Source organism: Chaetodon auriga, chromosome 16, assembly GCF_051107435.1.
Source record: "Chaetodon auriga isolate fChaAug3 chromosome 16, fChaAug3.hap1, whole genome shotgun sequence".
In the NCBI taxonomy this organism is placed as follows: Eukaryota; Metazoa; Chordata; class Actinopteri; order Chaetodontiformes; family Chaetodontidae; genus Chaetodon; species Chaetodon auriga.
In genome coordinates this window covers 11748701-11817875 of record NC_135089.1, presented here as the reverse complement: position 1 = coordinate 11817875, position 69175 = coordinate 11748701, and the positions used below count along the sequence as shown (strand labels likewise).

At 43.5% G+C, this 69175-nt stretch overlaps 6 protein-coding genes across 13 annotated transcripts in view; 3 read left to right on the top strand and 3 right to left on the bottom strand.

Annotated features, from left to right (window-relative positions):
* Positions 1-20869, top strand: part of grid2ipa (glutamate receptor, ionotropic, delta 2 (Grid2) interacting protein, a) — a 27382-nt gene extending 6513 nt beyond the window's left edge. For 2 of the 3 annotated variants that reach the window (XM_076752448.1, XM_076752450.1), the window contains 19 exons: positions 5477-5752; positions 6767-6852; positions 7060-7129; positions 7678-7974; positions 9147-9298; positions 9488-9649; positions 10165-10271; positions 10381-10528; positions 11550-11881; positions 13125-15572; positions 15714-15801; positions 16045-16134; positions 16302-16498; positions 16581-16736; positions 17507-17593; positions 17718-17847; positions 18018-18136; positions 18238-18402; positions 19272-20869. In XM_076752448.1, coding sequence (XP_076608563.1) covers positions 5477-5752; positions 6767-6852; positions 7060-7129; positions 7678-7974; positions 9147-9298; positions 9488-9649; positions 10165-10271; positions 10381-10528; positions 11550-11881; positions 13125-15572; positions 15714-15801; positions 16045-16134; positions 16302-16498; positions 16581-16736; positions 17507-17593; positions 17718-17847; positions 18018-18136; positions 18238-18402; positions 19272-19352 — 5191 coding nt within the window. In that variant the 3' untranslated portion in view covers positions 19353-20869. Of the gene's footprint in view, positions 1-540; positions 999-5476; positions 5753-6766; positions 6853-7059; positions 7130-7677; positions 7975-9146; positions 9299-9487; positions 9650-10164; positions 10272-10380; positions 10529-11549; positions 11882-13124; positions 15573-15713; positions 15802-16044; positions 16135-16301; positions 16499-16580; positions 16737-17506; positions 17594-17717; positions 17848-18017; positions 18137-18237; positions 18403-19271 lie in introns of those variants that run through there. The other variant, XM_076752449.1, reaches the window with a different exon arrangement.
* Positions 20870-23045: 2176 nt separating this feature from the next.
* Positions 23046-30944, top strand: slc5a11 (solute carrier family 5 member 11). Of its 2 annotated transcripts, none has more exons than XM_076752452.1 (15): positions 23046-23186; positions 24258-24329; positions 24486-24590; positions 24700-24759; positions 24845-24949; positions 25054-25159; positions 25273-25353; positions 25441-25646; positions 26359-26494; positions 26683-26790; positions 26876-27026; positions 27535-27703; positions 27872-28087; positions 30316-30415; positions 30539-30944. In XM_076752452.1, the coding sequence occupies exons 1-15, from the start codon at positions 23046-23048 to the stop codon at positions 30796-30798; spliced, it is 2016 nt and encodes a 671-aa protein (XP_076608567.1). In that variant the 3' UTR covers positions 30799-30944. The 2 variants fall into 2 exon arrangements, with proteins under 2 accessions (XP_076608567.1, XP_076608566.1); XM_076752451.1 differs by having other exon boundaries at positions 30316-30490; positions 30566-30944.
* Positions 30945-31200: 256 nt separating this feature from the next.
* arhgap17b (Rho GTPase activating protein 17b) lies at positions 31201-52473 on the bottom strand. 5 transcript variants are annotated; one of them, XM_076752837.1, is made up of 21 exons: positions 52105-52281; positions 48571-48610; positions 43033-43137; positions 42462-42538; positions 42086-42197; positions 41677-41753; positions 41477-41579; positions 41171-41239; positions 40921-41002; positions 40050-40177; positions 39378-39489; positions 39214-39295; positions 38983-39063; positions 38401-38514; positions 38207-38301; positions 36990-37128; positions 35895-36173; positions 35145-35266; positions 34650-35060; positions 33238-33289; positions 32533-32665 (listed from the first exon to the last, which is right to left on the bottom strand). In XM_076752837.1, exons 1-20 carry the CDS (start codon positions 52155-52157, stop codon positions 33282-33284), a joined length of 2289 nt encoding a protein of 762 aa, XP_076608952.1. In that variant the 5' UTR covers positions 52158-52281; the 3' UTR covers positions 32533-32665; positions 33238-33281. The 5 variants fall into 5 exon arrangements, with proteins under 5 accessions (XP_076608957.1, XP_076608951.1, XP_076608954.1 ...); XM_076752838.1 differs by having other exon boundaries at positions 32557-32665; positions 33244-33289; XM_076752842.1 differs by lacking the exon at positions 35895-36173 and having other exon boundaries at positions 31201-32665; positions 52105-52473.
* A 1964-nt stretch (positions 52474-54437) lies between these two features.
* aqp8b (aquaporin 8b) lies at positions 54438-55956 on the top strand. Its single transcript, XM_076753029.1, has 5 exons — positions 54438-54691; positions 55062-55188; positions 55271-55485; positions 55654-55788; positions 55914-55956. Exons 1-5 carry the CDS (start codon positions 54438-54440, stop codon positions 55954-55956), a joined length of 774 nt encoding a protein of 257 aa, XP_076609144.1.
* Positions 55957-57210: 1254 nt separating this feature from the next.
* LOC143333918 (meteorin-like protein) lies at positions 57211-62331 on the bottom strand. Its single transcript, XM_076752296.1, has 4 exons — positions 62188-62331; positions 61238-61644; positions 59428-59487; positions 57211-59134 (listed from the first exon to the last, which is right to left on the bottom strand). Exons 1-4 carry the CDS (start codon positions 62271-62273, stop codon positions 58797-58799), a joined length of 891 nt encoding a protein of 296 aa, XP_076608411.1. The 5' UTR covers positions 62274-62331; the 3' UTR covers positions 57211-58796.
* Positions 62332-64967: 2636 nt separating this feature from the next.
* On the bottom strand, positions 64968-67808 carry cbx8a (chromobox homolog 8a (Pc class homolog, Drosophila)). The gene is made up of 5 exons (XM_076752295.1): positions 67527-67808; positions 67361-67404; positions 66886-66951; positions 66362-66428; positions 64968-65929 (listed from the first exon to the last, which is right to left on the bottom strand). The coding sequence occupies exons 1-5, from the start codon at positions 67593-67595 to the stop codon at positions 65144-65146; spliced, it is 1032 nt and encodes a 343-aa protein (XP_076608410.1). The 5' UTR covers positions 67596-67808; the 3' UTR covers positions 64968-65143.
* Positions 67809-69175: the final 1367 nt, after the last annotated feature.

Below are 69175 nucleotides of genomic sequence, written 5' to 3'. Positions count from 1 at the left end.
TTCTGCAGTGTTATGGTAATTGAATGGAATTATCGTGAAAAGTAGGCCTTTGGCAGTGTATCTGTATATAGACTTAAAAGGTTTTTAATTAATTACACTGATGCATTCTCAACCCAGGATTAAGGACGCAGTGCAGTTATTTTCTTTTCTTTTTCCTTATTTTCTGAATACCAGAGTGTTTTTGTTTCTTATAGATGTTTTGTGAATCAGTCAAGTTGTTTTGGGCTGGAAATGCTTGCATGCATTTGGATAGTTGTCGCCATGCTTGTAGAAATAAGTGTTATGGATGCTGCAAGTGAGCATGTGTCGCTCAGACTTGACTGTCAAGGCTTCTGTTCGTTCACTTGTGCACATTGTTGGTTCTTGCACACTCACACAGTCATTGTGCTGACCTGCCTATGAAATTCCACAGGGGCTCTCCTCACTTCTCTCCTCTCTCCCTCCTCACTTACTCCTCTGTTCAACTCATTCTTTCCTTCCTCCTCCACTGAGGGAAGAGAAGATTTGTCACTCTCTTACCTCTTACTGCCGTGTGATGGATGACTCGGTGATGAGGATTATCCTTTGACTGTGACCGAGAAGACTCCCCTGTGGTGACCTTGACCCTGGCGTCTTTGGGACAAAAGATGGGGACAAAGGAAGAGTGCTGCCCCAAACATGAAGTTGGAGAACAGCTGATGATGCTGCCTGAGGATGTTTTGGAGGTGTGGAGGGATGTGGACCACAGCCACTCTACCAGTTTACTCCCTCCCTCTCTCTCATTCTCTCTCTTTCTTCACCTGGCTGCTTTCCGAGCCTACAGCAAGCGCTCTTGAGATCCAGGACACCTTCCCTTTTCACATCTTCTTCCCGCTTTGTCCGGGAGTTTGTTTGTGCAAACTAGATGGGGACTCATCGAGATACAGGAGAGGCATTTGCATTGCTTAACTGAGCTCAGGCACTTCCTCAAAGCCCCAAAGAGCCATGGGAAGGGATAGGAGCCTTTCCAGACACTTTCGGTATGGCACTTTTCCTTTGATCTCAGCAGTGTTTGCTGTGCTTTGTCGTTTGTGCTGACTTGTGTCTGAAGTTGCTGAAGTATTGTTGTGCAACTGCTCTCTGTGTATTTGTTATCAGGGTTTGTATTGATGATTTTTTTTTACACTTTTTGTCAGCATGTGAAAATCTGAAAGTCTGTGGTGTCCCTAAATTTGACTCCGGCATGGGAAACTTGACGAGCCAACTACTCGATTTCAGCAAAAGTACTGCTGATAGTTCTTTCTTGTTATATTCTCGTTTCTGAGACTTTTTCCATTTGAACCAGCGCCTCAAGCCAGGCTTTGTGTTTGCAAATTCATAACTGGCCCAGCTGTCAAACTGGCTGATCAGAAGTGGGTCTGATAATAATGGTTCTTGCGATGAGTTTCCCAGCTGATTGCAATTGTCATTCATCCCTCTGTGAGCTGTGTCCTTGATCCACCCCTCCTTCAAACCTAATTATAGACTCCTCTCGCCCTCCTTATAATTGAGGGCATCCCAAAGCCTACATCCAACTTCAATGGAGGAAAGCTGTGAAGTTTCTGCTCACATGTTTTGGCCGTGTTACAAGATTTGACAAGGGAAATATTCTTTGACTGAGGTTGTGACATGACAGAGAGCTGTTTGTAACGATAGAGTTATTAGAAATCAATAGCTGATAGAAGGAAATAGAGCCAGGCCCTGAGACTGTCATAAATACTCAATAAATGGCCCTATTCTGTTTAGCTTTCCCTTTCCGCCGTTTGTCTAAGCAACCATGGTGATGTATGAGTGTTGTTTGGGAAAGTTCTGTGGCCTACATAGCCTGCTTCATTCCCAATAGTTACATGACCCTGGCCTAGAAAGAGCTCTACTTCTCCACTTACTCTCTTTTCTTGTCTCTCGCTATGTGGTATTTTACTGCGTGAGTCTTGTATCTATCTCTGGAAGTGTTTCTGCCAGTCTTCATATCAATCCATGGCGTCTGACAGCTTGCCTGCTTGTCAGTCTTTCACCATCATCTGACGCTTTCTTTCTCTGTCATTCACTTTGCCTTTCTATGGATGAAGCTTACCGAATGTGGATTTTTTACTATTTAATGCTGTCATGCTATGTCTCTCAATAGAATCCTCGTAGTTCTCCTTTGCTATACAAACCCGATCCTCAGTTCAAAGCAGGCTGGTGTAGCAGACGAGCATATAGCAGCCTTTGGGGAAGCTTTGACTTTTTGTTGCATTAATAAAACTCAGCACTTAATCACTGTCACCTACTTAGACTGCTCCCTTGGCTTTTATTTAAATGGATGTATCCATAGAAAGCAAATGAAGTAGTATCTATGGAAGAGATGATCCTTAACCAGTTTTGTGCTGATACAGTTTCTACACACAGATACACATTTGCCTTTTCTGACCAAACTCACACCAAAACCTTAACTAATTGAACCAAACTGACACGTTTTCTAACCATATCTGTACATTAAGCAAAGCCAGGACTCCTAACTTCATCTATAGTTTGAAGAGACAATGAATCAAGATAAGCCTTCGTTTTTTTCACCCTGCCATCAACCGATTGCGTTGTTTCACAGAACAACATTGTAAAATCAATGGCACGTCCACTTCCAGAAGATTGAGATCATCAAAGCCACAGAGATATATGATTGTATATCATGATCATAGCTATGGTTTGTAATGAAGTCAGAGTTTAACATAAAAGTGAAATAAAAGGGGGCCCAGGATTGATCCCTGTGGAACACCACATAATGAATTCATTGTTTTTGACACATGTAGATAGTTGATGAAACTATCACTTTTCCAGTCTTTCTAAGAGAATAGTGTGATTGACAGCTTTGAATGCAGTGATGAGATCAGGAAACACGAGGATAAACATATCTTTTCCAAGTCTAATCAGGGCTGTTCTTCCTGTCACAAGTGGGTTTCAAGTTAGGGCTGCAGTCACTGGATCAGAAGCATCCAGACTGTGCCTCTTTAAACGTGGCCAAATTACAACATTTTTAGTGCTTTAATTAATTGCATTGTTTGACTTTTTTGTGACATATCCGTTGTCGCTGTTGTAAGGTCATTTACAAAGTAGTTGCTTATGACACAAGCCGTGTTTCCACAGATGACTAAACTCAGAAGAAATGTTATATGCCAATCGGGTGGCACACACACACAAACCCAAACACACAATGAATCAGCAGTTAACTCCTATTGTATGACTGTAATGTGTGTGTGTGTGTGTGTGTGTGTGTGTGTGTGTGTGTGTGTGTGTGACTCCACAGGGTGGCAAATCAGGAGAAATGTTGTGGAAGGGACAAACTGTACTGTTGCTGCAGTGCTATGGACTTAATGCTATTTAGGGACAATTGCACTTGCAATATACTGCCATCAATGAGATGCAAGTGTGTCTATAATTGGAGACAAGGATTGCAAAGCAGAAAATCTGGCTTGTGATATTTATAATCTTTGTTTGATCAAATGCAGCCCATAACTAGATTTAGAAATCCATGCAAATTAGTCCAATAACCAAAACATGTTCCATAAGAGTCCCATTTGTCTAAAATGGTAACTAACATCACTTAAATGTGTGTTTATATTACACCTACACACAGACTGGCTTTGGATGTGGTCTCAGGTTTTATTGGATGCGAGGGTGTCCAGAACAGCTATAAAGGTGTGTTTGTGTGCACATGCCTGCAAAAACCTGTGAAGTTTAGTGAGTCAGAATTATGTCTAGGTAAGAAATTCGCAGGACCGAAAGATCTGTTAATTTTGGATTGTAACATATTAGTATGGGGGCAGCTCAGCTTAAGCGTCACTCTTATTTCAAAGCCAATACTTTCAGTGCGTTTTTGTGAAACTACTGAATAGAAAAATCATCTAATCTTTGCTTCCTAACAATGTTCCCAAATGTACCTGCAACACTGTGATGACTTTGAAAACCAAACCGCACCGCTGAGCTTTATTCTCAACAGTAGCGCGTGAGTAAGGAGATGTGCAGTGTATCTGGATGCACATTGGAACCGGTGCACTCTGAAAAAGCAAAGCGCTCTTTTCTCCTCTGCACAGTGGAAGTACTCAGGAGATTCATGTTGAAGACGTAGAGATACAGAGAGGCTTGCGTTGAGGATGGTGGCAGCATCGTTTTGTAGGCGGGATGGGGAAGAATATGCAAAAGAGAAAAGGAACAAATGAGGTGCGTGTACATGGCTGTGAGATGGAGGGTTGCCTGTGTGTGTGCACAGATAAACCACAAGATAAAAGAGAAAGAAAAATGGGAGAAGGTGCCCTATATTTAAAGGAAAAACACACCCTAAAACAGTTTTCAAATAGAGTTATTGGCAATGATTCTTCCATTTCTGGGTCATTTTTGTTGTTTTGTTATATAATTTCTTCTTCTTCTTGCAGATAATTGGCCAGATACAAAACACATGCAGCAGACAGCACAGTCACAAGAGAGCTTATTGGTAGAAGACATTTCAAGCAGTGTAGAACATCAGTGGTAAATGTCAGGTTCGTTAGTCCCCAGGAAACAGACAGGGAAGGCTGCTTTCTGTACAGTTTAGAACAATGTGCTGATGTTGGATAATCTCACAGGGAGAAATATGTCATAGAGGGGCAGCAGTATCAGTTTGTTTCATCTGAAATACAAGCCGTCTTTGAAGAGTATGATGCAGCCAACACTACTTGTTCTCTCTCCAGCCTTGTTTTATTGACTGGACAGCTTCTTTTCATCTACATGCATGCAGCACACAAAACAGACTGGAGGGAAGTGGGTGCACCACACCCACAAAACCGCCACTGGAACACCCTAAATATCATAAACCAATATCAAAGAGTATCTGAGAGTGGGTTTTTTCCTTTAAGAAGAAAGGAAGTCATTGGGAGTTGATTATGGGAGGGGAAAATAACATTATAGCAGGAGGAGTGGAGCGCTTCCTCCCAGAGGTGGCTCTGAGCCTCCTCCTGTTCGCGTGTATGCTGTGAGCTGTCACTATGCTGAACACTCTTACCTGCAGCTGCTAATGTGACAGGACCACACAAACAAAGCTCGTCTCTCGTCTCTTTCATTCTCTCGCACCCACACACACATGCATACACACAAACTAATGTTGGACCAATCCCTTCTACCTGCCTCAGCCCTCCCATGAGATGATATGGACTGAACTATTTTTGAACCAATTAAGTGCATCCTGCAGCTGGAACAACACGTAATCAGAGCAAGAATCCCTCTGTTGTTTTGGACGATGGATCAGCATAAAGACTTATGGATTTTGTGGGGATTTTTGCTGAATAACTACTTTGGTGCAATTTTCTTGTTTCTTTTTCTGTAAACCCTTTCAGTGTGTGTGATACTGATCTTATGTAGAAATGGTCTTTCCAGCCGCAGCACACAGGAGAAGCTGAACTGGACGCCTCTGCTTTCCTTGAGTTTTTCCTTGTCAATCTGAGGTTGTGTCTGATCCCACAATGTTTGCCAGGATCTTCATTCCCAAGAAGCACCGGGAACGCTTTGACGAGGTGGTCTCCCAGAGCCTGATGAGCCGGCTCAAAGGGCGAAGCTTCAGCGACCCCAGTCGTAACCACCTACGCCGCAGCCGGAGCGAGGATCACCCTGAACGCCTCCTGGTCTCCACCCGTGCCAGTTCAGTGCCACGCACCCACGCAGAGGAAGGCGTGGTCCCCCCAGCCCGCGGCATGCGCAAGACCACCTCACTTATAGCTGGGCACTCCAGCAGCACCACCACCAACTGCAGGTCTGTATTAAGTGTCATGTGCTCATCCTGCCTTTTTACATCCTGAGTGTTTTGGCCTCAGCAGCAGTCGCAGCGTTTATTTCCCATTAGCTGCACTGTGCACGTCATTTTTAGCTTTCAAAGAAAAACCCTTTTCCTAAAATAACACCCTCTCTCTTCTTACGTCGGATCAGATTTATAACCCCTCCGCATGAGAGCTGCTTTGACAGGTCTTCTTGTGGAAGCATGGAATTGATGTGAATTAAGATGAGTAGGAGTTAAGTGAAAAATAGACCCTTCAGTGGGAAAGCCAATGGGAAGATAAACCCGTTTACACAGTCATGCCTGTTCATGTGCTATGACGTTGTTTCCTGTCGTCTTTTTATGAATTGATGACAGTTTATTCTGTGCTCGGATAACAAAATCCAAATGGATTAAAAGATATTTAAAAAACAAACATGTGAACAACATGACAGCAAACACCCCGTCACTATCTCTTGAAACTGTGCCCCCAAGAAACAGCTTATCTCTTATTCGGCTCCGGTTTCTGAGGATGTGATACAGCTCCCTTGGGATGTACTGTCCATATGTAAGTAGGGTTGTTAATGCAGGATGTGAATATGAAATAGTCTGCTGAATATGGAAATCTGCAGGAGGTCACAGATGGCCTCAATTTCTTTCGAGTTGAACAGAGGAACTTAAGTTACTTAACTTTAAGAATTAAACTGGATTATTTGCCTCATTATAAAGTTTTGAACGCTGCGAGCAATTAGCTATGTATATATAATGGATTCTACCACCCTTAATCAAGTCTCCAGTGTGTCATATTTACTAAGTTTAACAGAGTTTTTATGGCAACCCATACATTTTTATATTGTAGAAAATTCTAAGCGATATCAAAATCATGTTTTAACCACACAAATTCAGCAGTTACTTTAGAGACAGCTGTGTATTTTACCAGCTTCTCTTTTACTTCATAGGGTCTGGTTATTCCTCTGTCCTATCATTAATCAAAGCTCAAATTTGTCTCTTCAGGACAGTCAGAGTGTGTAAGGGCAACATGAGTTTTGGCTTCACTCTGAGAGGACATGCTCCAGTGTGGATTGACTCTGTCATCCCCGGTAAGTGAAAGTCTGTGTGCGCTTGTGCTGCTTTGTGTGTGTTTGAGTGTAAAGGATCAAACATTTTGTCATATTAGTTAGTTATTACGTTGTATTAGCACTGTTATTACATTTAACAGTGCAATAATTCTTTATAACGTCTCTACCGATGTGCCATTCTTTTAATGAGGAAATGATCAAATCAGACTTCTCTTTCTCCTTCTGCAGGAAGCCCAGCAGACAAGGCAGGCCTAAAGCCAGGAGACCGCATCCTGTTTCTCAATGGACTGGACATGAGGTCGAGCTCTCACCTGTGTTAACATCACAACCTTGTTGCTAATTTGTGTCCAAACTGCATAAAATTGTGATTTTTTTTCTAAATCTGACTGAATAGAAAAGGACTCAGTTGATAAGTAAACATAAATAGAGTCGTTCAGTTCCCCTGCTGAAGATGTTTTGTAGTTTGTGGAGCTGACACAGTTGTTGAAGGGAGTGGGGATCTCGTTTGAGATGGAACTGATAGAAAAACAACAGTTAAAAGACAAATAATAATGAAGGAGCTCCCCAGAGAATGTAAAAATGTGTTTATGCTCCAGTATATGTAATGTCCTCTGCGGAAGTTGTTTATTGACACATCAGTAACGTGGAATGACTAATTACTACACTGTAGGAATTGAAACTGTGGCATTGAGCTTCTTTCTAAAACATAATTAGAGCATGCAGTTAAAAGTTTATCACTCTGTGTGTGTGTGTGTGTGTGTGTGTGTGTGTGTGTGTGTGTGTGTGTGTGTGTGTGTGTGTGTGTGCATGCATTCGTCTCCATGTGTACCATGTGTCTGCCTGTAGGACCTCCTCCCATGAGAAGGTGGTGTCCATGCTCCAGGGCAGTGGTGCCATGCCCACTCTAGTAGTGGAGGATGGTCCGCCTACTTTCACCCTGGCAGAGCAGGACCTTGTGGGTGGCGGCGTTCCCACAGAACGCGCCCGCTCCCCTGTGCTCAGCTCCCTGCAGTGGGTGGCAGAGATTCTGCCCCCGAGCATCCGGGTTCATGGCCGCACCTTCGGACAGCAGCTGGAGCACCTGCTGACCATCCAGGAGAGGTACACCATCTGCAAAGCTCTGGAGAACTTCTTCCAGCACAGGTGAGCACAGGGCTGGAGGTCAGGTCAGGAGAGGAGTCAGAGGGTGGATGTGAAGTGATGCAAATAAGACAAGACAACACTGAGAGGGACAGCTGAGCATGTTTCTATTCTGTACTGCTGGGGCCGTTACGGCAAGACACTACAGGTGAGGTGAAACTTCCCAAGTTGATTAGTTACATTAAGACAATAATTTTTTATATTATGCGTTTTCTGACGTTTGAAGTTTGAATATGCAAATGAACCATTATTATATATGCACAAATTTGCATACATTTCCAGAGCAGAAATCTGAATGCTGGATAAAGTCAGGTTCATTTCACTTTGCTAACATATGTGAATCAAAGGTTTTTCCAAAGGGAAATTTGGATATCTCTTTTTATCACTCCATACATCAGAAAATTCTGTCAAAAGACATTAAAAAAATAAATTTTGCCATGTTTTTCGGAATAAAATGTTATATAAATCAGGCTATGAATTATATATGAACAGGGCCTTCTGTAAAAGCCTTCAGAATATGCTGTAGATGAATAAAACTGGGACGTTTGGTGTGTGTAAGTGCTACTGAAGTGGAGGTTTCTGGCTCAGAGTATGAGAAAAAAATTCATTTTGAGAAAACAGCCTTCCAGTATATGTGTTGTAAAATTCCATACATTGTGACAACAATGAGACACAGCAGGTGAATAGAGTAAAGATAGATATCGCCATGAAACATCCCCAGGTGATGACTTACATTAAGACAATTCTTTTAATTTTATGTCTATATATGGAAACAAGGCAATAATTAATTAAACGTGTGCTCATTTTCATGCATTTCCACCACATAAATCTTTTTGAATGTTTTCTTTCTTCTAATCTGAAAGAAGACATGTTATGTATGTGAAACAGCCCAAAATCTCAAAATTCACCAATGCTTGAAAAAGTTTTTTGTCTGCTGTGTCTTGCTTTTTGAGCATTTACACTAAACCACTGACTCACATGTAAAGTTACCATGAAAATTTACATTTTACCCTCCTCATCACAAGTAAACTTGCCCTTGTGTGTAAAATCGGAGGAGTGCCCTGTTATCCTGTGTCCAGTTTCCTGCATTACATGGGTGACCGCACCCGTGTGCTGTGATTGGACAGCCAGGTGATCTCTGTCGCCTTGCCTGGCCTGTGTTTCCATGGCAACAGGAACGTTGACACTCTGATCGTGGATGTGTTCCCGGTGCTGGATACGCCGGCCAAACAGGTGATCTGGCAGTTTGTTTACCAGCTGTTGACGTATGAGGAGCAGGAACACTGCCAGAGCAAGATCTCGCGCTTTCTTGGATACAAAGCGCCAGGTGTGTGCACGCATTTGTCCTTTTTGATTCTTTTGAGATGTGTGTGAGTATGAATGAGAAGGGGTTTGTGTGTGAGATGGACGCTGTCATAGGGGAATAAATTCACTGGTTCAGATCAACCCAGGTGCTGCAGCCCTTCATACACCTTTGCCTCTTCCTCTGCATTGCCAATATGTGTGTGTGTTCCAGTTCCACCACCACCACCACCTCCTCCCCCTCCTCCGGAGCCCGAGGTTGCCCCCGAGCCCCATCGACGTAGCAGCTCCATGAGGGTGACAGGGACCACGTACAGGAGCAGTGTGAGGGGACGTAGCTCTGATGACCTGGTCATTGGCACACACTTGGGCATGGGTACAGAACTTCATTATCTTCATCATCGTCCGTAGCAGCAGTAACACTATGACCACCATGATTCTTATTGCCATCATCACTTTTGTTACTTTCAGCGTTCTCATTATCCTCATTGTCATTATAAACACAGACCTTCCATTTTTTTTGTATCACTGTTTGCTTTTGTTTGCGACTGACAGCTTCTTTTACACGACCAGTGTGGTTCATACTAGTGCAGTTCAAACTGTACATTTTCTACAAGCTTTCATATACTGAAAAATAGTGTAACAAATTCCCACGTACCCAAAATCGTTTGGTTGGCTCCTCCATTACTGGCCCAAAGACAATCTGATCACTGCTAACTGGAGCTGATTGTCGGCCCAAATCAGCACAAGCCCACATTCTAAAAAGTAGGCCAGAGCTGGCTCTTTGTTAGTCCTCTGGTGTGAGAACACAGTCAGATGTGCTCAGCTACAGTCTGCTAACTAGGCTACCTGGGTTGTATTTCAGTCATGCTAACAGGTGTATTGTCATAGGGCTCCGTGCAGAGCCAATGCTGGAGACGGGGATGAGGTTGGCTCCGGGAGAGAGACAGTCAGGAGACGGTACTTCCCTTCCCGAGACTCCCAACAACCTCACCAATGTACGTACCAAGGCCCGTCCTCACGGGAAAAGATGTATCAGCGTAGGAGTCATCCTCATTAGGGCAAGAGGTCTTACTCTGGTTTCTTTGTACATTTCCACAATACAAGCTGTCGGCAGTGTATGCTGAACTGGAGAACATGTATTCAGCCAAGAGGTCCAAGTCTCTGAAGAGTCGTCCTCCTCCTGCCCCTGAGAGTTTGTTGGATCTGGAGCCTCCCTCGCGCACGGCCTCCCCGACAATGCATGCTAACACAGGTAGCTGAAAGTAGAAATGTTACACTAAGCTTATAGCAGCTGGAATTCCATTCAACTGATATACCGTATAAAATGACGACCTGACTGATCTACTGTGTGTATGTGTGTGTGTGTGAGTGAGTGTGTGTATGTGTGTGTATAAGAGATTGTGGATAACAAAGTGTTTAAAAAGTACTGCAGTGCAACAGTGATAAATCCCAAGGTAGCCAACCCATTTCTGACTCAAGTGAATATCCTTGAATTTTACACTGACACAGTTTTTCTGATTTCATGCTGTAATAAATACACAGCATAGCAGAGTCTCAAAGCAACCTACTGCTCTCGATCTGTTGCAATGTGGCTGCTATGATTAGTTTCGTTAGATTAGGGCCTGAGGAGGAAGGGTCAGAGCTTGTCTCCCTACAAAACCTGCAGATAGGGATGCAGAGCGTACTCGTGAGAGTAAGGCAGGGACGTGCTCACGTTCAGTCTACATCAGGCAGGGCCAGGTTGCGGTGAAATAGGTAGTCAAATATAGTCTAGAAATACCGAACCTCATAAGGGGGACATGGTGATGGTGGAAGTGGAACTAGAAAACACACAATTAAAGACCCCCAACAATCAAAAATGTGTTTTCTGCAAGGGTTCCTCTGGGAGACATGTTCAGAGCCAAATTTTCCGAATGCAGAACTTTTTACATTTTTCCATCGTAGAGGGAAAGACTCTTATTACTACGATTTTGTTACATGTATGTGTACTTTGTGAACTCTTCAGAGTTTCTAAAGGCAAAGTGTGTAGATATGTTTGATTTGAGAAAAAAAAAAACAATATTGACTAGTTCATTAAAGGCAAAGTATTTCTGTGCTTCTTTCTAAGACCTGATGACACTTTACTGAATTTATTAACTTGTCAGAGAGTGCCATTGATCGCCTTTTATGATCTATTTAAAAAAGAGACGTTTTTGTCAGGCATTGCACCTAAATGATGCTCCAGAAATGTAGCCATCATTATGTAACTGTACGTCTGTACGTCCTTTTCTCAGGCAGCCGTAAAGGCCCCCCACCCCCTACATCCTGGCCGGAGCCTCTCCCCAGCCCCCCTGCAGCCCAGTTCTATCCATCAGGGCTGACAAGCCAGACCAGTGGGGAGTCTAACCCCTACATCAGCCTGGACAGCCCCCCTCCATCACCTCCAGAGCCCCCCGACTACCCATCCAGTCCCCCCACCCACCGCAGCGCCAAGCGGCGTTACACCTTCTCCAAACCGCCGCGCTCAGAAGACACAGATCGCTTTCTGGATGCACTGAGTGAGCAGCTGGGACAGCGGGTGGCCATCGTTGATGACTTCCTGACCCCTGAGAATGACTATGAGGAGGTAGAGTCACAGGACTGCATGTCTTATGTGAAATAATAATGCATAAGAGCTGATGATTTGACTACTACTGATATGTATCCAGTTATCATGTGCAGATGTTATCAGCTCTCACATGTTTTGAGTGTAACAACCTGAATCATTAACTTCGTGCTGCACCCTCCAGATTGTTTTACTGTTACTCAGCACAAAGGAACATAAGACATCAGAGGAATGATCTGCTCTGTTAGGTGTAGAAAGAAAAAAACAAATGTGTATCAGCTGCATTTAGAAACATTTCTCTCTATCAGGGTTTATGTGGTAGCTGAACTAACACTGAAAATGAAAAAACATTCATTACCCAGAAAGTTATATCTACACACAAAGTTGTTTGTTTTCCACATACAGCCAATTCTCACTTACACAGCAAATCCACAAGCCAATACTCATAGTGTTTCTTGTTTAAATACCCATGAATCCATAGTTTCTGGTGCTTGCTGGTTAATTCCCCATGGTACAGCACACTGATTCCCTGTGATACTCAAATGTAAGACCTGCAGCCAAATGTAAAATAGGACAGATCCTTGAACGCACATACACATACTCTCCTGTCTAAAAAAGAAATCAAGATTCAGAATGAAGCTGTTAAGAAAAGAATATTTTGTGTAACATTGCAATACAAACAGCCTCACCTAAGAAATACCAATAGATTTCTTTCCCTCTCTGTTGTCAACCCGTTTGACCTCAAATGTAAATAAAAGAGTGTTTAAAACATGGCATTAAAGCCTGCAGTCAGTCCTGAATTTATTTACAGGTCGAACACACCGACTGACACAAAAACTGAATGAGAGTTTTATACATGATTTGCCACAAAACACCTTGTTCACTGCTTGTGATTGGAGGAATCTTAGAATCTCATAGAATAAACCATTTTGTGGACAGAAGTACACAAGCTGCCATCAAAGCTCTCATCAAACCTCCACCATAAGTGTTTGTAAGGATTTCATGTTGTAACCACGTTTGTACTGGCTTTTGCAAAGAGATACGTTCAGGAGATCCTGTGCACTCGGTCCAGTTTTTATAAACATCTGTGTGTATTTTAAGGTTTAGCATTTGGGATAGAATAAACTCCCTTCTGTTTAAACCATTAAAAAGAATCAACACATTTTTCATCAACTCATCTAGATTGACAAGCATAACAAAAGATTTTTAGAAGTTATCTTTTGACATTGAAGGCCTAATGAGGTGTAATTGGTGTTAATGCCAGGATATTGTGCAGATGGGCTTCCCAGATGAGGAGGATGAGGATAATGAAGAGGAGCTGGGTGTGGACGAAGATGAAAATGGAGGATTTGTGGCCCCAGAGCTCAGCAGCCCGAGTGATATTCAAAGTAGTAGTGGAGAAGAGAATGCTTCCTCCCTCACCTACTCTTCCTCCTCTGACCATATCCCTCCGCCCCCAATGACTCCTCCGCCACCCCCACCGGTTCAGTTCAATGACCCGCCTCCTCCTCCTCCAGCACCTGCACAGACTCAGTCTCAGCACCAACAACAGCAACAGCAGCAACCGATCAGTTACACCCCTGAACACTCCCCAAGAGCGTATGTGCCCATCCGCCGGAAATCTGGCCCCCCTCCTCCACCTCCACCCCGTAGTAATCCACCACCAAAACGCCACTCCTTACACAAAGTCCTGCCCACAAGAGAGGAAATACAGGTCCATGCTACCATACAAGAGCTAAAAGCCTATCAAGAACAGCAAGTCTACCAAGAACAACAAGCCTACCAGGAAAGACAAGCCTATGAGGAGCAACAAGCATATAAGGAGAGGCAGGCCTTTGAGGAGCAAAAAGCCTACGAAGAACAGCAACTGTTCCAAGAGCAGCAACTGTTCCAGGAACAACAGGCCTATCAGGAGAAACTTTTCAAAGAGAGACAGGCTTATGAAGAGCAAAAGGCGTATGAGGAGCAAAAAGCTTTTGAGGAGCAACAACTGTACCAGGAGCAACAAGCCTACCAAGAAAGACAAGCATATGAACAGCGGCAAGCCTACCAAGAACAAAAAGCGTATGAACAGCGTCAAGCGTATAAGGAGCAGAAAGCATTTGAGGAGCTTCAAGCCTACCAGGAGCAAAAAGCTTATGAGGAGCGTAAAGCTTATGAGGAGCAAAAAGCTTATGAGGAGCGTCAAGCCTACGAGGAGCAACAAGCATATCAAGAGCAACAGATGCAACAGATCTACCAGAGCCACCACTCGATGCCTAACCAGCCAACGCAGCCGAAAGCCCACTCACCACTGCCTCTCCAACAACTCCACCAGTCCTTACCCCCCCTCCCCTCTCCAGACTCCACCCATCACCACTCTAACCATCCTCTGTACATGATGCGCCAAGCACAGCAGCAGCCGGCACACCAGAGTCATCACCACAGACGTCAGTCCCGTTCAGCCCCATCTCCACACCAGCCGGCACCCCAACCAACAGCCCACCACAGCCAACAAGGTCAGTACTCTGAGGGCATCTACCAAAGCCACCAGGGCATGAGACACCAGCCTCACCATTCCTCTGCGGAGATGCTCCACCAGATACACCCAGCCCCAGCCCACCACTCCTCTGCAGAGATGCTCCATCAGTTGCAACAATCCCAGGCCCACCACTCATCTGCAGAAGTGCTCCAACAGATACAACAAGCCCATGCCCACTACTCATCATCAGAAATGCTCCACCAAGTGCACAAAACCAAGGCCCATCATTCTTCAACTGAGGTTCTGCAACAAGCTCACCAGATGCAACAAATTCAGCCCCACCACTCCTCAACTGAACTTCTCCATCAAGCTCACCAAATGCATCGGGGACAAGCGCACCATTCATCTACTGAGCTCCTCCATCAAATGCACAAACCCCAGGCCCACCACTCCTCCACGGAGCTGCTCCATCAAGCCCATCAAATGCACCAAACTAAGCCACATCATTCATCCACAGAGCTTCTGCATCAAGCCCAGCAAGAGCCTGCCTCACTCCCAGTTCAGCTAAATAGGGACAGCCACTCCCACCAGAGCCGGAGAAGTCTTAAAAGTCATCATCAGACCCAAGTGTCACCGCAAGGCAGACACCAAGAGCAGCAGACTCACCAAACCCATCATCCCCAGCCCACTAAACCCTCTCCCCAAAGACCTCACTCTATCCAGCAGACCCACCACCACTCCAGCACGCCTCAAATCCACCACATCCACCATATGACCCCACAGCCACCTCCGCAGGACTATCAACATCAGATTCATGTCATCCACCCTCCCCAGCAGCCCCACAGGCCTCAGCCCCTTCTCTCCACCTTTCAGCCCCTCCAGCCACACCAGCCCACCCTCTCCACTTTCCAGCCTCTGCCCCAGCACCACCAATCCCAGCACCAAGTGCAGGCTTCCACCCAAGCCACCCGTCCGCAGTCCCAGCCCTCACATCACTTGCTTCAGTCTCCACACCAGCCCCAAACTCAGGCCCACCATAAGCAATCCCATGGCCAGCCCCAGTCCCTCCCCCACTCTCTATCTGACCCCTCAGAGCACCTGGAGCCCCCACCGCCTCCACCCCTACCCCCACCCTGTTCCCCTCCACCCTTGCCCAGGCCTTCACTCACCAGGATGGACTCCAACCACATGAGTGTGAAGAGGTTACGCTGGGAGCAAGTGGAAAACTCAGAGGGGACAATCTGGGGACAGGTGAGCTTCGTGGGGTTCACACATGGGGACCTTAACCCTCTTAAAGTGCAACATAATTTAGATTAGACTTCCAAATTGAAAGTAACCTCACAGCCATGAAATTGTAATTCATGTGGCACCATTTTTGCATGTCTTTGGTAGTTGGGAGCAAATTCTGATTATGAAAAACTGCATGACATGGTGAAGTATCTGGATCTGGAGCTGCACTTTGGGACACAGAAGAGCTCCAGTGAGTATGAGTGGCTGGATGCATATCTGCTGTGCTTTAAATGGAAACATAGCTAGAGATCATAAATTAAAAGGTAAGAAATTGTGGATTAATGAGTGAGCCCTATTCATGTGAAAAGTGTATGGCAAATGTTTTAATCGGAGGTTAAAATTACTTTTCCTAGGATGTTTTTGTTTTGCCCAATTCAGCTCTATGTACCTCCATAACATACGGCCATTTTACTAACACTGGTCCCATATTCAGTGCCCGCTCCAGAGCCATCCCTCCAGCCAGAAACTTTCAAGAAGAAAGACGTGATCGAAATTCTGTCCCATAAGAAGGCCTACAATGCCTGTGAGTATAAAATGAGTGACTAAAAAAAATTCTATGATGCATTCAATATGTGTCTTTATGTCCTATTATGCTATTTTAAAAATATTCTTATTCTTCCTCCTTTTTCTCATTTATGGTTCAGAATTAAGAATTGATAATCCCTGTTCATCTTCCTTGTCAACCTCTAGCCATCCTGATAGCCCACCTGAAGCTGTCTCCCGGGGAACTACGTCAGGTGCTGATGAATATGGCCACTGATCGGCTGGAGCCAGCCCACATCAAACAGCTGCTGCTGTATGCCCCCGACGCAGAGGAAGTCAAAAAATATGAAGAATACAGACAGGACCCCAGCAAACTCAGCGAGCCAGACCAGTTTGTGTTGCAGGTACCGTCAGCTGGTTTGTTTATAGAAGTGGTTGCCTGAATCTGTGCCATTGCCCATGCACTGTATTTGTGTTCTCCATCAGATGCTGTCAGTACCAGAGTACAAGACCCGCCTGCAGAGCCTCCTCTTCAAGTGTTCTCTGCAGGAGAAGACGGAGGAGCTGAGAGCATCTTACGACTGCCTCTACAAGGCTTCGGTGGAGCTGAAAACAAGCAAGAAGCTGGCTAAGATACTAGAGGTAGCTTATTGTTCAGCAAAGTTCACTAAAAAAAGGAAAAATAGCATGTTGTTGTTTACGGTTTGGTTCTGACACACTGCAACAAACAACATCCTACAGTTATCAGATCTAAAGGACCAAAAAGTATGTTCATGACAGTATGCTTAGTTTTTTTCTTGAACTGGAAGGAGACATGCAGTATACTTTCATTTTACTTTGCAGTGAAACAAGACATCATTATTTAATGTTTAAAAAATGCTATCCATGAGTACAACCCCAATTGCAAAAAAGTTTGGAAAAGCATGCATAAAACATAAATAAAACTGTGATCATTTGCTAATCCTATCTGACATAATTCAATTGAAAACACAAAGACAATAAATTACAAAGACAATTTATTGTTTTACCCCATAAATTATTAGACTTGTGTAAATATAGGCTTACTCTGAATTTGATACAGCAACACAATTCAAACAAGTTAGGACAGGAGCAACAAAAGAGTAAAATATAAAAGGTCGACAGGTTAATTGGTGATAGCATCATGATTGGGTATGAAAGGGGAATCCTGGAAAGGCTCAGTCATTCACAAGCAAGGATTGAGTGAGATTCACCACTTTGTGAACACATGATTGGATAAAGGATATTAGTACATGGACTCTGGAACACTTCCGTCTCAGCTCTTTCGAATCAGAGTTGTACGTATGAGAGATGAAAGAATGTGTTGAAAATGTAATGAAAATATGTGGATAAATTTGACACTGTTGTGCTCGCTGCTTTCTGTCTTCCTTTAGTTTGTGTTGGCGATGGGGAACTACTTGAATAACAGCCAGCCTAAAACCAACAAGACCACAGGCTTCAAGATCAACTTCCTTACAGAGGTACATCATATATACAGTAATAGATAAATCAAACATGTGACCAAATGTTTTTCAAAGCAGTCCTTGTTTTCTCTCTCATGGTGTTATACTTGTACAGTCAGTAACTTCGCTGTGTCCTCTGCAGTTGAGCACAACTAAAACAGTTGATGGGAAGTCGACATTTCTACATATTCTGGTCAAATCGTTATGTCAACACTTTCCTGATGTGTTGGATTTCTCCAAAGATTTAACCATGGTTCCTCTTGCAGCCAAAGGTACGTCGATGCATTTCTCTTTGACCTCTGTTCCACGGCTTGAGAGCATTTTAACATATAGAGAGCACTTATTCAGGATTTATGTCACTGATTTTAAGTTTCCTTCCTTCCTTCTTCCTCCATCTATTTTCTTGCTTTGTACACACACATACCTGCCTGTCTGTCTATAGTAAACCAGAGGACGATCACATCGGATCTGAATGATCTTCATACAACAATCCAGGACATTCGCTCAGCCTGTCAGAAGATGCCTGCCACTGCTGAGGACCGTTTCGCTGTGGTGATGAGTGTATCCTTTAGAAGAGACATAAGTGGGCTAATGAAAGGAAAAGACGAATGTAGCGTAAGAGATAATGAAACATTTGTGTCCCTTGACTCCAGTGTGTGCAGAACTTTCTGGAAAACAGTCATCCAGCAGTGCAGTCTCTGGAGTCCCTGCAACAGAGAGCTATGGAAGAATTCAGCAAAACTGCTTCTTACTTTGGAGAAGACGGCAAAGCCACCAACACTGAGGCCTTCTTTGGTATCTTTTCTGAGTTCATTGGCAAGTTTGAGGTGAGTAAGAGAGATTCAGGCATTCAGATAATTCCTGTTGTCACCCTGCAGCCGGTGTGACAGTCAAAACTACATGCTTGTTATCCTCTGTAGCTCCCTCTCAGCCTTCCCCTAAACTATTAAACATAATGGTTTGAAAAAGCCTTCATTTTTCTTCAAACAGCTTGTGATTCACAACTTTAATGGCTGCAGATAAACCCTTGCGCTGTGTCTGATCATTGCCTCATTACTTCCTAGATTTTCTACTCTGCCAGTGTTTTGTTTTTTAGAAAGGCCCATGCAGTGTGTTTGGTAATGAGCACAGCCTGCATTTCATCAAAGATGTAGAGAGAGCTAATAATGAGCTCCATGCAGCAGCAGGACCGGCGTGTTGACATTGAGTATCCAGCACTGTGCTGCAGCCTGGCAGCCCCTCGGGCCTGAATATTTTCCTCAGGTAGCCAGTCATTAAAATTAAACTTTTTTTTTATAAATTCAGCAGCTCAATATGAGGACAACACTCAGATTTATGCAATTAACATTCAGTTTTAATGAGCACAAACTGTTTTCTATGCAGCCTTAATGGACGGAGGTTCAAAGAGCACTAATATTCGTCTTGAAATCAGTTGTACTGTAATTATTGTGCATAAGTGTGAATGATTTTAATGGTTGCAATTTTTGAAGACCAAATGTATTCACTAAATTCTGGACATTTCAGGGCTCAAATCCTTATTATCCAGCACAGATTAAAAGAGCTAACACACAACAGATTAAAAAAAAACAACACAAAATAACCAGAAATAAATATACACGCAACATAACTGAACATTCCACTGAAGCTATTGAAACGTGTGTGTTAGCTGACAAACCCTGTTGTTTCTTTACCACAGAGAGCTCTCAGTGAGCAGCAGGCTGCAGAAAGCCTGAAGAGCCCCAGAAGTCCACGAATGGCCTCCCCACTGGCCTGGTAACACACACACACACACACACACATACACACACTCATATGGAGATGGCTACACAAATACACACACATCCACAGACAAACTGAATATATACAAGCACAAACACACACATGCACACACACCACTCGATGCACAATTTTGAGCAAAAAACAAGATTTTATGTATTAATGGGTTTTTGGTGACTTTAAGGGAGAAACTTTTGCATCAAAGATGGACAACTAAGCTTTATGGCAGTGGTATCGTATCTACTGTTTGTCTTTTCAGAACAAAACAGAGTTAAATCACTAAGACTACTACTTAGAAAATGTCCTTTTTTGGTCGTCAAGGTTTCTCTACTATTTGAAAGATAGTTCCTCAGTAACGTCCAGTAGTTTAAGTTTTCTTTCCCTGAGCCTGAGTTCAGGTCACCTCTGTAAGCGTGTTATTACTGCTCGACAGTCAAATCTTTGATATATATCCATGAATAGGACATAGATTTACAAAAATACACTTTATCCTGAAATAGATATTTAATTAAAATACATTCACTTGGTTGTTTTGAAGAAACCAATAAAGCCATTCTCCTGTTAGTTTACATGTTCTGTATTTTTGTACGCCGCCCACCACACTGAATGTAACATAAGTTCTTTACTAAGTGAGAAAACGCTCGTTGAAATCAGCTGTCCTGATGATGGGTTGTTCCATTTACTCTGTTGTATCTGCCTCACTGTCAGCGGTTTTCAGTTCTAGCCATATAAATGCTTTTTTTTTTTTTTTTTTTCTAAATGGTATTGTTCTTGTATGATACTTAACTTCTAATGCTACTAACCTGTACATATGAGACCATGTCAGTGGGAAGTTGGCACTTACTACTTGTTTTTATAAGAGACAATTTTAACCGTTCCGCGGATCATTTTTAAAGTCATCAATCACAGGAAGTAGAGGTGGGATTATGTGGAGTCGACAGCGGGCAGTGTGCAATATGTGAGTGTTTAGCTGTGTTCCACTGTTAGACATTACCCTCTTTAAACCGTAACAGAGATCTATTGTGTTTGTACTGTACAGAATGAGAGTGGATGTAAACAAAACAGGTACAGCTGCTACGATATACTGTATGAAGCACTTTGTTACCATCATGTATTACCCAAATATTTCTTTTACTGATACCGTCATATGGACCGACCGTAAAGTTCTACCACGGCAGCAATGTGGTTAAGTTAAGCGTAGCAGCATTTCCCATCATTTTCAAGCAGTTAATAATGCAGCATACCAGCTTCTCAGACGTGCCAGTGCTCTGTAAAACATAACGCTTAGTCTCCAAGTGGTGTTTCTAAATAGTAAGGCAAATTATTATGATAAGAATAATGTGTGCAGCTAGTAAACGCTCTGTTTTCTAAAGGTCTAAGTTGCTTTTTTTCTGTTTAAATTACAGAATGTAAACCTTTAAAGCACCGCTGTCCATTTAAGGCCTATAAAGTGTTAAGTCTGTATTTTGTATTGTATGTATGCAATGCTGGCAACTATAAAGAGTGGTATGAAACCTACTTTTGCCTGGATGTCTGTGTGTTTGTAGTGGTTGTTGATCTACTCGTGGACATGTGTCATCTCATGGAGAAATAATGCTGCATTTATTGGTTTATCATTGACAGTATAAAGGTAATCGCACCAGAGATCTCGAGCACACTTGGCCCTTGCATTTCCTGTAACTCTTACGCTGTAAATAAAAATCACTTCTTTACAACTGCTGCTGACTCACGTGCTATTGCTGTACCAAGTTTATCTGTCCTGCTGCAGCAAAAGCTTACACTAACATTAACAGATTGCTTTTGTGTGTGAGGTAAGTCTGTGCTGGACACACGCACACACACACTTTTCCCTTATCTAGCTTTAATTTAATGATATCACTGTCTGTGCTTTCTGTAATTGGTATACATTTGTATCTCATTCAGCAATCTTTTCACTGAGTGTTGTGCAAACACTTGTCTGTTAAGAGTGATAAATTCTTTACATTTTAACTAAAGCCTTGTAGCGCCCAAGGTGACAGTGGAGTTTGATCTTTCAGGGAGTGGGGGAAGCATGAGATTCCTCGTATCGTCCTCATGTAACTTGTGACATGCTGTATTGTTTGGGCTGCACAACACAGCTCGAGGCAGTCCAGCTGGAATGATACACAGCGTGACATCTGACTGAAAGGTGAGTGCATTTAGCAGATAATACAGTCCGAGACGCAGCCCGCAGACGGAAACAGCTGTAGCTTTTGCTGAGATCTGAGTTGCTGTAAAAATGTGAATAGATTTGTCGTTTAAGACGGAAGTAAGTGAAGTTTGTTTGTTTTCATGGTGTCTTCCCAGTGCGTGTCTCCCAAAGTGCTTCACAAGTCATCAGAGTGCAGAATCTCTAAGCGTCACATGCTGATAGAGGTAGTTAATGAGTTTAGATTTAAATATTAAACTGTGTTCAACTTAGCCGCAGTTGTTATCTGTTCAGACCTGCAACAAGCAGGCCCGTAGATTTAATAAACACATCTCCAGTAACTGACAAAGTGTAATATTATGTAAAATAATGAAGAAATAATAATGGATACGAGAAGTTTCTATGACACTGCGTGTTTCAACTGGTCAGTGATGGAAGAAGTAATCAGAAAAGCCATTCAGTTTTTATCAGTGAATGTACAGAAGTATCATCTGTAAAATAAGTGACGGGTTAAACACATCAGGTGAGTCTTCTCAGTGCAAAATTTCCGTCTTGACTGACGGGTGTGTGAGTATTGTTGTAAGACAAATATGAAAAAATATGAACTTGTCCTTTAAGTATCTAGAAGGTATGAGTCTGCAGAATGGCCTCTGACAGACTCTTGTATTACACCGTTTGATTATTTACAAATGCATTAATATGTAAGCAGCATGCTAATCAAGGTGGAGCTGTTAGTGCAGTAAGCACATTTACAGGAATAATGTGCCTAAGTACAATTTTGAGGTATTTCCACTGTATGCAGCTTTATACTATTCCACATCATTTCAGTGGGAAATACTATACTTTTCATTCATTCACATTAATCTGACAGCTATAGTTACTAGTTAAAAACACACTGCTGCTGATGATGATAAAGATTGAGTTGTTCCCAGCTGCTTTGGCTCTTTACCCTTTAGAAAAAAGTGATGTCTAGCTGAGTCCTCCTGTCATGTTTCAGAGGTCTGTGAGATTTTTAAAGAGACATTTCCCCTCTAAACTTCTCCAAAGGTTTTATTTGAATAGCTGATAATACTTCTGTACTCAGTAGGAGTTTGAATGCAGGACGTTTACTTGTAATGGAGTATTTTTACTTTGTTATTTGTACTTTTACTTAAGTAAGGGATGTGATTACTTTTTCCAGTACTGGATTTTAACCACGTTGTACATTATATACCATTGGGTAGTTTAATAGATAACAAAGAGTTGAATTTAATTGACTCTTCATATGTTTTGTCAACTCTATAAAAAAAAGCAAATTAGAAAAGTAACTATATCTGTTAAAGAAATGCAGTGGAGAGGTTAAAAGTAGCATATAAATGAAACAGAAGTACCTCAACCTTGTATTTGAATACTATAGACAAGTATGTAGGGGAGACCAGTCCACTCTGGTTACACTGTAACACTTTTGCCATGACTTTGGAAACTATTTCAGACTAGATAGTCTAAACATTTGATCACTGTGTTCACTATCACAGACAACAGAACAGAATGGACCTTACAGAAGCCCACCAAGGGACCAGCATACCCCCTTCCACTTCGCCCCCTCCAGGGGGCAGAACTACCCTGGTTACTGTGGATATAGTGGTGCTGGTAATCTACTTTCTACTGGTTCTGGCTGTTGGCTTCTGGGTAAGTACAGGGGGAAGAGACGTCTGTGTTCCAGTCCCTTCACCAAACATTTTAACATAGTCAGCCTTTTTCTTGTCACACAAACTAAAACCTGTGGTGGATGGAACGTTTTCTAGGTTGTTATGAATCCAGAGATCATGGCTTGAAATCAAAATGTACCGTACAGAATTTTGCACACAGCAGTCTCTTTGTCCTGTTGCCTCAAATGCTACGAACATCCTTCAGCAAGAACAGAATTAGTCTGTGTTGCACCAACTTGATCACAGGTTGCATCCCACTTTCTGGGCCTATTCTCTAAAGAAACCTGCTTTTTTTTTTTTTTTAAAGCAGACTGTCTCCATGCTGCAGGAATACGGCAAATTTCTGTTAAATAGAGATGGAATATTCCTCTTTGAAATCATGAGAAAACAGCACTTTGACCTTGATGGTGGTGGACTATAAAATACAGCTGAGCCTGATGACCACATATCAGCCCTATATTGATATTTCCCTTGCGGTTTTGCATCATAGTCTCATGCTTGCCTTGATGACAAACAGGAAATGTATTGTTTTGTCGAGTTTTTTCGTGGTCTGAACAGAGTCTGCTTGGGTTCCTGCTCTACATCTCCACAACATCTTTTCAGTGTGTGACTGTAACAGTTATCAGACACATCCTGCTCATTTAGTGCAGTATACATAGAAGAATGTGGGATTTCAGTGGCAGAATAAGGCACACAACTCGTGCAGGAAGCAACGATGCCACAGGTGAATTTTTCTTCATCTTTGCTCGGCAATTTGAGCACAGCAGCAGCACACGGCTGCAGGAATTGCTGACGTCACAGGTCTTGCAGCCCTTCTTTCATCTGGGACCTTGTTGCATGGGTCTGATTTTCCCCCAGCCCTTTCAAAGCCATTCAATGATTTTAGCTTAATGAAATTAAACAGTCGCCAAGGTGTGGTGCTTGGTTTTAGTGATTAATACAGCGCTACTTGAAGCTGTCTTATCACTTAGTAGGGGACCCTGTTTGTGATGCCAAGAGCTTTCTTCTGATTATGAATCCATATTTCTTGTGTAACTCATTTTTCTGGCAGTCCATGTGGAGGACAAAGCGCAGCACGGTGGACGGATACTTCCTGGCTGGGAAGAACATGACCTGGTGGCCGGTGAGTCAAACACAGTACAGATTTCTGACAGCCAGCCTGATCATAGCAGAAGTCAAAGCAACTTAAATTTGATTTGATCAGTGCAGACTAACCGCTCTCTTTCTCAAAGTGAAGCACTGAGTTGATCCTGAATCGGACTCTTTCATCTATATTTAGGTGGGTGCCTCGCTGTTTGCCAGTAACATTGGCAGTGGACATTTCATCGGCCTGGCAGGGTCAGGAGCTGCAGCAGGAATTGGGGCTATTGCGTATGAGTGGAATGTAAGAGATTGTATATGTGCTCCTAATATAAAAACAAGTTTCATGTGTTGAACATAGCTGCTGTTTTCCAAGTCTGAAGTGTTCAAAGCTGATATGTGGTGATCAACAGGGTATGCTGATGGTGCTGCTGCTGGGATGGCTCTTCCTGCCCATTTATATTGCCTCTGGGGTGAGGAGTCCACACATGAAATTGCACATGCATGACTCTGTCCGTGTATTCCTTCAAAATCATCTCTGAACTCTCTCTTCTCCAGGTGACAACCATGCCAGAATACTTGCAGAGGAGGTTTGGTGGCAGAAGAACACAGTTATTCATAGCAATCCTGTCCTTATTCATTTACATCTTCACTAAGATATCGGTATGGTGCAAATCCACAGCGGTTCTGCAGTGTTTCCGATGTTCAGACAGATGTGCATGTGTTTGAAAGCTGTTGCTTTTTGTTTTGCCTTGTTTCTGGACCAGGTGGACATGTATGCGGGTGCAGTGTTCATTCAACTCGCCTTGCAATGGAACATCTACCTGGCTGTGGTGCTGCTGCTGGCAGTCACTGCTCTCTACACTATAGCAGGTGACCTTTCTCCTCCCCTCACCATTTTAAACACCTCTTGCTTAGAGAAATACACAGGACTGCTGCTTATTGCTTGTCCTGCATGTCACTGACTGTTGTGTGTTGCGTCCCAGGTGGTCTGGCTGCAGTCATTTACACAGATGCTGCTCAAACTGCTATCATGCTGGCAGGATCTCTCACCCTCATGGGCTTCAGTAAGTCAGATCTGACAGTGCATGACATCCTCACATCACCAGCACTTTATAGTCCAGTTCATGTGACCCTGCTGTCCCCCTGTTGAGGCTTTGCCGAAGTCGGAGGCTGGAACGGTCTGATGGAGGGATACGGCAACGCCATCCCTTCGATCCGTGTGCCAAACTCAACCTGCGGCATCCCCCGAGCTGATGCCTTCCACCTATTCAGAGACCCGGTGAACTCTGACCTGCCTTGGCCTGGCGTCCTGATCGGCATGTCCATCCCCTCCATTTGGTACTGGTGTTCTGACCAGGTAGTATAATAAAAAAAAGACATGTCGAACTTTTCCTATCAAATAAGAGCAAATGAAAGGATAAAGAACTGGCACTGCAGGTTTAATACAGGGATGAAAAATGGACACAAAAGTAAAACCAGATATTAGAAATCAGGATATAGAAAATGATGCTTTAATGATGCTTTAATGTGTGAATTTAAACTAAAGCATGTGCTGGCAAGCCTGATCTCTACAGGGAGTGTGGTTAATCATCAAATTTTCATTTTCATTAATTTGACTTGAAAAATGTCAAAGGGTTGTTCATCTATAAAAGATGAAAATCTACTTTACTGTTTTTCTATCTTGTTTATGTTGCCCTGCGGATCCCTCTGAAGTTCAGTATGAAAGCGCCTTTATCTAAATATCCTTATCTTGATATGTTTTGCTTTTCAGAGAGGTTAATAATGTCTATTAAAGAGAGATATAGTTTGCCAACCAGCCAAACCTGAGATAACAGAAGACATAACTAGTGTTAATGAGCGTTTCTTCTCTTCTCAGTTCAGCCGCTGTATCAATTAATGCACATAAAACCTTTACCTGATAGACCAGATGCATAGCAGCAAGCAAAGTGATTTCCTTACCCACTCTGGTCCACATCAAACAGCCCTCTATTACGTGCTGTTGCATGTCTTAATTACTCATTAACCAGCAGTCCCTGGGGGTTAACTGAGGGTCCGTGATTCTTATGCAGGTGATTGTGCAGCGATCCTTGGCTGCCAAAACCCTGACACATGCAAAAGGCGGCTCACTGTTGGCGGCCTATCTGAAGATTCTGCCTTTCTTTGCCATCATGCTGCCTGGTATGATCAGCAGGATACTTTACACAGGTACCGTATGAAATTCATGTTTTCATGAATCAAGCCAGCAGCTGGGGAAATGTGCACTGGACAAACTGGTTGCATTCAGATTATGTTGTTGTGTCGAGGGCTTTAATGTTTAAAAAGTGTTACAATAGAATCAACTGGATGACACACTGTGGATGCTTGAGTTGGTGTGTTTTGATGATATTGTGTAGACGATGTGGCGTGCGCAGACCCTGAGCTGTGTGAACAGATCTGTGGAAACGCTGTGGGCTGTTCAGATACTGCCTACGCCAGACTGGTCATGGAGCTGCTGCCTGCAGGTGAGAGACTGTTTCCTGTGCTGCCCTCTGCTCCGTGTGCCTGTACACAGCTCTTTTATGCCAATCCATGTGTTTTCCCTCCCAGGACTGCGAGGTTTGATGATGGCGGTGATGATTGCTGCCCTCATGTCCTCTCTGACCTCCATCTTCAACAGCGCCAGCACCATCTTCACCATGGATCTGTGGAAGAGTTTCAGATCTCGTGCATCCGAATGGGAGCTTATGATAGTGGGCAGGTATGTGACCACCTCTGGATAAGCAGACATAACCCAAAATGTAGTCCTGGTCTCAACAAATATGCTGCGTACTGCAGCACTTCTGGCATTTTTTTTTAAACATGTCAAGAAAGTTCAACGGTTTGTGAGGAATCAGACTCTCTGCAGAGGGCCACCCTGCTGTGTGCTTTTTTCCACTGAGCTCTTAAGTTAAAGGTTAAAGGCTTATACACCATGTAGAACATTTCATTCCCACTTAGGCCATGAGCTTTTAAAAAGTAACCACATATGGCATTATAATGCACTTTGGATGAAATCATCCACCAAATTGCATATTAAATTATTACATTTTTTCTGTCAAACTTGCCCAAACCATAACCCCTCTTTCCACATATTCCCAAGTAACGACTTCACCAGATTTTCTTTTCTAGCCTTCGCTCACACAAGCTCTCATGACCAAATGCTCAGTGCTGTTTTCCATTCAGGACTAATTGGAATTAAAAACATGGATCTGATGTTTGACATGCAGGGTGTTTGTGCTCGTGCTGGTGGTGCTGTCCGTGCTGTGGATTCCAGTCGTCCAGGCCAGCCAGGGTGGGCAGCTTTTTATCTACATCCAGTCCATCAGCACTTACCTGCAGCCCCCAGTCTCCATCATCTTCCTCACAGGCTGCTTCTGGAAGAGGACGAATGAGAAGGTGAGGTGGTGGAGCCTCATGCTGTGTCTGTGACTGATCAGACTGGGCAGATCGAAGGAAAGTAATGTTTATCAAAGAGTAGCACTGTCAGTGTCACTTTTTGAGTCCTGCTGTGATTGGATGATGACAGGTGTGATCGTGTTCATTGTGGACTCTCCTCTCTCTCAGGGTGCATTCTGGGGCCTGACTGTGGGCCTGCTGGTGGGCTGCATCCGCATGCTGTTGGACTTCATTTACCCTACGCCCCTGTGCTTTGAGGAGGACGACAGGCCCGAGGTGTTGAAATACGTCCATTACCTGTACTTCTCCATGTTGCTGTCTGTCATCACCCTGATTGTGGTGGTTGTAGTCAGCCTGGCTACAGAGAAGCCCAAACCAGAGCAGGTGAGGCCTTCATCAGATCTTAAATGCAAGTTTTCAGGTTTTTTTTCTGTGTCGTTTTATTTCCATATTCTGTGACAGGGTGCAGAAGCACCTCCTCTTGGGTGACTGATTCAGATGTAGAAAATGAATTTAACTTTTTGAGTTTCCATTATAAGCAAACCAGTTTGCTTTGATTCCCTGTTTCTCACCAAAATAATAACTTAATACATCAAAAGCACATAAATACATTGACTCATGTACTATAAGTACTCAAGTCGAAGTCTGAGGTAATTTACTTGAGTCTTTTCATGTCACTTTTTACTTCTACTTCTCTACACTTACCTCTTTTCCTTTTAATTATTTTGATCATTTTAATTTATTTTTAACGTTTTACTATTAGATGGATAAAATGAAGCATTGTGAAGGTGTCACTCACTACTTTTTCACTATTTTCAGAATTTTTGCAAACCAAATAATCAGTTGATTAATGGAGAAAATAAGGAGCAGATTAATCCAGAATGAAAATAATCATGCGTTGCAGTGTGACACAAAATATTTACAACATCCTGGGCTGGAATCAGTACCCAGGATACACACACTAATGGCAGTAATTATGATAATAACAGCTGGGTCAAGTCAGCTTGAATCAAAGGTATGAATCAGTTTTTCAGCATCTGACCCGGGATCCGACCCGGTACCGACCCGGGTCTGACCCGGGACCGACCCGGAACTTTCCCGGATCGATCCCGGAACCTTTCCCGGAATTTTCACGGGTCGGTCCCGGCAATGTCCCGGGAAATTTCCGGGTCGGTCCCGGGTAAATTCCGGGACTTTGCCGGGACCGACCTGGAACTTTCCCGGGACTTACCCGGGTCCGACCCGGAAATTTCCCGGGACATTGCCGGGACCGACCCGTGAAAGTTCCGGGAAAGGTTCCGGGATCGATCCGGGAAAGTTCCGGGTCGGTCCCGGGTCAGACCCGGATAGGTACCGGGTCGGATCCCGGGTCAGATGCTGAAAAACTGATTCATACCTTGGGTCCGACCCGGGATCCGACCCTTGATTCGACCCGGGACACGCGCACACTACTACTACTACTACTACTACTACTACTACTACTAATAATAATAATAATAATAACCCGGGCCAGGATGCGACCCGGGACACAGACACACTAATAATAATAGACTGAACAAAAAATATTTTATTGATCATCAGAGTCTGAAAGAAGTTTAGCGGAAATTAATAAAAACAAACGTCTTTGCAGAGCTTCTTCGGAAAAGGGAAAAGGCCAAATAATGAGACAGAAGAAGAAAAACCTACAACTTCCAAGAAAAAGAAAGGTGCATTTAAGAGACATTATCAGCAGTCCTACTTAAAATACGGGTTAATCGCTTCAGGTGATTCTCGCGCACCAAGCCCGCTCTGCGTAATATGTGGCGACAGGCTCGCAAATGAGGCAATGAAGCCTTCTCGTCGAAGAGAAACAAGCGCAGGGCTCCCACCAATTACAGCAACTACATTCAGCGTAATGGTGAGTTGTACTTTTAATAATTTGTTTTTACTCGTTTTTATGCCTGTCCGGCAAATTATTGCTTTACGTGAAACCGGTCCGTGGCGCAAAAAAAGGTTGGAGGCCGCTGGCGTAAACAATAAACAGAAAGTGATAACTTGCTAATCTGCTTTGACATATTCCCAATTGAAAACATTCCAAAGACAATATATTTAATATGTGACCTCATCAGCTTCATTGATTTTTGTAAATATCTGCTTATTGTGAATTTGATGCGGCAACATGTTTCAAACAAGTTGGGACAGGAGCGACAAAATCCTGGGAAAGTAGTGCAATGCTGAAAAACACTTGTTTGGAACAATCCACACAAGCAAGGATGGAGCGAGGTTCACCACTTTGTGAACACACGATCGTATAAAGGATATTACTACATGGGCTTAGAAACACTCCATAAAACTGTCACACAGTTCATCTGCAAATTATCACATTCTGTTTTTATTTCTGTCCCACATCGCGTCCCAACTGCACATTTTCCTCATTATGATTGCGTAATTTTACTTAAGTAACATTTTCAGTGCAGGACTTTTACTTGAAACAGTGTTTTTTGTTTTTTTTTTAAGTGTGTGACATTAATACTTTCACTTAACCTCAGAGTAGTTTATTCACAACCTGATACGAGTCCACTTTGTTAACTTTGCATTGTGTCATTTTTTTTTTTTTTTTTTTTTTTTAACAGATTAGTCGCCTCACCTGGTACACAAGGTTTGACCCAGTGCAGCCCAAAGAGCAGGTCTTCTCAGAGGAGCGGAGCACTAACACCTTAGATGAGACTACTGGTCAGAACAATGAGATGGGAGTCACAGGAAAAGAGCAGGAGGGCAGCAATGGAAACACGTGTCATCACAGGAAAGGTGGGTCTCTCTCCTGCTTGGCATTACGCTTTTCCATTTGACCATTAGTCAGTCCAGCACACCCTCTCTCTCCAGACTCTTCGTCCTCCGTGTCCAGTGTCCAGAGCCAGTCCAGGCTGATGTCTGCCCTCTACTGGCTGTGTGGGATGGAGAGACGGAAGGAGGGGGGTGACGATCCCGTCACGCCTCCTGCACCTGAACTGACTGTCTGTTCTCTGGAAGAAAAACCACGTCTACGACACATCGTTAACGTCAACCTTATCATCTGCCTTGCCGTAACTGCCTTCATCATTGGCTTCTGGGCTTGACAGGCAGGTTCTGACACTCTGAATGGACACATGGGGTGGGTAAAAATGTATGTACAGTCAGTTTTCTTCCACTTCTTGTTTCGTTCCTAAAACTGCTGCAGTAAAATGGCATACGTCCATACAGTGGTGCTGTGCCTTCAAAACATATTTACATTTAGATGCACTTGTAAATGAATCAAATGCCAAATTCCATTCACTTGTAATATGATTTTACAATATTTGTAATCTTGGTGATGAAAGTTCTTTTTTTTGACTAATTAAAACTGATAAACTGATGATAATGATCATGCAGGTCAAGTCTTTTTCACACTTTGTATCCACCTTTGTGTACATAATCAGTAAGAACAATTAAATTTATGACAAAATGAGAAATAAGTGATGAGAAGACGCTGACAACACTGTAAAATGTTGAACAATCTTTAATTATTCAGAGTAATGATGCATTGTATGATGCATTATGTGCAGAAAAACCAACATAAAAAGCTGAAAAAATAAGAAATTTAAAATTTAAAAAAAAAAACAAAAAAAACAAAAAAAACAATCGAAGAGCTGAATAACACCCCAACAATGTAAAAAGATTGTCAGCCGCAGTAAAAACAATACACACAGAGGAATTCAATCATTTGGCTGTTTGGTCATAGCTTTGAGCTCGTGTGGGAGTGATCAGTTACAAGATATGCATTGTATAAACATAATTATCACAATCGATTTGGTAGAAAAATCCCTTTCAATGATAAACGCTAATCTTTGAGCATCAAAGGAAAAAAAAATTGAGCTCAGGTGAATCAGGTCAGTTGAAATCAAATAAAATTCAGATTGAAAATAAAAGAAAATTCAACCCCACTGGATTACCGGAAGGAAAACTGCCTGAAATACCAAAATGACAGCACACGTGTTGTCACCACTGGAAGATGACTGCATTTTATATTGCACTCTTGCCAAAATGTTTGGTCATTAGCAACCATGAAATAAGCCGAGCAGCTCTAAATTTTTATCAAATTTCCAATGGCTCATATCCACGTCTTTGGTCCTTTATGCTGATGTTTGGTGCGGTGCTGAAGTGTTTGGCAATGTTGGAAAGCTCTTAAGCTGAATATGACATTTAGCTAGTTGAAACTGGCAACTTGGAAAATGAAAATGCCAGTATGTGATTGTGTTTCCTGATAAATAGATCATCAGCAGCTGCCCAATACTCAGACATCTCCACATAACTGTGCTGCTGAATGAAAAGATTCTAGCTATCGGGTTTGACTAAAGCCAGATTCACAGATTTCTCCTCCAAAAACATTCATAGGTTTGAACCTAAAGTATCGATCGCAATATTTTAAAAAGAAGAGTTCAGCTGCTATGTGCTCAGGTTATATATTGAAGTCCCATTTGCCTCGAGTCTAGCAAGGCTCTGCAGTCCAATCTTAAAATAGCCAGCAGTACATAGAACAAAGGGAGTCTGATATGAAGGCTAATAGCTGGACAGGAGCTTTGTGGTTCGCGCCATACTTTAAGATGAGGTTTCTGGTTTGACACTCAGCGAAACAGAAGTAAAGGCAGGTGATTTGTTAGTTTTTCTCCAGAGAGCAGACTGGCCCCATGTGAGTGAAGCCTGAAGAGCTGGAGTGAGTCGATGCGTTTGAGTTACTTCTCTGATATTTGATTCCAAGCTTTCCAATCTGTTACGTGGGCCAGCGGAGTGGTGGAGAATTTTCAATGATCCCTCTTTGATTTCACAGAATGGTGCTCTCTGCCTCTGTCTGGGTCTGAGGGTATGGGTTGGTGGCGGGCTCTTGACCAGCAGAGCTCTCCCCTTGTTGGTCTGCAATTACCTCCGGGATGAGGGCTCGTCCAATCCCCTTTAGGTGCAGGCCTCCGTCTGCGCGGGACAGTTAGGGGGTCAGCGAAAAAAAATCAGGTTGCACGCATCTTTAAGTTGAGCTCAATCAATGAACCGAGTTTCAAACAGGGCGAGCACACACGCCACCATCACACACTCAGTAAGACACCAAGGATTGATCTCTCTATTAAATCCAGCCAGTATTGCACGACAGTACCAGTTATGTGAAATTTTTGGGAGGTGGAGGCAGCTGTTGACACATCCTTGGTGTGTTAATCTTTAAATGCAACACAGATCTGTTGAAGAAGTGCACGTACAGAAGAACAGCACAGTTTGGAAGTGTGTTTAGTATGTTGAAGGCCATGTTAGCTATCACAGAAAGCTGTTAGCAGCACCGGGGGATGGCGAGCGAGTCACAAGCATGTTAGTTTTGCTGCACAGCAGGGTTGAAGTGCGTCACAAATGCATACTAATATACAAAAATATATGTATACAGTATGAGCACAGCCAGCAGCTACACACTAAAGAGGAGCAAACGCCTGCAGTTCGCCCACACAGACACACACATGCAGTGGACGCAGAAGCAAGGCATCAGCCAATCAGATCCTTACCATTACCTGCCTTACAAAGCTCATCTTAGAGGCAGGCCAGCAGCTCAGACATCTGCAATATTTACACATTTCCTGTCATGCATCAGATCACCACAGTTACTACATTTAGTGTGTGAGGCACTATGACACAGTGAAACCAAAAGCCAGAGGACTACATACAGCAGCGCCCTGAGAGGGAGCTGAAATCACTCAATACTGAATACAGTATCAGCAGACGAGCAGCGAGTGATTTCAGTCGTTGTGACACCTACGCAGAAGAAATCAGGTTTAAAAGATGTGTTGTTGTTGTTGTTTTGTGCATTTTCATGATGCACCGTGCTTCACTGCATCTGGAATTGAAGAGTTGCTCACTGCATGAACAGTAAAAGTGTACCGGTATTCTTTAGCTGTCTCAATTCACTCAAGTACTGTATGTAAGTATAATTTTGAGGTATGCTTGAGTATTTCCATTTCCTGCCACTTTATACTTCTACTCCACTACATTTATTTGACAACTTTAGTTACTAATCACTTTGCAGATTCAGATTATTAATGCAAAATATGATCAAGAAATAAATGATGATGTATTATTATAGATAAGACTTTATTGATGCATAATGGGCCATTCCGCATAATGAGTACTTTTACTTTTGGTACTTGAGGTATATTGAATATTTTTTTTTCTTCTACTGAAGGAAATTTCTGATGACTTCTATTTGTAAGGCAGTATTTCTACACTGAAGTATCGCTTTTTTTTTTTTTTTTTTTTACTTAATTAAATTACTTCCTACAACACTGTCAAAGGCAAATATTGTTGTTTTTCATTACACTTATTTTTACAGCTTTAGTCACCACTCAGCTGTATATAAAGCAGCCATTAGTCAAAAGGAGCCTTTCACATAACAAGTACTTTTACTTTTGATACTTCAACTACATTTTGCTGACAATAGTTGTGTACTTTTACTTAAGTAGGATTTTTAATACTTGACTTTAACTGTAATGGAGTGTTGTTTAAATTCTGGTGTTTTTACAATTAGTTAAGACTGAAACAATCTCAATACTTCTTCCACCTCTGACTGTCTCAGATCTGTGCACCACAGCAAAGATTAAAGATCCTGCACCATTTGGAGCTCCATGAGAGTTTCCACTGGAAAAACTTGATCATACAGTTCACATGTTGTGCACTCAAACACACCCATACACACAGCGGAGTGCCTCTATGTTACAGTGTAAGTACACTAAAAACTTATTGCATAATTTCTGCTGCTTGGTGTCTTTATTTTTTAAAATATTATTGGTTACTACATTTAGCTTTTCATGCATTGCTGGTGCTAATTAAATATCATGATGCTGGAAACTGTTTCCTCCATAATGTATCTCTGTAATAATATGGACAAACAGGACTCATGAGGGACAGGAAATATACTATTTACCTGTTATGATCTTGGAGGCTGAGCTGCAGATGCCATCACTGTCATTTGCTGCAGGCTGGGGGGGCGGCGGCATGCTGGGTCGGGGCCGTGGCCTGGGAGCCGGCCTGGAGGGGCGAGGGAGAGACCCAGAGGGGTAGGAAGACAGCGAGTTGGAGTGCCATCCATCATGAGGCGGAGTGTCTGGAGGGGTGGGAGTGCTGGGGGGCGAAGGCTCTGACTCCCCCTGGGCCTGGTGGGCTTGAGGAGGCTGTGGGGGCGGGTGGTTCGGGGCGTGGATGAGGCTGTCTTTGCTGGGGTTGCGGCGGGGGGTGATGGGTGGGTGATGAGGGGAGCTGGGTGTCTGGGTGTTACTGGACTGGGAGGCAAAGGGGCTGGCTTGTTTGGGCGGGGCTGGGGCCTGCTTCTTGGTGCCTTCAGAGGTAAAAATAATTATTGTGTGACATAAACACTATCAATGGTGCTTAATAATGGGAATAGGAATGGGCACTCTCTCACCTCTGCGAACCATGTGTGGACTGGGCCCCCTGGATCCACCCTGAGAGTGGGGGGTTCCTACTGCAAGATGGGCCGAACCATTCCTCTGGAGAGGGGGGGTGGACATGAGCTCTCGGGCTGGGCTGTGGAAATACCATGAATGCTGTGTTAATCCACCAAATGTCATCTGTGCTTTACATTTAACAAGGAAGTGCTGCATCGGTGCAGGAACTCATGCATTACACATAAAACAAATATTTCCATTCAAAGGCTGATTATATTAGATGAAGGTTATCACATTAGGAATAACTCAAAAAACAATATAAAGACAAGGGAAGTGTTGAAGAAGAGGATGCAAAAATCTGAAGTTTGTTCAGCAATGCGTTACATGCAAAATCAGACATGGCCGGAAGTACAGACAGACACGCTGATGGGCAGGCAGGAAGGAAGGGGAGTACATTTTTTTTAAAACAGACTTGAGTTTGGTCAATCATCACAACAAGCAGGAAGGAGGATAAGAGCTGTCTGTAAACAAAGCATCACACGATTCTTGCTGCATTACATCAAATGTAAAAATGAAGCCAAATTAAAAGCTGTGGACGTAACAGACGTTGTTATTCTTTCTATTTCATGACTTCTGGTTCGGGAACTGAAAACTCAAAGACGAATCAAACACATGACAAACACAAAGGGTGGGTGAGCTCCGGATTGGCTGATTGACTGCGAGCAGGCGGTGGAGTATTGTTGCTACCTCAGCTCGCTCCTCCTTACCTGCTCTCCTCTGCGCTGAGCTGGCTTACAACCTGAGGTTTCACTGTGGCTACCTGGACCCCACCACCCAGACCACCTCCAACACCACCACCACCACCACTCAGGCCAGGCTGCTCAGCCTCTGTAGCCGGGGATGGAGGCTGGGGCTCAGGCTGGGCAGGAACCCAGGCTTCCAGAGGGGGCAGTGGGGGTTGGAAGGTGGGTGAGGTTAGCTGTAGCTGCTTTCTATTTACAGCGCTGGCTCTACGTGGAGCGGGCTCCGGCTGTTTGTTAACAGTGCTAGGGAAGGGGGGAGAGGGGAGAGAGTTCAGGAGGGCAATCCACACGCCATCAGACAGAATGAAAGGGCAGGAGGCCACGGAGAGACAAGAGACAGAAAAACAGTGAGAGCAGAGACAGACAGAGAGAGATGGTGCGAGAAACAGAGAGAGATGCCACTTCCTGAGTTCAGTGAAACCAGCTCAGAAAGAAGAACCCAAAAAGGACACAAAACCACATGACTGTCACCTTTTAAAGAGAACAAATTTGAATTGCGACATCTCTGCAGGGACAGAAGAGACAGATGCCACACCGTACAAACAAAATGCAACAGAGGAAGCCCACACAAAACATAAAACCAGCAACCTACAGTGTGACCTAAGCTTTAATTGGAAACAAGGGAGATAACACAAGAGTACACAAGAGTAACACAAGAGAATTATAGCTATAGACAAAATGGTATCCCAATGATACTGAAAAGTGTTTCATAAAAAAATGTCTTCAGTACGGACCTTGAGGAAAACATCACTGATCAGCTTGTGCTAAAAATTACCTAAACAACAACAGAAACGTGGTGCAAAAATCACACAGAACATCATTCCCTTCTTTGACTTGTCAGTAATTGGATTCATGGGAGCTACATTGGACTACGGCACAGCTTTGAAGTCTGGACTGGGCAGATCTTCAGTGGGTGTTTCAGTGACTGTGATGGACTCGTTGGCCACTACATAGAGAGCCGACACGACTGGGCCCCGCGACTCCTGCCTGCTCAGTGTCTTGGGACGGGACGGGAGGGTGAGGGGCAGGCTGAGGCTGAGGTTGGGGCGAGACAGGTACCTGTCTTTACGGGGGGTGTGACTGTCCCCGTCCTGCCCCACCAGGCTGCCGGGGCGTTTCCTGTCCAGGCCGGGTTCGGGGTCTGGGGTGGCCGGGTGGGTGGGCATGGCGAACATGCCCGAAACGTTGAAGTCCACGTCTGGAGGGGAGTGGTGGGAAGCAAGCAGAGAAGAGACGATGAAAATTATGATGGTAAAAATGATCTTCAGATGCTAATAATGAGCGTGGGACGATCAGTAATTCTATTATCTGTTATTTTTTTTGCTATGCAAGCTATGAAATTATAGTATTATGTGAAAGTCTGGTGGTGATCATGGAAACAATTATACCTGCTAAACATATTAGCATTGTCTTGTGAGCGCGTTAGCATGGTGATATTAGCATTTATGTCAAAACGCCACTGTGATTAAGTACAGCCTCACAGAGCTGTTAGCATGGCTGTGGACTGTTTATTTTTAATTGTAATGAGGATTTTCCCACATGCCCTCTGACAATCACTACTTAGAAGAACCCCCAAAACCTGAAACCTCTGCTTTTTCAATTAAGGTGGTTCAGATAAAACACTGTCAAAGTTTTGTCGCATTTTAGTGAAAGACATAATGAACCACAAAGGACAATGAACGTGCAGTAACATCAACAACAACACATCTTTAGTCATGTTTAACACTGTTACAAGAACCACAGTACAAGCACTCATTGCACAGAATGGCCCATTATAGAACACCACATACTATATTATTGGGTTAGGGTTAGAGGTTAAGGGTTATTATAAATAGTGATGCATCATGTGTGAGAATCGCTCTAATGTTGCAGCTGTAAAGGTGGAGCTGATTTCTACTCATCACTGGGCAGCTTATATTAATGTATAATAATACATCATGTTTTAATAGTTCATTGTTTTTTCTATTAATAATCTGAATCTGCAGAGTAAAGCTATTAAATAAATGTAGTGGATTTTTTTTTTACTCCAATATCTTTTGGAGTAAAAGTATTAAGCAGTACACAATGGAAGTACTCAAGTACAATACCTCAAAATTATCAGTACAGTACTTAGTTACATTCCAATAAACAACATTGAAAGGACTCTGCCGATAGTTGGTAACAAGTTACATTTCTCCCCAAATCTCCAACCTGTGTTTGCCTGTTTTCCTTTTTTTTTTACCTGTTACCGGTCAGAGAGAAGACATAGTATTGCAAATACAAAAGGCATGCTTTACCTTCTGGAAAGAACCAATCAGCATGCTGGATAATGAGCTCAATGATGATGGCGATCACGTGGACAGACGTAGCCGCTGCTATCTCTGCCAGCGTCCTGAAGACAACCACAGAGAAGCAGGAAGCCTCATCAGCCTCAGCTTCACTTGAGCTCAGAAGTTAATGAATACGAAGTAAGAGACCTCGGAGTTCTTACCCCTCGGTCTTTGCCCAGAGCAGGTTGGGCCCCAGCACTATGGCAATGTTGCTGGGAGTCATCTTGTTGACCTCGCAGTCCTGAGCCATTTTAGCCAGAAACTTCACCAGATACCTGCAACAGAGACTCCGACTGCTTTAAAATCATCTCTACTACTACAGCCATTTCTCATTACAGGCTACTTAGATCTACTGACACGCTTTTGGGGAACGTAATTACTTATAAAGTGAAGTGATAGTCTTAGTGTGGACAGTTCAACCACAGTGCTTTTCCTTCTCTATTTTTTTAGATGTCTGAAGAGGTAAACAGAGAGTTGAGCAAACTGGAAAAAAAGACACTTAAATATCTTCAACCTCTCAGATTTATCTTGGGGCTTCTCTTGAGGTCATGACCCCATGAGCAGAAGTGAGCGCTCTAATAAGGCATCGAAATGACCAAACTAGTACGAAGGGTTTCCACTTCTTAAAATCGGCTGTGTTACTTATTAAAGTGAGAAACAGAAGAGAAAAGCCTGACGTGCTTTTAGAAACCAAGCTGGCACCACATCTGAACAGAACACACCTGAGCTGAAGATGCTCTTACCTGAGGTTTGCCTTGTGAGTCTTTGGCAAACGGTCGCACGTCACCCACAAGGCCTGAAGCCTCTTGTCAGGGTCAGACACACTGAAACCACACACACACACACACACACACAATATTTACTGGTTATTTGAGTATCAGAACACCCCGTTTCGGGTGTTTAATGCTGATTAGCATAGCGTGAGTGTGTTTAACACGACATCAACAGAGTCATGTCTGTGTGTGTCTTCTTACCTGGAGGCCTGTAACCACTCGTCGTACAGGCCAAAAGTCATTAGAGGTTCAGGAAGCTCCCTGAGGTAAGACTTCAGGGCTCCTGTGTGTCAAGAGAAAAGCGATGAGACAATGATCTGGACCAGGTGGTTTCACTTGATGTGGATTTGTGGAAGAGGTTGTACCAGCGACGGCGTGGGGATCAGAGTAGAACTCCTCCAGCTGCGAGGTGGAGCAGTCCAGCGCCGCTTTTAGCTTCTTCAGTTTTGAAGCTCCCGCAGCTATTCTGAAGAGACCCTGCGAGGAACACGGAGAGGAAAAGGCACTTTTTTTTGACAGGTACAGGTGACTGGTTTCAGTCCTGAAATTGAGGAAGCAAGTCAGGGCTGGTATCAGAAAAGGAGAAGTAAAGCAGACGAAGTGTAAACGACTGAGAAAGTCAAGGGAGATGTGGCTCTTTCAGGATGAGTAGCAGACAGACGTATAGCAAGAGCTTTGTTTCCTTTAATAAAAACGTCTGAAATTGTTCTCCTTGGGGAGTCTACTGACATGGTTAAATTTAATGTGTGTAATAGTGAACATGCAAATGGATAACAGATGTCTATATACACACACACACACACACACACACACACACACACACACACACACAGCAGCCTCAAGGCTAACTGACCACAAGCCGACCGCAGATGTTTCCAGACTGTACATGCCATCATTTCTGGAGAGCAGTCCACATGTCCCACATCTCCTTCCAGCTCTGACCGAGTGAAGTTTTATGGGTACAAATTTTTGTCAAGAATTTCTGGTTGATCTACCCTTCAACTTTGCCCCACTTCACCAAAAGCCTCCATCCATACCTCCTCCTTCATGCCGGTCTCCAGCAGCATCATGACGCAGGCCTCGAGGGGCAGAGCGATCTCACGGTTGCTCCTCTTCAGGTGCTCCTCCAGAGCCGTGCCGAACGCCGGCTTCTCCATCCAGGAGTCTAAGAGAGAAGAGCATCATCAGTGTCTTCATGCTTATCTGAGTATCTACAGCAGCACGCTCAAAGCTTTTCCCCAACTGTTAAACCAGTGTTTTTAGACTTACGGAGGCTGTGACTGACTTGGATTGATTATTTTGAACATACTTTTATACAATTTTACATTGACATGTTTAAAAAAACCCATCAGGTTAGTATATAAAAATTCATTGTAACCTGGGTATGGACTGATGAGATGAGATTTTATTTGATTTCAGTCATGCTGTTTTCCGGACAATTAACTGATTTCACAGCTCTTTATTACCGTCATCTGCTGCATGTCTACCGTCTGAGCTGTTCAGTAACTCATTTATTTGGACCAGAGAAAAAGCAGATGTGATGTCAGATAAGTCAGAGACAAAGGAGCTCGCATGCTAATTTATGCTGCTGGCTTTCATGAAGGAAACAAAAGCTTCTCATCATAGACACATTTAAGAGTTTTCAGGCCGAAATAAGCAATTTCATCTCCTGCTGCAGCAGCGATAAAGGAGCGAAACTTGGAAAATGTGCCAATTAATGACTTGATTGACTCACTTGATGAGCTGGCTCAGTTGTGCTTTACTTTTTTTTTGCACTAAACCAAACAAGCCACGCTGAGCCAGTCTACATGTGCCAGCAGCAGAGCAGCTTGAGAGTTGGGGGTTTAACAAGGAGGATGTTTATATTGTTTGCAGATTTACTGAATGTCTGTTTTGTCTTGCTGTCACCTTGCTGTGTATGGATGGTCGGTATAGCTGCCTCCAGAGCTGCCAGAGACCTCCTGTGGTAGTCCGCCTGGGCCTCTAATAACTGGTGCACAGACACAAACACAGGTCATGTATACAAACCTTTGGCATACAGTGAAGCAGGCATTCACACTGCATCACCAAACAACAGTGTTGTAACGGGGAATGGACCATATTTGCATCACATTTTCCCCTTCATTCTGGGTCATTTACATTTAAGTGGTACACCCACCATGACATAGTAGCGTGCATAATCTCCCTCTTTGGAAGCAAAGCTGTACAAGTCTGCGGAGAGCTGGTCCTGTAGGGCAAAAAAAAAAAAATCCATACATGACAAACCTTCTTACACAGAAACTTTTCATTAAGACGCTGATCAACCCCAGATGACAAAGCAATGACCTTTAATTACAAGCTCCTAATAATGTGCATAGCATGTTTGTACCTGGCCCATCCGTATTACAAGGCTTCCTTTGTTCAATCCGTTCATAAGATATGACCCTCACCTGACCGGAATGTGCACATGTAAAGCAAAATCTACCTTGCATATTTCTACTTTGTTGAGAGCCTCGTCCATCTCGTCTTTGAGAGAATCGGCCTTAGCTGCCATAGCCTGGTTGCTGGACTTGGCCGCCTGGAACCACCTGCAGGCCGAGAAATGAATAAAAAACTAACGCATGTCGACAGTAAAGTGTGTAATTAAAGCTGACACTTAAAAATAACGGAGCTAAGCCGGAATACCTCGTCTTGGCCGAGTCATAGTCCAGAACCAGCTTGGCGAGTTGTTTTCTCTGTTTTAGTATATTAGGAATCTCTATCTGTAAGACAAACAGTGAGGCTCATGAGTACACATGCACATTTATAGTCAACACTGAGGAAAACCTTTTCCAGGAGAACATTTTGTCAATATGAATCATGCAGACTGGTAATACACACAAAAAGATGCCAAAGGCCATGCTTAGTGTGGCACAATCATGAGATTAAACACACATGTACAGTGTGCTCAAATCCTGTGCAGGTTCACCGAATGTTTCAGCCAAAAGTCATCTGGTCAAAAAGACTTTTTATAACCCACAAATATGCAAATTTACATCTTAAAAGCTGATCATAAGCGATCACGACAGTACGAACAGAGCCGTCCTGTTTTTACCTCAGCCAGCTGGTTGAGAGGATCCAGGATGTCTCTCTCAATCTGGACTTCATGCTGCATCAGTTCAGTCGCTAACCTGCTCTCTGCCTCCCCACACACATCCATCATCTTGCTGCTCTCTCACACACACACACACACACACACACACACACACACACACACACACAAACACACAAAGGATAGGACTGTTATCACTGCTTTCTTCACAGCTAAAAACATGCTAATGCAAAGGAAAACACACACCCTCAGTCAGACTCTTCACCTTCAGTCACTGTTTTTGGTTGGTTTGGATGTTTTTGGTTCATCAGCATACATTCATCTGAAATACTTCTGAAACTTGTCTTGCATGTAATACATTTTTGTTGTCGCATCTCACCCAATCAGACTCTCGTCTCCCAGCTGACCACCTCCCTCCTGCATGGCCTGAGACAGCGTCGTCAGGGGCAGCTTTTTCTGCAAGCAGCAAATGAAGTTTAGCCTCTTTAAAAATGTGTGGAGAACAAACAGCCAGATGATAACCCAGTGATTAGCTTCAGCCATGTCCAAACACGTAGAGAGTAACGCAAAGCAACATATAACATGATTCTCTCTGAGTTTGGTCAGTTTTACTGTGTGTGTGTATGTGGCTGAGGTGGGTCTTATGCAGTGGCTGGCAGGAGGCCAGCGCTGAATACTTTTCTCCTGAGTGTCTCTCATATCAGCGTGTTACATAAGAGGAGATGCTGTGAGTTCATAGCACAAGATAGCAGGTCCTTGCCAATACTGACTGTGGTGTGACAATGATCCACCCTTATTTCATGTCTGTGTGAGCTACATGCTGCACCAGCATCCCTCGCAGTGACTCTCACAGCAAAATGGAGAGGCTTTACGTAGAGATCCTGACTTCGTGCTGCTAACACTCTGAGGTGATAAACGACTCAGATTCAGAAAAGTGGAGCGCTTCTTACATGTCTCTTCTCTGTGTCTGTGCCCAGTTGACCCTGCAGACAGGACACCAGCCTCTTGTGTGTGTTGTGCGACACCAAACGCACCAGCTCCATCCGCCTCTCGATCTGCACACACACACGAGACACAAAATGTTAGAAACTCAGAGCAAATGAAGCAGGTTTACTTTAGCGTTCACACACGATTTCCTGTTCAACAGAAACAACACAGGTGGGAGCTACTAATCAAAACACAGAACTTGTGTCTGTGTGTCCATCTCTAAACTTTCCATCCTGCTTCTGTTGATGAAAGATGATGGAGGATGTCGGTGCTGTTTGCCTGCAGCGTTACAACAGGCAGCACCGCACGAAAGACACATGGTTGATAAGTAATGCAGGCTGATGGATTGTGATCTTTACTGAGAACAGGGGAAGCTTCTCAACATACGAAGACTACACACGGGGTATTAGGAAGAAGAACAGGTGAATCACCCTGACTGCAGGTCTGAGGTGGCCTGATCTACTGGTTATACTTCAAACATCATATAGTGGTTTTGAATGTTTGAGCACGTCATGTGTACTTTATGTTACCACCACCAAACATCTTTACCTAGACCTTTTACCCATCAGACTTGAACCTTGAGATGCACAAAAAAAAGCCTGCTGTATTTTAGACTGCAATATCAATACATATTGTACATTTTCTGTTACATAGGCCGAGGATCTGTAATTCGATAAATAACTACACAGGAGAGTCTGTTTTGGACAGTTCTCTCCACCTAATCGAGTTTCTTCATCACATTGAAAATCTCAAACTAAATATATATATAAAAATTCAACATTGCTGTAAAAAAGTCCTATGAATTGATTTGCAGCATTGCCTACAATGGGCAAATATGAAAAGAGACGTTAAAGGGCTTAAAATCAAAAATAAAAACCTGAATTTTGTAGTTTCTTGTATTGAAATGGTTGCCATTTGGCACAGCAACTGATGGGAGGGACACTAAAATTGACTGATTCACTTAACAACATAAATTAAACTGCAAAAAAAGATGAGATGTGAATAGCAGTAAAGTCAGTGGTGTGAATGGATGTTTGGGAAACGTGATATACAAAACGCTTAGAGAGAGTCTGTCTGAGAGGAATATGGTGCTTTTATAGTGACTGGGAACACTGGGCCCAGGGGCTCCCAACCCCACCTCCCAATTACATGAACCTGCAAGAGAAAAGCAAACAAAGGAACAAGCAAACAGGCACAGTATGCAATTCTGAGATCTCAGATTGTCCCTGAAGGCACCACCAGTAAGAGTTTTCAGTCCCTGCTCGCAGCTTCACGATCATGTGACAACGATGTAACTCTGACAAGCCTCAAGTTTCAAGTCTCAGCCAGCTGATTTCAGTATATTAGTGAAATGAGCTGAAGCCGGTGGCTAAATGGAAGGTAGAAGCTTAAGAACCATGCATGTATGCTCTTTAAAACCAAACTGTACCACATTAAACTCACTTTTCAACATCCTCCACTAGGAAAATCGTCTGCAGTATTTAAAAAAAACGTGAGGTTTAGCACGAGGTGAAACATTTATGACAAAGCAAACTGTTATTTAAGTATTCACTTCCTGTTTCAGCGTAAACATCCCGCTGCGTCACTGTTTGCCCCTCATTTGCTGTCTGATCCCCATCTTGCTCTCAGTCCTCTTCCTTCACTTTTATCCTCACTAATTCGCTGCCGGGCTCTTTTCCTCCTCCCTCTCCCTCCACTCACTCCTCCTGTCTTTCCTGCAGCTGTATGCTCCACGCCAGACCACAGCTGGACTTGGCTTCCTCGCCTGGATCCAATTGATTCACTCACCATTCAGCTGATCCCCAGCTCTGATTAATGCATGGAAGTCTAGCTCTATCTGGTGGCGCCTCGATTGGATCCAGATCTCCGACAACCGCCGCCAAGAACGAGAAACCTGAGTGACTGAATGCACTGGGTGATCGTATTGTCTCTGCCGATGGAAAAGTGCTTTCCATGAGTGTACACCAAAAGACCCTCGGGAGACACACCAAAAGAGAAGAATGTCATGTCTCTGATGTTCAACTACAGTCTGTTGTGCACAGTTGTAGCTGGTCTGCTTCTTTTTACCTACGTCGTAGATGACGTTATGACATATTGGCTTCGATTCAGTCATGGAAAAGTCTCCTATAAGCTCATTTTAGCATCATCACTCATTATAATAGAAGGCTGACGATCTTAAACTTCAATTAGCCGTTCTCAGGGCTCACGCAGCTGCCTTTACTTTGCTCGCGAGAAGAGATCTCCCCTCAGGGGTAGAAACTCAATTATGGAAAAAGACTGGCGCACACAGAGAAACGCCCTGACAAACTGAAGTTGAAAAGAGGAACAAAAAAAAAAAAGCAGGAAAACTCCTCGATCGCAGACACAGACAAGCCCACACGCTCCTCTACAATCACTTCCGCCTGCCTCTCCAGTTAGGGAGCTGTCCAAAGGTTTACAAGCCAGTTACTGCAATCTTCTTTTTTTTTTCCCGCAGACAGAAATGAAGCTGACGACCTCTGACCCGCCGCAGCAGAAAATGTGGAACGCTTAGTGAGTCACAGAGGAACCGGGCGGATGGATACAGTTTTGTTTTCTGGCTTGGAGCTGCGCTGGCTGACTGGCTGACCTTGTTGGCAGGGCGGCTAACTGTCTGGTTAGCTGATGACAAAGCAGAAACAGGATTCAAAAGCAACAACAGTCATGTTTGCTTGAAGGAACAGTTTGACATTTTGGGAAATACGCTTATTCTCTTTCTAGTCTGGAGGTAGATTGAGACCACTCCTCTCATGTCTGTCCATAAAATATGAAGCTAAAGCCAGCAGCTGTTAGCTTAAGTTAGCATAAAGACAGCTAGCCTAGCTCTGTCGGAAAGTAACAAAACCCTCCAGCAGCACCTCTAAAGCTCACTAATTAGCTGTGTCTCATTTGCTGGCATAAAAACAACAATTCGCCTTATCAGCTGGCATGAACTATTTCTTGACAACTTCCTGCAGTCTCTGATGACAAGAAGTTAATAATAATTTAGCTAAATAATAGTCCAACATGTCCCCTGCCATAAAAGCACACCAATTTCACACTCCAGTTTTTGCAGTGATTAGATAAATGAAACATATTAACTAGGTTTGGAGGCTAGCAGTGTCCCCATGTTTCCAGTCTTTGTGCTAAGCTAAGCTAACCAGCTGTTGGCTATTGTTTCATAGTTAGCGTACAAGCATTTTGAGGGCGGCATTGCAATCTTGTCATCTTAGTTTAAACAAGAAATATGAACTAAACGCCTCAAATGACAAACTCTTCCTTAAACTGTTCCCAACAACAACGAAAACAAATGCTTGTCTGTTTAGGTTGCTAGCGGGTGAGCTAACAGATGCCTGCTTATCATACGGTATCAGATATGGATATGTTCCAGTCTCCACAACGACAGCCAGTGTGTATCCGAAGTTGTACTCAAACACTGAGATATGGGACCAGTCCTCACTCCATCTGCTCTGTATGAGGCCTGCAGGTCTGAGAGCCTCCTCATCATTCCCACCGAGGCAGGACGTGTCCAAACAAGATAAATGCCTCAGCCAATGCAAAGGACTACGGAAAAATGAAGAACACTACTACGACACCGTGGAAATCATAGTGTCAAATTTCAAGTTGCTCAGAGAAGGGGGTGTGGGAGCGGGTGGGGAGGGGGAAAGGAAAAACTAGTCTTTCTCTGCTCATGTTTGGAAAGAGGGGGAAAACTTTCCCAGCTTGTGTGATTAAATTAAAATGTCGAAGCTGATTCACTGGTCTATGAATCAGTAAACTGCGAGCAGCACATTTTCTAGAGATGACTGTAATCAGGTTGCATATCTGAAAACGGACTGTGAACGCTGAATGGCTGCACTAAACCACAGATTCTGACAGGCAACTCGGAGCTGTCGTTAAGCTAAAAGACATGCAGCCACTTCCACTATGCTGACCGCCTGACAATCACATTCCTGGCTGAGAGCTGGAGCTAAAGGAATGTCTAACGCAGCACAAAGCTCCTGTCATTCGGGACGAGGACCAAAGACGAGGGAAAGCATTCCCTGGAAGGGTTGGGTCAGTTTGTGCTCCTGGGACAACATTTCTGACTAAATTAAACTATTAGTGCTGTTAAAGCCAAAAAAAAAACAACCCTCCAGTGATTGTCTTACAGATTGCCTGCATGTATTTCCACCTATTCAATGAGACATAATAATTTAAGTGTTTCTGTTGTGTGTTACCGAGGTTCATGGTTCACTGCTGCATGTCATAAAACTTTGACTGACATAACTGAAGGAGAGGCTCAAGAGTTCACCTTTACTTTTCCTCCCACAAAACTTCCCTTTCCTCTGTGAACACGCTCCGTCTTTTTCGGTCTTTCTTCAAGCTCTCTTTCCTCGCGGTGAGCTCACAGTTTCACTAGCTCGAGCGCTCCCATCCCCCAACACACACACACACACACACACACACACACACACACACACACACACACACACACACTGGATGCACATCCAGTATGATTTCAAGATAACAGAACATTGCCAGGGTTTGCCTCGAGTGGAAAACCATGAGGCACTTTTCCTACAGTGCCAAACCCCGAGCTGGCGAGGTATTACTGAATGAAAGACTCCTGCAGTAATGTTTTAAAGCCAGCAGTTGTACTCCAAGGCTGCACAGAGGCTTGGCATCAACAAGCTGCTAAGGTATGATGGCTTTAACAGAGCCTTCGAGCTGAACTTACAGGTCCTTTGATGACTTCCTCGCTGAGGAAGCAACAACGCAACCAGCTCATGGTTTAGTGCGATGCACTATACTGCTTGTAACAATTTGATGCACTGACAATAAACTTTTACAAAGTTTGACATAAACCAAAGTGTAATGTGACATAAAAAAGTCCTTTCTTAAAAGGTTGCACCCTTCTTGGTGTTTGTATATTTTTTCTATACATTTTGGTTCAGATTTTAAATAGAACCACTTACAATGTTCATGTCAGATTAGTTTCATTATTGGCTAATCTGCTCTTTCTCGATCAATCGTTTCATCCATGAAAGGCCCAAAAATGGTTGAACATGTTACAATACATTCAAACTGCTTCTTTTGTTGTATTTTACAGTGCAAAACCCAAATGCATCCAATTTGCTATCATACAGGTCAAAGAAAAGCATCAAATCTTCATACCTGAGAAGCGAATGTTGAGACTTCTGCTTGATTAATTCTTAAAATTAGTTAGTTTATTATCTAAATAGAATATCCCAATGAGATTAAGCCAGTCCACATCAGTACACTCCACCTCCACACTGCTCATACCTGGTTTGGGAGCCAGTTAATGATGATTAGCCACTCAACAATGTCTATAATCATGTTTTATAATGTAAAATATTATATAGTGATGTATCTTTGCACTCAAGAAAGAGGGCGACCATTAAACACTGCCAACACTGTGACGAGAGATACACCTCACGTTCAAAGCCTCCTAAAAGTTGACATAAATGAACAGCGACACAGAAGAAGAACATCGTACTCACCTGCAGGAGGTCATCACTCAGCACCTCGGTCTTCTCAGCCCTGGTGAGGGAAACACACACATGAAGCCAAAGGTCAAACAAATACAGACGTACAATGCGATGCATTCAGAGGACGTGAGTTCAGGGACACACCTTAAGCACCCAATCAGTAAAATGTCTAAATAATATGGAGTATTTGAACATGTGTCACTCTTCTGTGCAGCACAGTCACATACTGCGATATTACAACGACCCGAACTCGCTGTTAAAGAAAACGAACCCATCGCAGTCGATCCGGCCCGACCTGTGTGCAGTTTGTGCCTGCAGCAAAGTCACAAAGTGCAAAATATGCTTAAATCCACAAATGCTTAATAAAATGTGAAAATGTGTTAGGAGCAGATGTGAATCACTGGCTACTGTTCGTACACACACACACACACACACACACACACACACACTCAACAGGCGTGCATAAATGCACCGCTCGTGCCTGTGGCTGTTTTCCACAATGAACCCGTCAGATTCCTCTGAACACACACTTCCTGTTGTGTCACCTACACCTTGTTTGTTATGGCAACATGGGCGAGGTGTGTGTATTTGTGTGGAGGGCCGCTGATGTCGGAAACACACTGAACACTCGGCACATTGTCGCATCGTCTGTGGAAAACGGGATTGTCACATCACTGAAAAGCTTAGGAAACGTTGATTTGAAACAGGATACGGACTCGCTTCTTCTTCTTTTCTCCGTGTAGATTTCTCCTCAGACTAATCGCTGTTCTTTGCTTCTTGGTTTTAATCTTGCTGAGCGGGCAAACTCATCACTCACCATGTCGATTTCTGACTAATGCACCAACGCGTGTATATTACACACAAATCCCCAAAGACCCTCCCTCTATCTGAGCAGGCCCACTCTATAGATTCAGATCTCGCAGGGATCAATTAACCCTCTCCCACACAAGAGTTATCACCTCACACTGCAGTAAGTTACAGCTTTTACCACACTTAAGCCTGAAACTGCTTCACTGTGAATAAGAAATCGTCTTTGGCTGCACTCTGCTGCCTCCAGCTCGCACTAAGAGTAGAAATGTTTGAGTTCAGCTTTTGGAAATGAGTCACAAGATCAGCTGGAATACCTGCACACTGATGCACACGATTGTATTACACATTAAGGATTTGCTGGCCCACCTCTGGAGGGGAAAGCTACACGAGCGATCTTTAGATTCCAATCAATATTGAATCAGCATTGATTTGACTCTGGGTCTGGCCAGCAGCTACTGTTCTAAGAATAGACTCTCAGAGTGCTGGAGTCCAGAGCCTGAATGAAAACTTGGAGCAAAATGACACAGAAAGACAGATAAGAGTGGACCGGTGACTAAAGAGGCTTTTGATTGTCATTCGCTTTCATCTAAAATCAAAGTTCTGTTAAAAGGGTTCTGTGTAAGCTTATCTCTCCAGAGGTATGCAAGGACTCATAAACACTGCTACTCTGTAAGCTCCACCTAAACCGAACTGCTTCCTCCTTATTAATCACATGTAAATCAAGCTGGCTTCCTCTTTTATATAAAAAAAAAAAAAAGTCTGTGGCTGCGTGCCGTCCCCAGCCCTCCACTTTGTCCCTGACAACAACCGTGGAAGTGCTTACTCCACAAAAAGCCTCCGTGCCCGGCGCTTCCTGTGCCAAACAGAGAACCACATCATCACAAACTGCCGTGGGGCGAAACTAAGTGACTGCTTTGTGATTGAGAGAAACAAAGTCAGCGTGCAGTGGCCATGACTCCAGAGCCCACCATTAACATTAAATTCAGCTTCCATGTGTGGAAGGCTTACTTGTTGTCACAAAAACCCAAAATATTGATCTACACCTTTGTGATGATGCAACATTAAGTCTGTGTCATCTCACTGATGTAGAGCCAAAATGATTAGTTGATTAATCGATTTAATGCTTGACAGAAAAACAATCAGTGACTACTCTGATAACCGATTGATCAAGTCAGTTATGAAGCAAAATGGCGAAGAAACGCTTCAGTTTCTCCTGAAAGGATTGGCTGCAAGATGCTTGAAGATGTCACTTTAACCGCCTTTTGCACCAAACTCCGCCGTTTATTTACAGAACATCGCAACTCCCCCTTCGTTTTACTCATGCAGCGCTACAAATGGCACCAAAGGATTATCTGACATGATCAACAATAATCCACAGAGGGCGTGTGCTTGCAAACACTTCTGCCTCTCACTGAGCAAGCTGTGCTCAGAGGAGTTTTACTGCTCTTACACAACCTATGGAGGAAGGCATGAGAGGAATCCAGTGGCTTCAGGCTATTGGCTGGAAAGTCATTGAGAAGAAACACTGTGAGGGGCATCATCTGCAGACACCATCACTGCAGTAATAACAAGAGACATCGTCTCAGCGGTGGCTGCTGATAGAGAACAGGGCTGGAAACCCCCGTGGGGACGGAGATGAAGGGAAGGAGATGGTTTGGATATTTAGCGTGTGTGTGTGTGTGTGTGTGTGTGTGTGTGTGTGTGTGTGTATCACCAGTATCACCACACATCAGTAAATATGTGTATTACGTGCACATCCTGGCCAAAAACTGCAGGAACAGCAGCGACATCAGAACATGATCTTATACTGTAAAGACAGACAGATAGAGGCTTCAGTGAGGCCAGGACTGTGGCCTTCAGGTAGACTGGGAGATATGAATATCAATTAACTGAAGCAGTGAGTTGATTAATCAATTACTCAAATGATGGAAAATGACTTTGCCACTATTATGATAACTAACTGTTTTAGTTATTCTGTCAAGCAAAAATGGCAAATATTTGCTGGTTTTAGCATCTAAAGTGTGAGAATTTGCTGATTTTGTCAGATTTCTAGGATTTTAAAATGAATATATTTGTATTTTAGACAAAACGTGGAAATATCATCTTGGATGGACAGAACTTGTGGAAGGAACAATTAATGGATTATTGTAAATTTCTTTGTATGCATGTTTTATTGTCACATCAATCTTTCTATATATTGTTTACTTGATATTTTGCACTATTAAACTCATTGTCCAGTGTTTGAAGAAGAAACAAGAAAAGATTCACTTTTTTACGGAGCTGGAATCAGAGAATTTTGACTTTCCTCAAACCAAGTCATCAATCATCACAATAGCTGGTGATTAATTGAATAGTTGACAACTAATCGATTAATCGCTGCAGCTCTAACACATACTGTGTCCACAGCAGATGGTGGGAGGATACCACAGTGATTTTTCATAAAGAAAGCCTCACACTGAACTTTTTAACCTCCTCGTATCGTCGCTCAGACCATAGAAAATCCACCTCATGTGACACATGTGCAGGTTCAGCGTCTTTGTGATTTGACTCTTTAACTCTCCTGAAACTTCATGAAGAGCTCAGGTGTTTATCACGCAGCCCAGCCCTTCCGACTGATGTCAACAGAGGAGGACAAAGCTGGAAACAGTGAAATCATGAAAAGCAGCGGCGGCCTGCCTCAACATAAATACATGACATCAGTTTACAACAACGCGTGTTGCTGGTCCAAACACTCACCTTCCCACAGTCTGGTTGGCGAGCTGCCTCATGCGATTAAACTGTTTCTTCATGTTTTCTTCCTCCTCTGCGCCTCCTCCAAGTCAGAAAAAGTGAGCGGCACCTCGGAGCGCAGTCGTTCATCCACCGTGGATCCAAAAGTTGCGCTACGTCGCAGCCATTGTGGCAGAAAGGGCTCCGTGCACTTTAACGCACCACAGCTCCGTGTTTTTCCGGGTTTAACTCGGAGTCAGCTGCTAAACCCCAGAGAGAAAAGGCAGAAAAGTCAGTTAAAACGGCCCCGGAGGAGCTTCTGAGGCCCCATGGTCAACAATATGAGACTTCCTTTAAACTGACTGAGAGCAACCAGTGTGGTCGGAAGAAGGAAGTGCCTCTACTTCCCTACTGTAAGCTGCACGGCCCACGAGTGACATGTGATACCTTAACGAGAAAAAAAGAAAAAAAAGAAAAAAAAAAAAAAAAAAAGCATTGAGTCAGCTATTGGTCTGTCATGGTCATGGCAAAGTCACACGCACACGTTTTAGTACAGAAAGTCGACCTCCATAGCAGACCGGAGAGGATCATATTATCGAGGGAAATTATTAGAATCACAACCATGAACAGGTTTGTGCTGAACTAATGAGGGAAATTTGAGTAACATGACGAAAACTAAAATAAAAATATAACAACAACAAAAAAGTGGTCAGAGGCCTGTTGCTAAACCAACAAATGTCAGCGACCGTCGCAGCAAGCCATTTGATTTCATTTGTCGCACTGATTCAGGGTCAGTCTTGCGACAAGCTTCCAGGTAACGTGTTCTCCGGACTGACTGGAGATCAGTCATTAAGCAGTGGAGCAGCACTCAGGTGTTCACAGTGATCTGCTGCCACCTTGTGGTTGTTCCCCTGTCATGACACCGGCACCGTCTGTAAATCAGTATTTCTTTTCTTTTTTTAAAAAAATACAAAAAATACTAAAATTGAATTTATTATCAGGATAAATTGCGCAAGAGAAATAAAAGATAGTTCTGGTTTTATTTTATTTGCTGAGACAAAGGGCAACCTCTGCCTTATCTGCCTGGTGTAGTCTATATTATGAGGGTCAGTAATATTTAGATTGCAAGGGCATTCCTATCTGAGGTGCACCAATGTCATGAGACCTACGAACCCTGTTGTCCGGGGGCTGATAGCGACTATATGAGCACAATAAATGGAGGGAAACATGCAGTATCTGTTCATTCCCATGAGGTGCATAAAGTGGAGGACTCCTGAAACTTTGTTCAAGGTCCTTCAACTCTGGTTTGTTGACGTTAAAGAACAACTAGGGGCACAGCTTCACATCTGTGATTTGCACGCAGCAAATCCAGTGAGCAACACAAAACAGCTTTGAGAGGAGAGATAGACTCAATTTGTTCCTGTTTTATCTGTTCCTATTAAAGATTTCTGTCATACTGTAGCGAGTTTCTGTCACATCGAATAAGTGGATTCTTTTTGCATCTTTAGAGCTGCTTCTTCCTTTTCTGTCAGTGTGCAGGCATGTCTGTTAACCTGTAGTTCCTGCAGATTTTAGTAGTTTATAAACCTCCACTTGCTTGTGAAAAGTTCTGATAATTTATTCAAAGTTGCAGATTTCTTTCTAAGAGATTTATCAAACAAAGACGGCTGATTGCCATGTGCGCTGTGTGTGTTCTGTCATGTGTTTTCCTTCGTTAATGCGTGATCATCTTGTGGGAAATGAGTCATTAATTTTTAAGCGAAATCTTGTGATGAATCTTGTGTATCATGAAACAACACTTTCACAGTCAGACTTCTGGCTTGCTTCCTTTGTCACGTTTTTATCACCGTTAGCGATTTGAGAAACTTGACTTTAAGAGTACTGAAGTCTCACTGTATCAACATCAAAATGAGAGAGAAATTATTGACTGTGGGCCAATAAGTTTTACTCAATTTACTGCATAATTGGAAGGAAGAGTTTGCCACAGGCTCTGCCCTTTGCTCTGTTTTGACACTGCATGGAAAAGCAGCATCTGAAAACATTTGCTGGTTATGATGGAACAATCATTGACAAAAACTAGCTGATTTTTAAACGGTACACGGCACAGCCCACCAATGTGTCAGCAAATGCATGAAATATTTACCTTTCCAAGTGCACTATTGTCAAGAGACGGCCGGTGATGAACAAACTGTCTCGGGTTATTAAGAAAAAGGGTCAGTGGGTCTATGACAGGTCAGTGGGGCAGCTCTACCAGACTCTATCTTTACACACCAAAGTCCTTGTGATTAGCAGACATACTTGAGGGCTGCACACTCAGGGTCACGTCTTCAGCTCGCACAGCCAGACCTCACTGAAGACTCATGGCGGACGAGAAGATGGAGATGCATGAAGTCGGGACGTCTCTCATGTCCTCAGAGGCCAAGACGCCTCCGGTCAGACCTCCTAACAGATTTGAGAGGTTGTTTCAGCCCTGTCTGGGTGAGCTGGTGGGAACTACGTTTTTTGTGTTTATCGGGTGTGTGTCGGTCATTGAGAATGAGGGAGGAAGGCTTCAGCCAGCTGTGGTGCACGGTCTGGTGGTGGCTGCCATGGTGGCTTGCATGGCGGAGATCAGGTGAGGTTAACCTTCGGTGCTCTAATTCAATTGCTCTAATTAATTTTAGGGTAAAGGCTTGAAAGTTTTTTTTTTTTTTTTTTTTTTAATCAGAAACAGGATTTAAAAACAATTTTTTAATAGTTAATTGTTTAAAAATCTGACAGAATGGAGCTCGTTTTTCCAGGTAACTTTACTCATGTGTGCTAGTTAGTTATACTTAGAAGAGGAGCCATGTGAATAAATCAGCCCTGATTAACTTTATACCCTTATTTATTAAATTTGTTTTAAACTATTTAATCTTACACTCTATAAATAATGCCCCAAATTTATCATCTTTATATCACTTGGCTAAAACTCAGATGTTTTCTTCCTGTTATTGCTGCTCCAGTGGTTCACATTTCAACCCCCCATTCACTCTGGCCATCTATATCTGTGGAGGGATAGAGCTGAATATGGTGGTCCCATACCTTGCATGTCAGTTGACTGGAGGGGTGCTTGGAGCTGCTATGGCAAAGGTGAACCTTTCTCATTTCCATGCCATGAAAATATCTAATGTCTCTTCTTTGTACAAAGAGTTGAATTATATTTGAATTACAGGCGATGACCTCGAGAGAGAGCTACGCCAAAGCCCACGGAGCTGCGTTTGATCTGCTGCAGCCAGACGGAGAAATAGGAGGTGCTCTGTTTGGAGAGGTAGCCATGACCTGCCTGATCACCATGGTGGTGCTGCTGGGGGCTTTCAACAGCAAGACCAGAAGCCCCCTGGTGCCTTTCATGGTGGGCTGCACTGTTATCACCAACATCCTGGCCGGGTGAGTGAGGAGAAGAATGAGGGATCGGTTCATGTGAGAAAGATTTTAAAATATCACATCTCATTAGCATTTTATAGCTATATCTCAGACAGGACTGTAATGTATCGTAGGAATAATAATCGTAGTAGGAAACTCGTGTGAATATCTCTTGCCTGTTTGTTTAATCAGTGGAGGTATATCTGGCACCTGCATGAACCCAGCCAGGGCCTTCGGTCCAGCCGTAGTGAGCAACTACTGGACTTATCACTGGGTCTACTGGGTGGGACCGATCGCAGGAGGACTAATAGCAGCTGCTCTGGTTCGGTAGGTGCAACACGACATGTACACTTTGTACTTTAAAGAAACTGAATGTACTGATAATAAAGATTCATCACTGACTGAAATGAAATTTAAAAAAAAGTATGTACGTGTTTTTCCTGTTGTTGCAGACTCCTGCTGGGAGACAGGAAGCTTCGACTCATTCTGAAATGAAGAGAAAGGGGTTAAATCATGAGACGGTTTTATCATTTACAGTCCACTGAGATGTTTGTGTACAGTTGTACTTTCTTTGCTATACAATAAAACTGGACTTTTTTAGATTCTTCTATTTGTTTTTCTTGGCTGTGTTAACTTGACTCTTGAGTCTCTAAGCACACGCGTTGGAGTTTGTTGATTATAAAACAAAGTCTCTCAGATTGAACAGTGTAATATTATGCCTAGCTTACAGTGTTAATATGATACCGATCCTGTCGCACTTTTGCAAAGTTAAAGTTAAACTGAGTTGTAGACGATTAACAAACTAAGTAAACTTATGTCTCAAGTTTGGAGAAATACTAAATTCTGGTGTTGTCATTGTAATTCTTTGACTCTATGTTTTATTTAAGGATAATGGGAAAATCAAATTTTCAGCCAGATGCATGACAGGTGCATGAGTGACGACAATTATATGTAGAACTTTAGAAAAACTCTCCAACTCATTATCTTTTGAACTGAGAAGAGCATAAAAAAAAGCTTGAGCTAAAATTCAATTACTTCAGATTTCCAACCACACATGCTGCCCACTGTTAAAAGGAGACCAAATGGCAACCTTTTCAAAGCCAAGAGACATCTCTGCCTCAGCTTTGTGCTCCTGGTACCCTGAGCCTGCTTTCTATAGCCAGAGAAGTGAATGCCTGTTCGGCACTGGAGGGTGTCATGCTGTTTCCATATTGTACCCCTGGGCCTCCCCGCAGCAGTGGCCCACATGGGAAAGCGGGCCAGGCGGTGGGATAAACCAATTACCCCCCCAGTCTGGGTGGACTCCTGCCGGTGCACCACACCGCAGCTCCGGGCCGGGCCCTCCTGGACTCATTCCCCATGAGAGCCTGCTGGAATTCCCAGAGATGAGAATTGTGTGGTCTCAAAAGCCTGCAGAGAGGCTATATTTTGCGTGGAAATTTGACATGGTGGCCCCCCCCCAGGGACAATACTGGGGAGGAGACTTCAAACTGGGCTTCTGTTGGATGAAAAAAGTTTGTGGAAAGCTTGATTTGAACATTTATCAAAACAAGCTCTTCTTGCAACCTTTAACCATGTTTTCCATACAAAGACGCCCCCTTGTACACACAGAGAATGTGTTTTTGTATTACCAGTCATGTTTTAAATAAATCCAAAGCTTTTTGTGGCAGAAATATATTTTTTTCTTATCTATAATTAAAAATCTATGAGGGCATAAAATGTACAAAAACTACACAAAAAAAAGTCAAGAAGTGTGTTTTTATTAGTTGAAATATCTTGTGTGACCAGTATATGGTGCTTGTTTAAAGTTAAATTTAACTGAAACTGAAAGAGGATCAAGAGACAGACACATGAAAAATAACAACAAAATAGAGCAGAAATACACGAAAGGCCGGGATCAAACCTCCTCTGGCTTCTCAGATTCATGAGCCCTGATGGTTTCTAGATGAGAGCAGCCGTGACAATGGTCATTATGTCTGCCAGAGGCCTTGTCACTGCAGGGCCATTGTGAGGGCCCCATTCACCACACAGTCATTTACACTTTCATTGGCAGCTATTTAGTCCTCATAAAAAGTTCAACACACCAATTTGTGAGCCCTGCTCAGCCAAGGAGAAGTGTGGAATAGGCTAAGAAAGCAGTTGCTTTAAAAGTCAATTAATTGTTCCCTTCTGCTGGGAGGGGCCGAGGGGGAGGATCCACAGGTTTTGGGGCCTCACATCTGTCCATTTGTCCTCTTGAGCTGTGATGCAGGGGCCACACTGCTCAAAAGAAACGTCCAATTCAGTCTGCTCAGAGCTTTGGCCATCGAGGGAGATTTTGTATTTCATTTTATGGTAGGGCTATCCTATTATCATAAGAATCTGATAACAGGGGAAAAGATGGGGCGCAGAAGGAAAAGGGACAAAATAAGCTTGTAGGACACTTCAGCTCTAAATCCCATTCTCCTCAAAAAGCAGAGATTATGCAGCACAAGATGGGAAATGGGGGTGTAAGTTCATTTAAGGCTTTACGAAACCAGCTATCAAAGAGGGCACCATGGGGCCAGAGCATTCATATTAACCCGAGGACCTCATGAAATTTAGATTTTTATGCACTGCCCAGTGAGCTCCGTTCACTTCACACTTCATCACACACACAGATATATGAACTGTGCATTAGAATTTTAAAAATCTGCAAATTCATCTTCAAATTTTATTTAGTATTTATTGTGTTGCTGAAACGAGCGCAATAGGAATTGAAGATTTGTAGATGACCACAGCAGTGGAGTCTGCAGAGGACTTATTTTACATTGCAAGTACAATAATCCTGATGCAAAAACATTTAATGCAATGGTCATTTGTGGAAGACAGCACATATAAATAGAGGGCACGAAACACAAGCACAGATGAATCAGGATATAAACCACTTCCCAGTCACATGTGTGCAAGCCTATTCACGAAGACAAACTTCAGCCTCCCCTCCCACCTCAGTTCAGAGGCCAGTTGTCACACAGAGGCAGCAAAGTGAACGACGGTTGATGCTGGGAGACACACAAAGAGAGAGCAGCAACCCAACCCCTTCTTAGTCTCCCAGGACTGAGGGCAGTGATGGGAGAGAGACAAAGGCCGGCCCTCCCTGAGCCTCAGCGTAGAGGCCCTGCTGTTTGCGCCTGTTCTGCTTCTCTAAATATGCCTTTTTACCAGCAGTTCAACAGCTTTGTCCCTGCTGGTGATGCTGGATGCCACCTTGCTGCCACATGACAACATGACAGGGGTCCCACAGTGCCAGTACAGGGGTGAGGATGCCTGTGGATAGAGGCTGGCAGGGCTCCGTAGTGCTAAAACAACACGCTTCCTCAGTCTAAAGGGAAGTCACAGGAATTCCGACGTGCCGCCCAGGCCGTCTGGTAGACAGACAGGAAGTCTTTATATCGCGGGGCACACCCTAACCAAGCTTCCCCAAAGTGCTCTGACCCCGTGAAGAGAAAGTCTCCGTCCCCAGGCTTCACGTGGCACCGCAGGAGTGTTTGGATGTGTCCACGCCAAGACGGGACGGGCCGAGATGAACTGGAGGTGGCCGCTTGTTGCTCAAAGACCCCACTGCGCTGCCAGTACACCCTCACTGCTGACACCTCCACCAGCGATGTCTGACGGGCAGAGTCATGAGAGACGTTCTTGATGGAGCCTCGGACCACTGAAAGAACAAAGAGCAGAACCATGTACGCACTGCACACATTCAAATGAAAAATCAGTGAAGAACCAGAGTGAATTATAAGTTTCTCTTTGGGCCATTTAGCTCATGTGGACTAATTATTCCAGCTCTGAAGCACAGGTCCAGAGCTGACACTTTCTGGGCACACACTGAGCATAATAACAGTTTTTAACCTGTATCCAAAATCTTACCCAAGTAAGAGCTGTCAGTGTATTTAAATTTCATGCTAAGCAATAGAGCTTGTTGTTTGTAGAGTAAAATTATTTTGTACCCACCAAAGTCACTGTTGCAGATGGCCATGAGGAGTTCTGTATCATCGCAGGGTCGGCATGAAGCTGTGGGTACAAAATCAGTTTTTTGCCATTTAGCATGGGGACATTTGAGACGATTTAAGAAAAGCTGCATCAAATCATTTTGTCAGGTATCATTTTCCCACGTTTTTCTGTCAGTCATAATTACCCTCTGTCAAACCATGCATGGCCCAAAGCTCAATGACTGACGTTGATTGATAGATGGTTGTCTCATCTCCTCCCTACCACTTCACAGACCGAAAATCTGACACACATTCCAGCTCCATTCATCAAAGAGCGAAGAAACCAGGGGTTAGATGGAGGAATGCTGCTCCTTTAAGGCTCTGCCTCCACATCAAAAAACCCTCACTAGTCTTGACCCTGTGTTTGACTTCTATTGTATTTACCTAATTGAATGACCCTGTGCCAACGCAGGAGACCGCAGGAGTCAAACACTTCTACTAGACTGGCAAATGCAGAAAAGATAAACCAGCAGCTGTCTATTATGGACACAGAATGACATCACCGCACTGGGACAGGCCCGCACACATGGATAAATGCTAATAAACAGACATGCACAATGAAAAGGCATTTGTGGAATCTGCAAAGTATTTGCCGTCTTAATTCAGGCTGCTTGGCCCGCTGCCCTCCAGTCGCCCTGTGGTCTGCTCTGTCTCTGCTGCTTTGTCCCCCGATGGAAACCAGACAGCCGGACAAAACACAAGACTGACCAGCAGCTGCATGCTCCAGGCAGCATGACTGGGGTCTGTAATTAAACAGTCACAATTTTTTCCTACAAATTAGGATTAGTCGCTCCCTCAAAAATACCTTTAAATTGAGTTAGAATTTTTTGGCGCCACTTTCCACTGAGGCACCCTTTATGATGGATTCATAAGCTGTATCTATAGTGTCTTATTAGGATGCCCTAATGCTTTATGGGCCAGTTACAAACCATTAATTAACAGTAAAATGTTTAGCATTTCTTTTTGCTAAGAAGGCAGCTAGGCGTGTTGATAATCCATTAATAAATGCTGCATGAATTGTTAAATTCCTAAATGGATTTTGGTCATGATCCACTACAACCGTTCTAACATGAGTGGTCTTGCACCCCCATTACTAAAAGGGACTTTTCATAACCTGGCAACCTAAAAGCTGGCCTTATTAATGAGTTATTACTTATCTATAAAGCTTTAGTTAATGATTTGTTAGCAATTGATAATGCTATTCCCATGTAACTCATACTACACCCTTTATACAAAACGTATAAATGCATCTATTTTGGACTGATCCTCATGAAACAGAATTAAAGGCACTTTCTAAAAAGGCACCATTTAGCTGAGTTATGAGTTGTAACTAATGGTTCATTAGCATGCATTAATTCTTTGTCAATCAGCTGTAACCCATTAATAACAGCGAATTTTTGGGTTTCCCAGTTTGAGAAAAAATAATTTCACTGATGCTGAGTAAGTTGCTAATAAATAGATTTTAGTCAACATCCTTTCGATAAGGTCATAAAGGATCTCTCACAACCTCGCAACCTAAAAACTGATCATATTAATTGGTCTTATATCTGTGTAAAGCGTTAGTAAATTATTTATTATTGAGCCTTATTACAACTTACAGTTATATTGCTTTAACAGAGTGGTACCGGGTATAAAAAAGGCATCTATATATGACTGATAAGAATACAAATTAGATAGATAGATAGATAGATAGATAGATAGATAGATAGATAGATAGATAGATACTTTATTCATCTCCAAGGGAAATTCACAATTAGGGAGAATGTACTCACTCTGAAGCCCGCTGTGGCCCAGGTTGGGTGCAGCACTCCTGTTGGCCAGCAGCTCGTATCTGAAGCCCATCGTGCGTCTGCTCCAGGCTCCATCGCTCTGCGGGCTGGACTGGAGGTAGATGGCGGGCCTGTGCGGACCATCTGCACGGAAACAGAACACCTGCTGCTGGGGCCGCCCGTCCTCCGTCACCAGCAGCTCGAGCTCGCCGGCCCGTTCAATGAACACGCTGGCTCCGCGGAAAGAGGGAGACGGTTTGATGCAGACAGTGGTGCGCCGGGCGGACGACAGGTTGGGCTCCAGCACCACCCGGAGAGCCTGACCCGGGTATATCCACTTGACCGAGCCCTCTGTACAGCGCAGCCGCACCTGTAGTACGATCCTGGAGTCCACACCAGCTGCAAAACCGCTGGATCCAAACCGGAGGAATTACAATGAATTACTATTACAAATGACAGCTATTGTTATCCATGGCGTTATCTATGGTTAACAAATCATTTACTGATGATGCTTTATAGATCAACCACAAGCCACCAATCAGAGAACTTTTAGGCGGCATGCTGTGCAAGATCCCACTGGCTGGAGTTTATCCTTTCTATTTGGTAATAATGCATGTTAAAAAATCTTTTCTAAATTCTCACATGTATCTTACTGGGAATAATAATTAATACAATAAGCAGTTAGAAATCTTAATTGGTCAGTAAAGCTTTTTATAATCGACTTTGCACTTGTAAACTAAGTGTTGATTTTTGCACAGATCGTCTGCAGTTTTCCCAAATCCCTGTTCTTATGAATGGCTTTTAGGCTATCGATAAAGAAACAGTGATTCATCAACATTACACAAGCCATTAGAAACTTTACATTTTAAATAACCAGTTTGCATCCCCTGATTTTATTTAAACCCCCCTCTTTAAAATGAAGTAATCTTGCAGAAATCAGAAAGTCGCCTCACCTTCCAGACCAGTTGCACAGATCAGCTGCGCAGTGCCGCAACTGAAGACTCAGCATGTACATGAAAATAATCACATTTGGCAACATCTCAACCACAAAAAGATGGAAATGCAGACAGAAGCGGACGGTGTGGCATGACTGGAGTCTGTCTGTGAGCTGTGGAGAGTGCAGGCGCTCTGCTGATGATCCAGCTTCACTGGCTGCTCTCTCTCTCTCTCTCTCTCTCTCTCTCTCTCTCTCTCTCTCTCTCTCTCACACACACACACACACACACACACACACACACACACACACACACACACACACACACACACACAAATTAAGACTGATCCAGTTGTTGGGGACTGCCGGCCTCAGCAGGTCCTTTGTCTTTGCTCTCTAAAGAGACAATCAGTTTGGCCATCTGTTAACATCAGAGCGCTTTTCTGCACAATAATTCATTCACTTCTGAGGGACTTTATTATTTCACTTTAGACAGAGCCTCGGTGAGGCTATACCTTTGCATTTTATGGCCTACAATTGTATTCTTGTCTACAGTAAAAGAGCAAAACTGAAATACAACAGTTGAGTAGAAATATTAAAATTCCAAAAGCAAATAGATCATGTGTCAGAGTTTCGATTTCTGCTTTAAGAGCAGTTCACTAAAGCCAATTTCAAAAGTAGGCCAGCTGAAAAAAAAGTAGAGAGAGAGAGAGAGAGAGAGCGAGAAAGAGGAAAGGGGAGGGAGGAAAAAAAGTATAGAAACGTGTGTTTGTGTGCTCGAGCTTCATCTAGTGGTGGGATGACGCAGCGCACCATCCCCGCACATCTGGAGGTCTAAACGTGGTCTAAACGCACCGACAGCGGGAGGAGGCTGCGGTTCCACAAACTGGAGCCAGCTTTCACCGCTGATTAATCCACTGAGGACGAGTAGCTGCGCTTCATTTCAACCTGCAGGGCTCCTTTGTGCCGAAATAATTTGGCAGCGTTTCACGGTCTTGCTGGTGGCGACATCTTGTGGAGGTAAAACTCTGCGGACCGTAACCAGGCGGGCCGAGCTGCAGCTTCTCCCAGGGGTTCAGCTTCGACGGGGCCTCGGGCAGCGTCACATCAAAGGGCCTTCGATCTGTATGTCGTGGAGTAAATTACACTCGTGTGGAGAATTTGGCCAGATGTCTTCTCAGCTGCAGGAAAATCCTTTGCTGCTCAGGTCACTGAATCTTCAAGTTTGGGATCTAATCACATCTGTCAGCACTATGCGTAATTTCAGAAAACATGTGGGGATGAATGCAGCTGCGGTGACGCGTTCAGACACGGCAAAGCGCTGCAGTGCTGCAGTGCGCTTATCCAAAATGAGTTTACTTCGAAACACTTTCATTTTTTTCCACCATTAAACACCAAAGTCTGCACACAGCTTTGGCATTACAGTCTGAGTCGTCTTCATTTACAATAATGAGGCAGAGAGCAGACGGAGTTCCCTCACAGGAGCAGCGGATGGTCAGAGTGGGTCATGTGTCCCGGAGAGACAAAGCAAAGTCAAAATGAATGGAGGCTTTGTGCCTGGAAGAAGTGGCCTCTTATTGGCGCAGTGCAGCCTGGATGCTTCACTGTAGGCCTGTCATGGACCGAGGTGGTGCAAATTGCGTGCGGTCAGAAAACGCTGTGCCTGATGGGGGGAAAAAAAATCAAGGCCTCCATGAGATCCTGAGGAAAAGCTGCACTTTAAAAATGACGCTTCAAATTCCAAACCTCCCCTCAGTCAGCTCGACGCAGGGTCACAGTCTGCGCCTCATCCTGCGGGCTTCTGTCCGCACAGCACTCAAATAGCTCACTGATGCTATAAAGTCAAATAATTCACAGTCTTTAAATGAAATCTGTCAAAACCAGCTCACTCCTACAGACCGGCAGTCAGCTTTAAGGCCTCATCCGCCCTTTGAAGTCTGCAGTGTGATAATAAAGATAATGATGAAACAAGAATATGTTTCTGAGTTTTAATTCGTAATTTTCTTTCTCATGAGACACGCTTCACGGCTTTTTTTAACTGCTACGGCCAATAAAAGGAAAGAAAATCAAATGAAAGCAGATGTATGAGAGATCAGGCCCTCCTTGCTTGAGTTGAACCTGTGGGGTCAGCAGAAAAAATAACTCGTAATTTTTTATATAAACCCACATGAGAATATTTTGTTGTCGCATATGTTCCGTTCAGTTCCCCTAATCGTTGTTAGAATAATCCATACAAACAAAAACCTGATCAGCAGGAATTTTCAACCAATTTTGGGTGGTGACCCCTGCACAAAACAATGAAGCCGAATGAAGCATTTTTTTTTAGATCAGGGCTTTAAAGTTTTAAAAACTTCAAAACTGTGTGAGGCAAAGATGTTGAAGCTGGAGTTGTATTTTCATGAACCAAATGCCTCTAACTCTACGCGGAATTGATTATTTCGTTTATCTGACGTGATCCTGCCGCCTGCAAACATTAATAATTAGTTTGGGGTGAAATCACATGTTCTAACCTTCCGTTCAGAACTGTACTGCTCGCCTGACTTTTTCTGATTAAAACGGTGAAAGACACGACTCTAAATTTGTAAAATTGGTCACTACAGAAGCTCGTTTTATTGGAAAACACTGTCAAAGCCGAGTTAATATTGTAGGATTATTTCACAAATCTTAGCTTGTTCTTGTAAAGAGGTTGAACAGTTTCTGGTAAAAACAAATGATAAAAGCAGTCTTTGTGGATACGGATCTTGACAAGATGACAGCAGTGACACTGAGCGCTACAAAACACCTCTTAAACTCACAATGTCACGTTCATTTTTAATTTTCCCAGGAGCGTATTAAATATTTGTATGTACACGTTTAAAAGTTACATAGAAAAAATATAGTATTACAGTAGGCATGTTAGTAGCTTGTTAAACATTTTTTTATATATATGTATAAGCGTATATTAGCCTCCTCTGACCTCCGTCCAAAGCACATACTCATCTTTTCCCTCTGAAAAAGCCTTTGTCCGTGCTGCTCTCTCTCACGGTCACTGTCAGGAAGTTCATGGTGACGTCCGTCACGGTCACAGTGTCCACGTTGGTGAAACAGGGGGTCCAGGACGAGGCTGGCCCCGCGGACGCATCGTGGATGGCCTCGGCCTGTGTGGGGATGCCAGCCGGCTGCTCCCGGGGCAGACAGCATTCCTTCATCTGATGTCTCCGTGGTTCTGCAGAGTGCTTCAGCTTCCTGGGCCGTGGAGCAGACACCCCGCTCACACAACTAGTCCTGTGCGCCCCCCGATCTCTGCTGCGCACATCTGGATTGAAAGCGCAGCTGTAGGACAACCTTGCGCCCCCCACGCGTCTCTGCTCGCTGCAGGACTTGGGCGTTATCGTCGTCTCCTCCTGAAACCTCTTGGTCAGCTGGATGAGGCTGTGGTCTGACATCTCTCTGTGGTGATGCGAGCGGCCTCCGTCATCTTTATCATAATGTAAATGCAGCTTCGGTTTACGGCCTCTCTTTTTGGGGAGCCGGGTGGATTCTTGGACTGTCAGAGCAGCTGGTGGAGTCGGCCTGGGCCTCCTCTCGGGCTCCGGTGGCCGGACGTGGACACTTTCTCCTCTGTTGACCGCGCTCGGTGGGAAGATTGTGGGAACCACCGTGCGTAAACCCTCCCGGGCCCTCGGTGTTATGACAGGCTCCGGGATGGGGTAGGAAACCTGGATCCCTCTGGGAGCCTCTCCTCTAAATTCATACGTCTTTTCTTTGGCTTTGGCTTTGGCCTGAGGACAGAGCAAATAACGTTCGTGAGAGGAGGTTTCCCAGAGATGGAAATATGAAGCCTCCTGAGGAAATTTAAAGGTTTAAGACAAGCAGCTGGAGATCTGTTTGGTTACACTGAGGGCCTCTTCCTCAAGCTGCTGTGTTTTTTTAAAGGAATGTATGTCAGATACGTTTAATATATAAACGATGCTTAAAATGTATAAACACTGTATCCAACTTAACGTCATGAAAACCATGAGGTAAATGAGAGAATTTCTTCTGGGTTGCAAACATTTTACTAGTTTGTCTGGAAGTCCGAATCACACCCAGCAGACCCGAAATTAATAAGGGCGCATGACAGTTTCATAACATGGAAATGATTCATCACTTGTGCCGCCCGAGAAAGGCGACAAGATGAAACGAAAAGCAGAGAAACCATAAGATTCACTCACCTTCAAGAGAAATGTCTCGGGTTTGGGTCCCCTCTTTTTCGGCCCGAACAGCTCCCGTTCGCGCTCCCTGACGAATGAAAATCGTGAAACGATTCATCACAACACATATCAATAAAAAAGTTAAAGATCATTTTCACATTTTCTTCATTTAGTGTACAATTTAATCGGAAAATCGATTTTTCCCAGAAAGAAACAAACTCTGCCAAATGGAGTCAGATATCTCCACGTTTTTACTTAAATTTTTGTTAGAAATTAGTTCGATTAAAATGACAAATGTGTCAGAATAAAGCACATGTCCTGTTCGCGATGGGGAAAATGACATCACACTTTGTAACTATTCGAAGTGGAAACTGAATCACTTCGCTGCACTGACACTTGTTTCCACCTCCTTTACGGAAAATACGATTTAAAGATTCAAATCCACACGGCAAGCCTCATTTTTCTGTACGTTTTTTGTAGCGCAGATCGCGCGGTGCCATCTCGGTTCTGCCGAGCGGCCTACTGCTGCGCTGTCAAACCCTCACCTCTCCTCGAAGGCAGCGAAGAGACGTGCATCCAGAATGTTTTCCTCCGGCTCCCAAGTGCTGTACCTTCATCACAACAACAAGGAAAAGAGGCGTTTGATACCACATCGTGGCGGACGACATGTCAAAGCGCACGCGGGCCCGCTGAAACACTTTTATCAAAAGCAATCTCGCTGCGTGCGCTGCAATTACAGACTACGTAGCGGACACCCAGTGACGCATGGTGAACCCAGCCATTGCAAAAAGCTACTGTGGACTTTAATACGTCCCAGCTGGCTGCAGCTCAGACATTTATAAGCCTTGTCTGCACACACACCACCAGGCATACAATAAAGTGCGCCAGGGCACATAGAGCAGATATGACAATAATAAAAAAAAACATCCAGGAGCTCAATAACGACAGTCTGAGGTGGTGCAGTTGTACGAGCGGCCAGGATGGAGCGCTGTCCTTCACAGCCTCGGCTATTATACTCACTTCTGAGACCAGCCCTTCCATTTCACGAGATATTCCCAGCGACCCTGCAAAACAGATCCGTAACAGATTCAGGTTATCAGAGGATTGCCTGTCGGCGCAGCACAAACAAATGGTTGCGTAATAGGTGTGGAGACACAGCCTGCGGGTGAGAAAAGGCAGCAAATACCCGTCTGATTCGCCGTTTAATGATGGACTCGGCTGCGAAGACGCTCTCACCAACAGCCGAGAGCTCCATGATTCACCATGCACCTCGTTTATTTCTGTCTCTTTTATTATTTTTGGCTTCCCCGTGTCCTCTTCGGGTTGTTTAATTCCGCACATCCCATAATACGCAATCTGGAGTGGACGTCATCACGTCTTTTTCTGTTGCCAGGCACCGCGGTCGGTAGGACGGATCGCGGTGGAGCACATTGGCTCAGTTGTTGCTACGTGCTCCGGGTTTCTGAGTGGAGGGGAGGAGCCCCGCTGCTCTGGCTGCTGCACAGGAATGTCTGGCACGGTGGGGCAAGCGAAGCCAGAGGCTCCCGGAGCGGATCCACGGACCCCCCCCTGAGGTTCCCGAGGGGGGTCCGTAGAGTCCAGATCAAAAAAAAAAAAAAAAAAGTTTAATTTCGCAAGCATTAAAAAAAGGGAGAGAAATTAAGCCAATGAGAGAAGAGGATGGCTGGTTAATAAAAGACTTCGTCCTCACGCACAGCCCATTTACACAAAACATCTGTAAATATTTTCTGTATACATACAATCATGAATAATTCAACAATTAAATTCAAAGTAATACAATCACAAGTAGAAACCGCTGTATAAAAGCTGGAGCAAATGGGAGCATAAATGGTCAAATATCTGTCCTTGGCAACCTGTAGTATAACTTTCCCCTTTCCCCTCAGACACACTTTGATTGTTGAATAGTTTGTAGATTTATGATTATTATTATTATTTTTTTAAAATAATTAGTTTAATACAAGCTGCGACAACACAGCTCCATTTACAGTGTCGGCCGTTTCAGGTTCACGGTGCTGCAAATCAAAAGAAAACGGCCGGTGTGAATCTATAGCACGCCTACCTGGACTTTTGCGCATTAACATTTTACGCACGCGGTGTCAGCGCACAATCTCTCACAGTCTGCGCACATTATTCAGTGTGTAGCGCACAAAGATTGCGGTGTTAGAAGAATGAAGCGCGAAAAAATACATATGAAGACAGACATGTGTCTGAAGTCGTCCTCTCAGGATCATTCCAGAGGTTATTTAATTGTTGTTACAGAATTCAATCTATTGCACCTGAAACAGTAAAGGTACGTCCGTTTATTTAGACTCATTATTAAGGACAACTGTCACGTAAAAGATTTTTACTAGACGAAGAAAATGACAAATATGGCCCCAAACAATTGTTTTAATATCGACTTCATAATTCAAGAAACAAGCATCATATGAAAGCCAGTAATGACAGTTTTTATTCTGGGGACTGAATGATTTTATTCAACGTGAACTTTATTTGGCTGAGTGGATTTCACCCAGCAGAGCAGAGTCTGACTTACCTACAAAAGCTGAAGTTTGGTGAAATTGAAATTAAATGTTTAAACCTGCTGAACTGCCTCTGGCTTATGTAAAAATAATCAGCAAAAATTGAGAACAAACTCAATGGAAGAATATTTTGTGCATCTACAGACAATAAAGATTTAATTTAATTCCCTCTTGTATCAGTATTATGGCCATAAGGGCCTGTTGTTCCTAAGGTAATTTTTTTTAACCCACAGTAGAATATAGAATATTATTAACAGAGTTTGCAAGCATTATTATTATTATTATTATTATTATT

Bases quoted from the DNA above. Each gene is read 5' to 3' on its own strand.
- slc5a11 (XM_076752451.1), top strand. From the start codon at position 23,046: ATGGACCTTACAGAAGCCCACCAAGGGACCAGCATACCCCCTTCCACT. The intron at 24,950-25,053 runs GTATGGTGCAAA...TTTCTGGACCAG, and splicing joins ACATCTTCACTAAGATATCG to GTGGACATGTATGCGGGTGC. The intron at 25,647-26,358 runs GTAGTATAATAA...ATTCTTATGCAG, and splicing joins GGTACTGGTGTTCTGACCAG to GTGATTGTGCAGCGATCCTT.
- arhgap17b (XM_076752836.1), bottom strand. From the start codon at position 52,157: ATGAAGAAACAGTTTAATCGCATGAGGCAGCTCGCCAACCAGACTGTG. The intron at 38,515-38,982 runs GTAAGAGCATCT...TCTCTGTTGCAG, and splicing joins ACTCACAAGGCAAACCTCAG to GTATCTGGTGAAGTTTCTGG. The intron at 38,302-38,400 runs GTAAGAACTCCG...GGTTGTCTTCAG, and splicing joins CTCTGGGCAAAGACCGAGGG to GACGCTGGCAGAGATAGCAG.
- aqp8b (XM_076753029.1), top strand. From the start codon at position 54,438: ATGGCGGACGAGAAGATGGAGATGCATGAAGTCGGGACGTCTCTCATG. The intron at 54,692-55,061 runs GTGAGGTTAACC...TTGCTGCTCCAG, and splicing joins GCTTGCATGGCGGAGATCAG to TGGTTCACATTTCAACCCCC. The intron at 55,789-55,913 runs GTAGGTGCAACA...CTGTTGTTGCAG, and splicing joins ATAGCAGCTGCTCTGGTTCG to ACTCCTGCTGGGAGACAGGA.
- LOC143333918 (XM_076752296.1), bottom strand. From the start codon at position 62,273: ATGTTGCCAAATGTGATTATTTTCATGTACATGCTGAGTCTTCAGTTG. The intron at 59,488-61,237 runs GTGAGTACATTC...TTGTACCCACAG, and splicing joins GGGCCACAGCGGGCTTCAGA to CTTCATGCCGACCCTGCGAT. The intron at 59,135-59,427 runs GTGGGTACAAAA...TTGTTCTTTCAG, and splicing joins CATCTGCAACAGTGACTTTG to TGGTCCGAGGCTCCATCAAG.
- cbx8a (XM_076752295.1), bottom strand. From the start codon at position 67,595: ATGGAGCTCTCGGCTGTTGGTGAGAGCGTCTTCGCAGCCGAGTCCATC. The intron at 67,405-67,526 runs GTATTTGCTGCC...TCTGTTTTGCAG, and splicing joins TTAAACGGCGAATCAGACGG to GGTCGCTGGGAATATCTCGT. The intron at 66,429-66,885 runs GTGAGGGTTTGA...TTCATTCGTCAG, and splicing joins TTCGCTGCCTTCGAGGAGAG to GGAGCGCGAACGGGAGCTGT.